A 72,089-nucleotide genomic window follows, 5' to 3' on the forward strand; every position below is an offset into this window, starting at 1 on the left:
ATTTGTTGATTCATTTGAAACTTGAAACTTAGATCTTTGACATTTGACTTTTTGCATCTTAGATTTTTGATTTGGAACTTGATTTGATTTTTCATAAGCTTCAGCTTTCATGCTTGTGAAGCTATTTACAACTTGTGAACTCTCTAACGCTTTATCCTTGAGGTTGTCGAGCTCATTTGTTGATTTATTTGAAACTTGGATCTTTGATTTTGCATCTTAGATTTAATTTGGATTTCAAGCTGTGGATTCCCTATGTTGATGAATCACAAACTTGGTTTGACCTTTCATAAACTTCGGCTGTCATGCTTGTGAAGCTTTTTTTTTTTTGCAACTTGTGAACTCTTCAACGTCTTAGCTTTGAGGTTGTTGAACTCATTTGTTGACTTGTTTGAAACTTGGAACTTGGACTTTTCAGTTTGCATCTTGAATTTGATTTGGATTTCAAGCTGTGGATTCCCTATGTTGATGAATCACAAACTTGGTTTGACTTTTCATGAGCTTCGGTTATCATGCTTGTAAAGCCTTTTGTAACTTGTGAACTCTTCAACATTTTAATTTTGAGGTTGTTGAGCTCATTTGTTGACTTATTTGAAATTTGTACCTTGAACTTTGAAACTTGCATTTTTTGGGCATTTGAACTTGAATCTTGTATTTGATTTGAATTTCAAGTTGTAGATTCTCTGTATTGATGAATCACAAACTTGGTTTGGCTTTTCATGAACTTCGGCTTTTATGCTTGTGAAGCTTTTTTGCAACTTGTAAACTCTTCAACACTTTAACTTTGAAGTTGTTGAGCTCATTGATTGACTTCTTTGAAACTTGGAACTTGGACTTTTCAGTTTGCATCTTGAATTTGATTTGGAACTTGATTTGATTTTTTATAAGCTTCGGCCTTCAGGCTTGTGAGGCTTTTTGCAACTTTTGAACTCCTCAACACTTTAACAATGAGGTTGTTAAGCTCATTTGTTGATTCATCATTTTTTTTAATGCCTTGATTTTGATTTGATTTTTTTTTTCTTTTTCTTTTTCTTTTTGTTTTAGAATGCTTTGCTTTTGAAGGTCTTTAAATTTCTTTGTCACTTTAAAGAGAGTCAATAGCCTCAAAAAGGGTCCATGAGCTCAAAAAAGAATTTTATGGGTTTTGGAATTTTTCATCCCTTCTAAGTGAGTCAATGGCCTCAAATAGAGTCCATGAGCTCAAAGAGAGTTTTAAGGGTTTTGGAATTTTTCATCACTCAGAGAGAGTCAATGGCCTCAAACAGGGTCCATGAGCTCAAAAAGAGTTTTAAGGGTTTTGGAATTTTTTTCATACCACTCCTAAGAGAGTCGATGGCCTCAAATTGGGTCCTTGAGCTCAAAGAGAGTTTTAAAGGGATTTTTGGATTTTTTTATCACTCCAAAGAGAGTCAATGGCCTCAAACAGGGTCCATGCACTCAAAGAGTTTTAAGGGTTTTGGAATTTTTCATCACACCTAAGAGAGTCATTGGCCTCAAACAGGGTCCACCAGCTCAAAAAGAGTTTTAAGGGTTTTGGAATTTTTCATCACTCCTAAGAGAGTCAATGGCCTCAAACAGGGTCCATCAGCTCAAAGAGAGTTTTAAGGGTTTTGGAATTTTTCATCGCTCGAAAGAGAGTCAATGGCCTCAAATAAGGTCCATGAGCTCAAAGAGAGTTTTAAAGGGGTTTTCGAATTTTTCATCACTCGAAGAGAGTCAATGGCCCTCAAATAAGGTCCATGAGCTCAAAGAGAGTTTTAAAGGGGTTTTGGAATTTTTCATCACTCGAAAGAGAGTCAATGGACTCAAATAAGGTCCATGAGCTCAAAGAGAGTTTTAAAGGGGTTTTGGAATTTTTCATCACTCGAAAGAGAGTCAATGGCCTCAAATAGAATCCATGAGCTCAAAGAGAGTTTTAAGGGATTTTGAAATTTTTTATCACTCCTAAGAGAGTCGATGGCCTCAAACAGTATCCATCAGCTCAAAGAGAGTTTTAAGGGTTTTGGAATTTTCCATCGCTCCTAAGAGAGTTAATGGCCTCAAACCGGGTCCGTGAGCTCAAAGAGAGTTTTAAAAGAATCTTCAATAGCCCATCCGCTTCCGTGACTGTTAAGAGACAACGAAGAGACCCTCTCAAGGAGAGCAGTCGCCATACATTGGACATCACGGTAAGCTTAAGAGAGAAAAGGGGGGGGGGTCTTGTGAAATTACCAAAATACCCCTTATCTTCGCTAAAAACCCTTTTTTTCTTCTTTTCTTTTTTTTTTGCATTTAGAACCTCTAATTTTTCATTTTTTTCTTCTTTTCATATTTTTATATTTTTCATGGATTTTGCAATTAAACCCTCAAGATTTCATATTTTCACACATTTTCACATTTTTGCATATATGTCCTCAATTATTTCATCATTTTTATTCCATGGATTTTGCTTAAAAGTCCAACTTTTCTACAAATGTATTTTTTTTACCACAACCGAACCCTCTTTTTTTCTTCTTTCTTTGATTGAGAAAACATGCTGGCATGTGATACATAAAAGCATGCTACCACATCTACAATTAATCACTCACTTAATCAAGGAGAGCATGGTTCGTAAAAGCAATCCAAGGTGCGGGTCCTACCATGGCATGGATTAACATGGGAATGAATAAAGATTTTTTTTTTTGTAAAATAAAATGCAGACATTTTTTATGGCATAGATGCAACTAGAACATGTATAAGTATATATATATATATTTTGGATGGAATTTTGTAAGAACATCTACCTTTTTCAAGCTATAAGCACTTGACGAGCTTCTCAAGCATGCCTCGAGATTTGTGCTAGGGTTATGAACGGTGGAGCAATTGATCTTTTCCTTCTTTTTTTTTTGTTTAGGGAAAATATTTTGATGAAGTCGATGATTTTTTTTATGATCGAATGTTGTCTCTCGCCGTTGATCTTCTCACTGCCTCGGGATGGTGATCGAGATCTGGGATCGGAGAAGAGAACCAGCAACAAAGCTTCTTGGATTCTGCCAGGGTGGTGACGGCGGCAAAAGCCATATACGTCATCACCACCACCACTAAGTTGTCCTCCATCTTGTCCTTGGCTTCCTCTAGCTCATTACGTGGTAGTGTTTGGAGAGAGAAAAAAAAGTGTGGGATTGGAACTAATAGAACCGAAGGTGACCTCCTCAACCCCTTGGAATGAAGATCGGAACCTAGAATCAGAGAAAAGAGATAAAGACGAGGAAGAGTAAGATCTCCGCTGACACCACGGCCATCACCACACCAATTCTCTTCGTCTTCTTCTCTTTCTTTTTCTTCTTCTTTCCTCTTCTCTTCCTTCTCAGTCTCTCCTTCTTCTCCTATTTTTTTTTTCTCTCTTTCTTCTTTTTTCTCTCAGTCTTTTTTTCTGTTTTACCAAATCGCCAACTCCCCGTCATACGGGAGATTTTTTTTTTCAAACTTTTTCTTCAAATTTCAAATTTTTGTTTCAAAATATCTTCCTTATCCACTTTTTTTATTATTTTTTTTAAACTCAAAAATTCAATATATATATTCTCACTTTTAAAATTTTAATTATTATTATTATTTTTTATGCTATAATTCAAAGCGTGACCCCTCCTTTTTTTATTATTTTTTTTTATTGTGGTCCTCCTATATTTTTTTATTTGGTCTTTTTCCTTTTTTTTCCTTTTTTTTAATTATTTTTTTTTTCAAAGTCTATATAAACAAATGCCCCCCTCGTAACTTCCTAACACACAATAGTTGTGGTAGGAAGGTACGAGCGAGCGACCCAAAGATTTGCATTGTGTTTAAAAATTTGAAGTGATTTTTTTTCCTTTCAACCATCTGCTCATCATCTTAAAAATCAACAATTGAGACCATAATACTTAATAATATTTAATTTTAGCTTATGAATTTTTGTGAGAAGTAAATAAAACTCAAACTCAATTTTCATCATCCATATTGAAGATAAAGACGTTTTGTACATGTAAAAATATTTCCAAGAAGATCCCAGGATGTTTAACAATTCGATCATCAACTTGATGACAAGTAAATTTCATGATGACTATCAATGGATTTCACATGTTGAGTCACGAATTTGTTTTGAAATATTCCGAACTAAAAATATGATCATGACCATTCACAAGAAACATCATGATGTCTCAAACCTTCAATAAAATTTTCAGATTAATCAGAGAGGTTATCATAGTCCGATTAAGCTTTGATCAACTCTGGGTCTTTGGAGAACAAATTTCTTGAATCTTTGCTTGAAGTTTAGAATTCTTTAAAAATCATCAGAACTTAAAATTTAATTTCAACCGTTCATATTAACTATTGTCATGTGTTTATGATGTGGTAAAAATTTCATAATGATTAGAGCTGATCTGGATACCCGATGAGCTACTTGATCAAAACAGCTCTTTTATGAAAAACTGCAGATTTTGCCTTCCAACTTCCTTGTTTCCTTGATTGTTCTTGCCTTTTTCCTTTCTTTCTTTTCTGTTTTTCTTTTTTTCGTTTGGTTTTTGTTTTTTGTTTTTTTGTTTTTGTTTTTTTGTTTTTTTGTTTTTGTTATTTTTACTTGATCTTATAGCTTCTTATAAGACTTGCATGTAATTTCTTAGAGCGAAATTTACAAGAATCATTTTAAAATTCATGGAATCATATCTTTATTCAATTTGATAAAGAAAAACAACATGATAGAATTTATGTTTTGCCTCGAGAAGCATATATTATGCTTGACCAATTTGCTCAAATAAGAGCACTGGACGTTCCGTCATAGACAAACACAAGTTCTTCCCTTTTTTTTTCTTAATTTTTTTCTTGTTTTGTTTTATTTTATTTTTATTTTTATTTTTTGGATTTTTTTTGTTTGTTTTGTTTTTATTTTGTTTGTTTTGTTTTTCTTTTTCTTTTTTTAGCATTTCCATATCATGCATTACATGTACATCATGGATAATATTTTTTCAAAAAACGCGCATTGATGGGTGGCATAGGTCTCCTTCCATCGGCATCGACTAGCTGATAAGCTCCACCTCAGTAGACAACCTCTATGATGTACGGGCCTTCCCAATTTGACTTGAACTTGCCCCCAGCATGTTTGTTGGTGATGATCGGTCTTCTTAACACCCATACCATCTCCCCTTTCTCGAAAGTTCGAATGCGAGCCATCTTATTGTAAGCTCGAGCCATCCTTGCTTTATAGGCTTTAAGATTCTGTTGGGCTTCTAGCCTTCTTTCATCCAAAGCATCAAGCTCATCCAAACGCAAACGAACTCTATCTTCATTTGTGAGTTCATTTTGTAAGGCAATTCTCAAAGATGGAATTTGAGCTTCAAGTGGTAGAACAACTTCCGTACCAAAAACCAATGAATATGGTGTAGATTGAGTTGGTGTTCGATAAGTTGTACGATATGCCCAAAGGACTTCAGGGAGCCTTTCGTGCCAATCCCTTTGACTTTTTGAAACTGCTTTCTTCAATAACTTGGATAATGTTTTATTAAATGCTTCCGCGAGACCATTTGCTCTAGCATTATAGATAGAGGAATACCTCCAATCTATTTTGTGATGCTGAGCAAACCTTCCAACCTTTAAAATGCTCGCCCGTTGTCAGAGATGATCCTTCGAGGCGTCCCAAATTTATATAGCACATGATTTTTGAAGAATTTGATGATGTTTTCTGCCTTTACTTCCTTTAAAGGAATGGCTTCCGCCCACCGTGAGAAATAGTCAGTGGCAGCTAATATAAAGCGATGCCCTCTTGATGATGGTGGCTCAATAGGGCCTATCACATCAGTCCCCCACATCTCGAAAGGCCATGAAGAGATTGTAGGGTGTAAAAGGATTGGGGTGTTGATGAATGAAATCCCCATGGGCTTGGCATAGTTTGCACTGTCTTGCATTTTGTAGGCATCGTTAATCATGCTTGGCCAATAGTACCCAATATGTTTAATCTTCAACCGCATCTTCGGTCCTGACTGGTGAGCTCCACAAACACCAGAATGGACTTCATGCATGACTTCTTCAGACTCCTCCTTCGAGAGACATCTTAGCAGGAGTTGATCATATGATCTTCAATAGAGAACATCATTAATAAGGGTAAACCTCATTGCCCTTTTATTTAACTGCGTAGATCGAGACTTTTCATCTGGGAGTTCGCCATACTTCAAGTATTTAATAAAAGGCTCTCTCCAATCATCTTCGACCACTGTCAAAATTTCTTCTTTTCTGAGCTTCTTGTTTTCTAATTCTTCATCAAAGCATGAACTCAGCACTCGCCTGTTTGGAATGGTGACTTGGATCTCCTCTTGATCTGGATCAGCCAACTCTTTTGCCAATTTGGCTAAACTATCTGCTTTTCCATTAATCGACTTGGAAACTCTCTCCAGCTTAACATCAGGAATTTGCTTCAACAATTCAATAACTCTCTGATTATACTGAAGGAGTTCTTGCTTATGAGTCTTGAAACTTCCTTCAACTTGATTTATAATGAGTTGTGAATCGCCATATATATGCAAGCTTTGAACCCCCATACTGACTGCTAGCTCTAATCCAGCAATAAGAGCTTCATATTCTGCTTCATTCTTAGTACATGGCCTCGACAAAGAAAGAGAGTATCTCAGGATTCCACCATCAGGAGAAATGAAAATAAGTCCAATACCAGCTCGGACTTGAGGGATTTTGGGTCTAATAGCTAGTTGTATCAAAGAAGCTCCATCAAAGTACATTTGCCAACATTGTTTTCTCTCTTCAATTGCCAAAGTCTCTTCATCAGGGAGATCACATCTCAAGGGAGATTCATCGGGCAAAGGATGCGCCGCGAGAAAATCTGCTAATGCTTGACCTTTTATTGCTTTTTGTGGAGTATAAGTTATGTCAAACTCCATGAGTATCAATGCCCATTTCGCTAATCTCCCAGTAAGTAGTGGTCTGGTCATCAAATACTTGAGTGGGTCTATTCTTGAGATAAGAATAACTTTATGTGAGAGCAAATAATGCCGAAGCTTCTTTACTGTAAACACCAAGGAGAGACAGTGCTTCTCTATTGGTGTATATTTGTTTTCAGCACCCACCAACACTCTACTAAGGTAGTATAGGGCATTCTCCTTCCCTTATTCATTCTCTTGGGCTAGTAGAGCTCCAAGGGATCCATCCAAGGCCGTTGTGTATAAAATTAATGGCTTTCCTGCAATTGGTGCCGCTAGCACTGGGGGATTCAGTAAGTAGCGCTTGATTTCTTCAAAAGCAGTTTGGCATTCATTGTCCCACTTAAAAGGAGCATCCTTTTTCACCAACTTTGAGAACGGCTTGCACCTGCTCGAAAGATTGGCGATGAATCTTCGGATATAGGCTAGACGTCCTGGGAAGGACCTCAGCTGCTTCAATGTCTTTGGAGGTGGCATTTCTATGATTGCCTTAATTTTGGAGGGATCAATCTCTATTACTCGGTGCCTCACGACGAATCCAAGGAATTTTCTAGACAATACCCCAAATGCACATTTTATAGGGTTCATCTTCAAGTTATATTTTCTAATACGATCGAACACCGTCCTTAAGTCATTAAGGTGTTAATCTTTTGATTGTGTCTTCACCACCAAATCGTCTACATAGCACTCCATGACCTGGTGAATCAAATCATCAAAAATCTTCGTCATGGCTCTTTGATATGTTGCCCCTACATTCTTTAGTCCAAACGGCATAACTTTGTAGCAGTAGATGCCTATTGGTGTCCGGAATGCAGTATGCTTTTCATCCACTGTATCCATCTTGATTTGGTTGTACCCAGAGAAACCATCCATGAAAGAAAACATCTCATAAGAGGAAGTGTTATCAATCATGATCTCCATAACAGGTAGTGGAAAATCATCTTTGGAACATGCTTTGTTTAAGTCCCTGAAGTCCACACATATTCTGATTTGCCCATTCTTTTTCTTCACACGCACTATGCTGGCAATCCAATTAGGGTACTTCTCCTCCCTTATGAAACCAGCTTCGATTAGTTTCTTGGTTTCTTCAATGACGCTTTCCTCCAGATCAAACTTCATCTTTCTTGGTGCTTGCTTTACTGGTGGAAAACTTGGGTCAATGGCGAGCTTGTACACTGCTAATTTTGTGTCAAGCCCTGGCATCTCCTTATAGCTCCATGCAAAACAGTCAATATACTCCATAAGAATGCTTTGAATGGCTTCTTTCTCTTCTTGAGCTAGTTGTGCACTTAAGAAAGTGGGTTTAGGATCGTCCTCACTTCCCAAGTTGATTTCTACCAACTCATCAATTGTAGCTTGCCCTCCATCTTCAAGCTTAGGGGGTGCATCCTTCAATTTTATATCTTTCATGAGGTGGTCATCTGATACTTCTTCAGCTGGATCTTCATCTCTTGTATCTAACCATTCAACAATTGACACCATGCGGCATTCATATACTTGTTAATCTTGAAACCCAAGTCCTTTATTGCTCAAACCTTGACCTTGCACAGTAATTTTGAAAGGATGCCAAAGTCTCTCAAAGAGAGCATGTCATTCCCATATTTTCAACTAGTCACAGAGTCTATTTATTGTTTCTCAAGCAACATCAAGAAGATTTTTTGAAGACCTCAATGCCACTGGCGCTACACCTTGTAGTGAAACTACTTCTCTGGCAATTGGATTGCATTGGATGATCCTGAAACCAAGGGTTAACGGATGAATGGTTGGATCTAGAAATATCATCATTACGACATCCACGATAATATTTAAATTTGAGACTTCTTCCACTTATACTCAGTGATGGAGTCGATAAGTTCTGAATTGAAAAGTTTTTCCTGATTTTTTTTTTTTTTTTTTTTTTTTGTATTATCATCATTTTTTATTATTTTTTTTATTTTTTTATTTTTATTTTGATTTTTTTTTATTGATTGATTTTTTTTGAATTTTTTTTTTTGAATTTTTTTTACTGATTATTTTTTTATTTTTTTTTGGAACCAAGTGAGATGACATTTTTGCTCAAGTGGTTATTTGACCATTTCAGTGATCACTTGTGCAATATGTACCTTAGGGCTACACATCTCTTGATCTATTTTCTTCTTCTTCTTCTTCTTCTTCTTCTTCTTCTTCTTTTATTGAAACTTTGAAAAGAGCTACGAATGTGGAACCTTGTGCCCCCTGCAACTTTTATGGACTTGCCCCCTTTCTGCAACAAGTCAACCAAAGACAAAGGTCGTGACTTCGAAAACAACAAACCCTGTCATATCTCGCTCTTCAATTTCAATGAGATTTAGTGACTTGCCCCCTTTGATGGATTTTTTTGTTTTTTTGACAAGTCTATATATGAGCTTAGGCGGTGATGTCGACGGACTCGATGATAACGTTGATAAAGTCACACATCAATAAAATTTGACTTTAATTTTGATTTGATTATTTTTTAATGACCCATTATAGATAAAGTCATAAAGCAACTTTAGTTCATGCCCCCATTCCATAAGGTAATGATGAGACATGAAGCATAGATATTTTTATATCAACATCTTTTTCACACTTGATTTCAAAGATGGGAGGAGAAGCTATGTCCCCACCGGGCGTGCCAGACTTTGTGGGCTCCTTTCTTTCCACCCGGCCTTTAATTTGGATTGACCGGATAAAAGGCATGGATCACAAATCAAATTTTAATATTTTGTAGACTTCAAGGGATTGTGGGTTCATGACTTCCATTAGGGGCAAGCCCCTAATGTTAATTACCCTGGACATTGTCACAGGAACCTCCGATTAAGAAAATAAGTGTGAAGAAAGAAACATATTCCAACAAATAAATTTTATTCATGAAATCATAGACTTCGTTGAAAATACAAGAAGTTTGGAATTTAATCATAGTGACGCAACAATAATTGTAACCTTTTATCTCCTTCCGACTATTTTGCCGAAAATCGTGCTTTGACTTTTGTTGACTTTTGGTCTTCGTCAACGGTCGAAATATGCATCTTGAACATGACTTAAAAACTGGTGAAGTTGTGTTTTGGATATTTGAATTTGCATCTTGGACTTGATTTGGAACTTGATTTGATTCTTCATAAGCTTCGGCCTTCAGGCTTGTGAAACTTTTTGCAATTTGTGAACTCTCCAACGCTTTATCCTTAATGTTGTTGAGCTCATTTGTTGATTTATTTGAAACTTGAAACTTGGACATTTGATCTTTTGCATCTTAGATCTTGATTTGGATTTCAAGCTGTGGATTCTCTATGTTGATGAATCACAAACTTGGTTTGACTTTTTCATGAGCTTCGCTACCATGCTTGTGAAGCTTTTGCAACTTGTGAACTCTTCAACGCCTTTAGTTTTGAGGTTGTTGAACTCATTTTGTTGACTTGTTTGAAACTTGGAACTTGGACTTTTCGGTTTGCATCTTGAATTTGATTTAGAACCCCTGATTTGATTTTTATAAGCTTCACCTTCGGACTTAGGAGGCTTTTTTGCAACTTGTGAACTCTTCAACACTTTAACTTTGAGGTTGTTGAGCTCATATGTTGATTCATTTGAAACTTGAAACTTTGACATTTGACTTTTTGCATCTTAGATTTTTAATTTGGAACTTGATTTGATTTTTCATAAGCTTCAGCTTTCATGCTTGTGAAGCTATTTACAACTTGTGAACTCTCCAACGCTTTATCCTTGAGGTTGTCGAGCTCATTTGTTGATTTATTTGAAACTTGGATCTTTGATTTTGCATCTTAGATTTAATTTGGATTTCAAGCTGTGGATTCCCTATGTTGATGAATCACAAACTTGGTTTGACCTTTCATAAACTTCGGCTATCATGCTTGTGAAGCTTTTTTTTTTTTGCAACTTGTTAACTCTTCAACGTCTTAGCTTTGAGGTTGTTGAACTCATTTGTTGACTTGTTTGAAACTTGGAACTTGGATTTTTCAGTTTGCATCTTGAATTTGATTTGGATTTCAAGCTGTGGATTCCCTATGTTGATGAATCACAAACTTGGTTTGACTTTTCATGAGCTTCGGCTATCATGCTTGTAAAGCCTTTTGCAACTTGTGAACTCTTCAACATTTTAATTTTGAGGTTGTTGAGCTCATTTGTTGACTTATTTGAAATTTGTATCTTGAACTTTGAAACTTGCATTTTTTGGGCATTTGAACTTGAATCTTGTATTTGATTTGAATTTCAAGTTATAGATTCTCTGCATTGATGAATCACAAACTTGGTTTGGTTTTTCATGAACTTCGGCTTTTATGCTTGTGAAGCTTTTTTGCAACTTGTGAACTCTTCAACACTTTAACTTTGAAGTTGTTGAGCTCATTGATTGACTTATTTGAAACTTGGAACTTGGACTTTTCAGTTTGCATCTTGAATTTGATTTGGAACTTGATTTGATTTTTTTTATAAGCTTCGGCCTTCAGGCTTGTGAGGCTTTTTGCAACTTTTGAACTCTTCAACGCTTTAACAATGAGGTTGTTGAGCTCATTTGTTGATTCATTCGAGACTTGGTATCTTGGACATTTGAATTTGCAACTTTGATTTGGTTTGGAACTTGACTTGACTTTCCATAAGCTTCGGCTCTTGGTCTTGTGAAACTTTTGTGCAACTTGTGAACCCTTCAACACTTTCGCTTTGAGGTTGTTGAGCACATTTGTTGATTTGTTTGAAACTTGGACTTTGAATTTGGATTCTTTGATTTGATTTGAAACTTGATTTGATTTTTTTTATAAGCTTCGGCCTTCATTCTTGTGAGGCTTTTTTTGCAACTTGTGAACTCTTCAACGCCTTAGCTTTAAGGTTGTTGAGTTCATTTGTTGATTCATTTGAAATTTACATCTCGGACTTGATTTAAAACATGATTTGATTTTTTATAAGCTTCGGCCTCCAGGTTTGTGAAACTTTTTTGCAACTTGTGAACTCTTCAACAATTTAGCCTTGAGGTTGTTGAGTTCATTTGTTGATTTGTTTGAAACTTGGGTCTTAGACTTTGAACTTGCATCTTGGATTTGATTTGGAACTTGATTTGATTTCGTTTTTTATAAGCTTCGGCTTTCATGCTTGTGAAGCTCTTTGCAACTTATGAACTCTTCAACGCTTCAACTCTAAGGTTGTTGAGCTCGTTTATCTTGGATGTTTTGAGTTTGTCTTGAATTTGATCTGGACTTTAAGTTATAGATTCTCTGCATTGAGGAATCGCAAATATGGTTTGCCTTTTCATGAACTTCGGCTTTTATGCTTGTGAAGCTTTTTACAATTTATGAAATCTTCAACTCTTCATCCTTGAGGTTGTTGGGTTCATTTGTTGAATTTGCATTCTTTGATTTGATTTGGAACTTCATTTGACTTTTCATAAGCTTTGGCCTTTAGGCTTGTGAAACTTTTTACAACTTGTGAACTCTTCAACACTTTAACTTTGATGTTGTTGAGCTCATTTGTTGATTTGTTTGAAACTTGGAACTTGGACTTTTCAGTTTGCATCTTGAATTTGATTTGGAACTTGATTTGATTTTTTATAAGCTTCGGCCTTCAGGCTTGTGAGGCTTTTGCAACTTTTGAACTCCTCAACGCTTTAACAATGAGGTTGTTGAGCTCATTTTGTTGATTCATCATTTTTTTAATGCCTTGATTTTTGATTTGATTTTTCTTTTTTTCTTTTTTTCTTTTTTTGTTTTTAGAATGCTTTGCTTTTGAAGGTTTTGAAATTTCTTTGTCACTTTAAAGAGAGTCAATAGCCTCAAAAAGGGTCCATGAGCTCAAAAAGAATTTTTATGGGTTTTTGGAATTTTTTTCATCCCTTCTAAGTGAGTCAATGGCCTCAAACAGAGTCCATGAGCTCAAAGAGATTTTTAAGGGTTTTTGAATTTTTTTCATCACTCGGAGAGAGTCAATGGCCTCAAACAGGGGTCCATGAGCTCAAAAAGAGTTTTTAAGGGTTTTTGGAATTTTTTTCATACCACTCCTAAGAGAGTCGATGGCCTCAAATTGGGTCCCTTGAGCTCAAAGAGAGTTTTAAGGGATTTTTGGATTCTTTTTATCACTCCAAAGAGAGTCAATGGCCTCAAACGAGGTCCATGCGCTCAAAGAGTTTTTAAGGGTTTTGGAATTTTTTTCATCACTCCCTAAGAGAGTCAATGGCCTCAAACAGGGTCCACCAGCTCAAAAAAAGAGTTTTTAAGGGTTTTGGAATTTTTTTCATCACTCCTAAGAGAGTCAATGGCCTCAAACAGGGTCCATCAGCTCAAAGAGAGTTTTAAGGGTTTTGGAATTTTTCATCGCTCGAAAGAGAGTCAATGGCCTCAAATAAGGTCCATGAGCTCAAAGAGACTTTTAAAGGGGTTTTGGAATTTTTCATCACTCGAAAGAGAGTCAATGGCCTCAAATAGGGTCCATGAGCTCAAAGAGAGTTTTAAGGGGTTTTGGAATTTTTTATCAATCCTAAGAGAGTCGATGGCCCTCAAGCAGTATCCATCGACTCAAAGAGAGTTTTTAAGGGTTTTGGAATTTTTCCATCGCTCCTAAGAGAGTTAATGGCCTCAAACCGGGTCCATGAGCTCAAAGAGTGTTTTTAAAAAGGATCTTCATAGCCCATCCGCTTCCGTGACTGTTAAGAGGCAACGAAGAGACCCTCTCAAGGAGAGCAGTCGACATGCATTAGACGTCACGGTAAGCTTAATGGGGTCTTTAAGAGTCTTCATCGATCCCATTCGCCTCGTGACTATCAAGAGGTAATGGGGAGGCCCACTCAAGGAGAGCGATCGCCATACATTGGACATCACGGTAAGCTTTAAGAGGGCGGGGGAGGGGGTCTTGTGAAATTACCAAAAATACCCCTTATCTTCGCTTAAAAACCCTTTTTCTTCTTTTTCTTTTCTTTTTCTGCATTTAGAACCTCTAATTTTTCATTTTTTCACATTTTATCAAATTTTGCCAATAAATCCCAAACTTTCATATTTTTATAACTTTCATGAATTTTGCAATTAAACCCTCGAGCTTTCATATTTTCACACATTTTCACATTTTTGCATATATGTCCTCAATTATTTCATCATTTTTATTCCATGGATTTTGCGTAAAAGTCCAACTTTTCTACAAATGTATTTTTTTTACCACAACCGAACCCTCTTTTTTTCTTCTTTCTTTGATTGAGAAAACATGCTGGCATGTGATACATAAAAGCATGCTACCACATCTACAATTAATCACTCACTTAATCAACGAGTGCATGGTTCGTAAAAGCAATCCAAGGTGCGGGTCCTACCATGGCATGGATTAACATGGGAATGAACGAAGATTTTTTTTTTTTGTAAAATAAAATCCAGACATTTTTTATGGCATAGATGCAACTAGAACATGTATAAGTATATATATATTTTGGATGGAATTTTGTAAGAACATCTACCTTTTTCAAGCTATAAGCACTTGACGAGCTTCTCAAGCATGCCTCGAGATTTGTGCTAGGGTTATGAACGGTGGAGCAATTGATCTTTTCCTTCTTTTTTTGTTTAGGGAAACATTTTTTGATGAAGTCGATGATTTTTTTTATGATCGAATGTTGTCTCTCGCCGTTGATCTTCTCACTGCCTCGGGATGGTGATCGAGATCTGGGATCGGAGAAGAGAACCAGCAACAAAGCTTCTTGGATTCTGCCAGGGTGGTGACGGCGGCAAAAGCCATATACGTCATCACCACCACCACTAAGTTGTCCTCCATCTTGTCCTTGGCTTCCTCTAGCTCATTACGTGGTAGTGTTTGGAGAGAGAAAAAAAAGTGTGGGAGAGGAACTAATAGAGCCGAAGGTGACCTCCTCAACCCCTTGGAATGAAGATCGGAACCTAGAATCAGAGAAAAGAGATAAAGACGAGGAAGAGTAAGATCTCCGATGACACCACGGCCATCACCACACCAATTCTCTTCGTCTTCTTCTCTTTCTTTTTCTTCTTCTTTCCTCTTCTCTTCCTTCTCAGTCTCTCCTTCTTCTCCTATTTTTTTTTCTCTCTTTCTTCTTTTTTTCTCTCAGTCTTTTTTTCTGTTTTACCCAAATCGTCCACTCCCCGTCATACGGGAGATTTTTTTTTCAAACTTTTTCTTCAAATTTCAAATTTTTGTTTCAAAATCTCTTCCTTATCCACTTTTTTTATTATTTTTTTTAAACTCAAAAATTCAATATATATATTCTCACTTTTAAAATTTTAATTATTATTATTATTTTTTATGCTATAATTCAAAGCGTGACACCTCCTTTTTTTTATTTTTTTTTTATTTTGGTCCTCCTATATTTTTTTATTTGATCCTTTTCCTTTTTTTTCCTTTTTTTTAATTATTTTTTCTTTCAAAGTCTATATAAACAAATATTAAATTAAAATATTTTTTTATTATGATAATTATATAATGCTCTTTCAAAATTTGATTTTTTAAAATTGTTATTAAAATAAATCTAAAGATGAGGATTTTGAAAAAATAAAGGGCTAATTGCTTCATTAACCTTATCTTTGAGTTGATGTTATTCTGATTTATAATTGTAAAAATATAGATAATATTTTAATTAATTTTTTGTAAGTTTTTAATTTTAATTAATTGATATAACATGTAATTAATTAAATAAATGATAGTCACTGAACTCCATATCATTAATATGGTCAGTTCAAGGTAAGGCCAATGAAACAATTGCTTTAGGCCTCAATATTATTTAAGGCCTCATTTTTAAAATTTTTTAATAATAACTTTTATTTTAAAACCTCATCTTTAGCTTTTTTTTAAATAATAATCTTAATTTTAAGGCCTCATCTTTGGATTTTTTAATAATATTTTTAAAAACTTGAAATTTTGAAAGGCTCCCAATAATTATAGTACTACAAAAATATTTTAATCGTTATATAATCTTAGCTAACTTTTAAAATTTAAAATAACATATTAAATATTTTTATTTTGATACTTAATCAATCTCATATATTCTCTAACAAACTTTCATAATTCTATTTTGATCCAATTTACTTTTCTGGTGCATTTATTTCGCCAAAATTAGTATAATATTCATTTTTAAAATTATTGATAAGAGTTTTTGCAGTTTTTGTATTGTTACATTTTATTTTTATGAGTTTTGACCACAAATTTTAAATATATCTCTTCATCACAAGTTTAGTACCGAAAAAGGACAAACAAACAGGTATTTATTAAAATAAATTCTAAATAAAAAAATTAATTTTTATCAAATAAATTAGAGGATTTATTCAAAAATTCCGCTTTAGGCCCCAAATTAACTAAGATGCCCCTCATCATTAACATATAATGACATACATCAAAACACAGTCTTTAACCATAACTGTCTTTGAACTAATAACACAAGAGTAAATTTATAAATAAGAAATTTATTATTAAATAAAGCAATCAATGAACTTTTAAAATAAATAATAAAAATATAAATTTCAAATAATATATTACTATGACATTCATATTAAATATATACTTTCACAAAATGGAATATATATGTTCAAGGATTTTGGTTTTTACTCTTTTAAACTCAGGTCAAATGTATATATTTTAAAATAATGTAAAAACAATTTTAATAAAAATATATGAGTGAAAATTATTTATAAATAAGATATTTACAATTCTTGCAAATATTTATAATTTTTTTTATATATTTAATTTATAATTTTAAATACAATTAAATATAATTAAAAACAAAATTTGGTGATAATCCAAAAATTCCGTTGGTGATAATACAATATTCCCTTAGTGATAGTACCAAATTCCGTTGGTGATAATGTAAAAATTGCGTGGGTGATAATACTAAATTCCATGGGTGATAATAAGAAATTCCGTTGGTGAAAATACAAGAACTCCGTTAGTGATAATAAACAATTCCGTTAGTAATAGAGCTCAATTCTGTTGGTAATAATATGAAATTCCGTTGGTGATAACACCAAATTCCATAGGTAATAACCCAAAAATTTTGTTGGTGATAGTCAAACATTCCATTGGTGATGATACAACATTCCGTTGGTGATAGTATCAAATTCCGTTGCTAATAATCCAAAAATTCCGTTGGTGATAATATTAAATTTCGTGGGTGATAATAAGAAATTTCGTTGGTGATAATAAAAAAATTCCGTCGGTGATAGTAAACTATTCCGTTGGTAAAGGTGCTCTATTTTGTTTGTAAAAATACGAAATTCCGTTGGTGATAATACCAAATTCCATTGGTAATAATCCAAAACTTCAGTATGTGATATTACTATATTCCGTTGGTGATAGTCAAAAATTCCGTTGGTAATAATTCAAGATTCTATTACAAATATATTAAAAACAATATTTTAAAAGCTTAAGAAAAAAATTAATAATGTTCATTACAACTTTTATATAATATATATTTGATGAGGATTTTTCTCTTTCATTGCAATTTTTAGATTTTTAATTTATTTTTGATTATTTTTTTCATGTAGTCTATTAATTATATAAAGCATTTTAGATTTATTATTTCTATATTTTTCTATATAAAAGGAGTTGAATTATTTTTTTGCTAAATTAGATGGTATAATATAAGAATTAATTTATATTAACAATTTAAATTGTACCATGCATTCATGCTTTTACCACAGTGTCACTTTTTATTGTGGCTCTTTAATATGTATATATTTAGCTATAGGATATATATTATCAACTATAGCTACAAAAGCTATACTCATAACAAATTAAATTTTAAAATTAAAATTTGCTATATGTATTTAATGTTTGTAGTTGTATATTGATAATAGCCACTATTATCTTAATGTGGCTAGTATCTAAATTTTAAAATCATTATTGCCATAAGAAATTACTATTTGTAACTAAATAAATTATTTTGCTATTGTATATTACTGTGGCTAGAAAATTAGTTATTGCCACAAAATCAAGATATCAAAACAAAAATAATCTATTTGCTATGAATTAATGATCATTGTAACTAAAAAAATCTAATCAAATTATAGATAGCTACAAATGACTTTGTCTATAACTATTGTAATGTTTTAGCTACAAAAATATATTTTGTGGCTATGAATTTGTAGCTATAGATATAGATTGTTGTAGTGGTTTCACTTCATTAGAGACCTTGTCAGTAATGGTGAGATTGATGTAATTTATTGCAGGATAGATGATCAGGTTGCAGACGTTTTTACAAAAGCACTGTCTTGCCAGAAGTTTGAAGGTTTTCGTGATGCTTTGGGAGTGAAGGACTTCTGAGTGAGGGAGGGTGTTTAATAAGTCCACTCAAAAGCATGGTTGCTATGGTTTGTTGACTTTTCTCTAGAGTCAGCTACTGTGTCCTTTTGCATGCTGATTGGACAAGTGAAAATCTAGTTTAGCTATGTGATTGGATTCCTGATCACTATTCTGTATTTAGTCACACTTTTGTGGGTGTTGTCAGCATTCTTGCTGGACAGCATTATGTTTGTGTCTTTATATTCTCATGTTGTGTTTCATTGTAAGCAAGCTGTTCTGAATACAAGCTTCATTAACATTCCTGAAGATATTTGTTGTCCACTTTACAATTCTGTGTTGGTTACTTGTGAGTGTGCTTGATATATATCTAATTGCGTAGCAGTTAACATTGTGGACACTGAAGAAAATGTCTCCTATAGACATGATGACTTGACCATTAAGGCAAAAAATTTTACACAAGAAAATAAAATGAATAAAATAATGAACTAATGATACAATTAACTCCTCATATTTTTCAGTAAGTTCAGTGACTCCTGAATGTGATAATGAAGTAGAAGAAGGTAAATGAATACCACTCCCCTATTGGAAGAGTGGTATTTTTCAGAACTTAATAATATTATTAGGATAGTATTATGAACCTTTTGACAATGCATGAATGATTGTATATTGGTAATATAACGAGTAAAAAAGCTTACTAATTACCTATGAATACTCGCTTGTCCACCAGTAAAGTCTGAAGTTGCCTACCACAAGGTATGCTTCCTAGGCTGAGGATTTGTCTCTCTGAAAAACAGAGGTTACCTCAATAACTGTAAACAAGAAGAATAGAGTAGTTTATGAATAACAGTAATTCATTGCAAATTCAAGAAGATCATCGCAATAAAATGACTCCTTGCCACTATATCCAATGTACTATACCCATTTTAAGGGAAAGTAGCTTTTATGGTTGCTATATCTGATCACTAGATTTCGATCTTGCTCTTTAAACCATCATCAAGAACTTCCCAAACAATTTTATGCTTTGCGTAGTAACACTTTGCCACTAAATCCCCCTCGTACCTTGAAACATACTGTTCATGAATAAGCTCCGGTTAGTCGTACTGCCAATAGCTTCCTTTAATCACATAATATTTTTGTGCTCACCAAAGTGCCCAAAAAATCAAAACTCCAATTGATTGTAGTGACAACATTTTGGAAGAAATAACTTTACATAAGCTGGGAATTATTCTGGGAAACCTTTTGGAATTACTAGTATATGTTTGTATAATTTATACTTGAATAAAAGAGTATTCAGGTGCACTGCACCACATCAATATATATACTTGAATAAAAGATTATTCAAATACCATGTTCCTGTACAAATTTCTTTCATCAATTAAAAGATGCACACTCAACAATAGACCAATTACAATCGTTCAATGAACGTTAAGAAAACAAACATTAGTAATAATGGATTCCAAAATCATTAGAAGTTGATTTGCACTCGAAGTCAACTCCCCAGAAATGTAATCATGATATAGCTTTAGTTAGAAAAGCACAAGAAAGAGAACTCTTGTCTATTGCACCTAAAATTAAAAATAAAAATTAAAAAAATGAAGGGCTTAACACCTTTACAATGACATGCAGTTTAATTTTTTTTAACAAAAGTGATCAGCCTGGTCAAATAAATTCAATTAAATATAATGTAATAAATAGCAATGGCATGTTCTTCACCCTAACACTACAAGCCAGGTACAAACTGTTTAACATTCATCTTATTATCTAATTAATGTCACTATAAATATGCATATAATCTGATAAAGAATGTCACTATTTGAAGCTTCTGGAAGAAGCTTGAAACCACCAGAGAACATCACCGACTTCACTTTCTAGAGCAGTCCTGTCTTGAAGCTTCCACCGACTAAGTCTTGCCGCCTTACATCACCGAATTAACATTCTATAAGTAAGGTCTTCCATTGCTAATGTAAGCAAGCAGCTAAGTTAGCTATCAAGCAATTGTGTGAGAGTGATAGGTATCTAGGGAGAAAGAAAAGTGAGATGGGAGTGAGTGCTTAGAGTGAGAGAGTGCATAGTGAGAGTGAGTGTTAGTGTGAGAAAGTGAGAGTAATAGTGTAGAGTGAAAAGAATTTTGAAATATTAATAAAATAAATTACACATATTCTCTCTTCACTTAACAATTTATGGTATTAGAGTCAGGTTGTCGGGTTGGTTCTATTTAATCACTAACGAGTGTCCGAGCATTGTATTAGGAGTTCATCTGTGCTACAAGAAGTTCGCCAATCAGAGTAAGTGAAGTATCGGTATTCTGCCAATTAGGAGGCTTTTTGGAAATCAGGCAATCTAGATACAAACATAGAGTTTGTAGGTACGAATGGTGGTTTAAAGAAGTTAAACAATCATAATTACATAAATTGGAAGGCTTGCATAGAATCCTATCTATAAGGACAGGACCTATGGGAGGTTGTAGGTGGGTCTGAGACGATTCCACCAAATGTCGCTGTTGATGAAGCAATGCCATCAGATGCTGCTGGTGACACTAAATCCAAGGAGAAGAAGGCTCTTGCGGTGGAAAGATCAAAAGATGAGGCCCTACGGAAGTGGCGGATCAAGGTAGGCAAGACAATGTTTATTCTTAGAACACCTGTTGAAGATGAGCTGTTAGAGTATATTAGAGATGATGCTACACAAAAAATTGCATGGGACACTCTCGCTACACTATTCTTTAAGAAGAATGATGCTCGACTCCATTTACTTGAAAGTGAGCTTATGACAATCTCACAAGGAAGTATGACAATCAGTCAGTACTTCACCAAGGTAAAATCACTATGCAGTGAGATTGCTCAAGTAGCCCTTGAAGAGAAGATCAACGAGCAACGAATAAGGAGGATAATTATTAATGGCCTTAAACCTGAATACAGTGGGGTTTATGGTTGATGTTTGAGGCTGGCCAACTCAACTAACATTGTTAGAGTTGGAGAATATGCTCGCCAATCAAGAAGCATTAGCCAAGCAGATGGCTGGTGTTTCATTAAAGCAAGAGGAGGCACTATTCAGTGGTAGAAGGAATGGTCGACTTAACCTAAAGCAGAAACCCACAACTGAAGACAGAACAAGCCAGTAAAGGAGGCAAAAGGAAAAGACTGACTTTTTAAGGAGAACTCGCAGTTAAAGGAGCAGCAACAACTATCCATCCAAAGGAAGTGACAATTGAGAAAATAACTGCTACAATTGTGGTAAGAAAGGGAATTATGCACGAGATTGTTGGCATAAGAAGAAAGGTCGAGGGAATGCGGCAACATCAAGAATCTTCCAAGATGCCAAGCATCAAGAAAGGTATGATAGTGAAGGAGAGTGGGATATTGAAGCAGCATTTGCAGTAGTGACCACCAAAGTGAAGGAGCAAGAAGAGAAAGAGGAGGTAGCTTTGACAGTAATAACAGAGCAAAAGAAGATCAATTACGAAAATGATTAGATCATCGACCTGGCTGCTCCAACCACATGATGGGTGACATCAAGAAATTGGAGGGCCTTGAGAAGTACAAGGGGAAGCAAGTAATTGTGACAGCTAACAATTCCAAGCTGCCTATCACTCACATCGGTAAGACATTAATCTCTCTACAATTCAGTCCAGATCAAATTAAATTAAGGGAGTCTGTCATGTTCCTGGCATGAAGAACCTGTTGTCAATTTCATAGCTGACAACACAAGGGAATTACGTGGTATTTGTACCATATGAAGTTAAGGTGTACCACAATCTAAAGGCGTCAAGCACACCAATAATGGAAGGTCACAAATTGGAGTCTATCTATGTAATGTTGGCAGAATCAACCTATGTGGACAAGATCCAGAAGAATGAGACATTTGATCTTTGGCATGCACGATTGTGGCCTGTAAGCTATCATAAGCTAAGGATGATGGTCGAGAAGTCAATGGTCAAAGATATATCAAAGGTAGGTACGAATTGATACAGTATGCATCGGGTGCCAATTCGGCAAGGCTCACCAGCTTCCTTATTAAAAATCTAAATATAGAGCCAAGGAGCCTTTGGAGCTAGTGCACTCTGATTTATTTGGTCCAATCAAACAAGAATCTATCAGTGGTGCCAAATACATGGTGACCTTTATCAATGACTTCTCGAGGTACGTATGGGTATTCTTTATAAAAGAAAAATCTAAAGCATTTTCAAGGTTTAAAGAGTTCAAGGAGAAAGTGGAGTGTGAGCTTCATAAGAAGGTACTGTGCCTTCGCACCGACAATGGAAAAGAGTATATATCTCAAGAGTTTGGTGTCTATCTAAAGGAGCAAAAGATCCGAAGACAACTAATCTGCCCCAACACTCCACAGCAAAATAGTGTAGCTGAGAGGAAGAACCGACATATTGTAGAAGTATGTCGAAGCATGCTGCACGACAAGAATGTTCCAGGAAGATTCTGGGCAGAATATATGAAAACGGCAGCTCACATCAACAAGTTCATTTTAGTCTTTTATGAGCATAAATGATCAACATATATATATATATATATATATATATATATAAATAGGTCTTTTTCACTTCAAAGTAGCGTACCTGTTCATCCTCATTAATGAATACAAGACCAGTGAATGATTGTTGGCTTATTAACATAAAAAAGAACCAATTCATTCTTAGGATCAAAATGACCAGCTATATCAATCCTCACCAAAAAGATAGATTACAAACTCATGAAAGATTATATATAAAAGCCTTTCTTTCTATCTATCTCAACAAAAAAAAATAGTAACAAACTGTAACAACAACATCAACAACAACATTAATGTGAACATGATCACTTTAATAATGGGAGAAGATTATTTGTAGATCAATCAGCTCATGAAACACTTGATGGCAGAGAAATTGATAGCTACTTAGAAAAATCAGCAAAGTTGGATCAAAGTTTTGAAACCTCAGTAGAATGCACTCTAAAAAACAACATCAATGAGGAATTGCCAATAATACACTTCAGATGTTTGATAATGTTGTTTCCGCTGAAAACCCAGCAATACTTAGTTTCCATTGATTTCTTAGTTTCACAATTATCAATCCTACTTGGTGCTAATTGTCTAACAATTTTTCTTTATTTTGATTTCTTAGTTTATATTTATGTCGAAAAGCAAGATGCTTCACCTACTGATAGCGCAAAGAGAGCAAAACAAGAAAATGGAGGATTAGAGGACGAGGAGGAGATTTGGGAGGAGGAGCTTCACCTAAGTACCTTGCCGGACTTCTATGGCAACGTTGAGACTTCGAAGTGGCCACCAAGTTTCGCTATGGTGTCAAGGTGGAGCTCAACGCTTGGACTGTTGATTGCTTCCCCGCAAGTGTACGGGATCGCCAAGTAATACCTCGCGTGAAGACACGAGGATCGTATTCCACGGGGCTAAGGATCTCCTATTTCTCTTTCTCGAGCTATTATCTAGCCTAAGATCTCAAATGATGGATTTTACTCTACTAAATGTAATTAAAGCTAAAACAAGGTTATGAACAAATTAGAGAGCACAAGCAATGAGCATGAAGAAGTTCAATATAATGCAAAGGCCTATGGATGTGGATCCCCTTGAGGGGTTATCATGCAACATGAATGATGATCTAAAGATGCAAGGGTAAAAATGGACCATGAGATTCCAAGATTAGAACAACCCCAATTTCTCGGTGATTGAACCCTAATCCCATACAAACATAGATAGGAATTTCTTCCAAATCTACATTCCTACGATTGCATTAAGTACGAGAAAATCTCACTTAGGAATAAACCTACTCTTCTTCGGATTAAACCTACATGAAGGGCTACCAAATACCCAATTTCTCGGCGTGATGATACAAGTATCCCCTTCTAATCCATTCATGATCTAATACATGCGAGCAAGTCACATCTACATGCATCACTCATAAAAGAGCTACGGATTTCTCCTTAGTGTAGCACTTAGCATGAAAACAATGGACTAGATCTCAAAATTACCCAAGCATGGAATTAACAAGTTATCATCCAACATACATGATAAAACCCCCCAAGGTTCACCAACACCCGGTGGCCTTAGGGGTCTAGTGTGTCATCATCCCACAACAAGCAATACAAATAAACAAAACATGAAACAAAAGCATAAATGACACTCCCTAGATGAAATGGTGAAGGAGGAGGTGAAGAATGTGCCGAATGACGCTTTCCCCGCCAAAGGAGTGCCAAATGACGCTTCCTCTAGCCGCGGGTCTCCTTCCTTCAAATCGTGGTAGATCTTCCCTTGAATGATGTTGCCTTCTTGCCTTGAGAATCTTGGACCTTGGGCTTGGATGATCTTCTAGCTTCCTTGCCCTTCTTCTCCTCCCCAAGGTCGCCCAAAAACTCCCAAGTGCTCTCCCAAAGTCGGCCAAGAAAAGGGCCAGCCAAAAAGTCCCCTTTTCTGCCATAAAAGTTGGTATTTATACCCCCCGAGGCATACGGGTTGTATGGGGGTCGTATGGGGGTCGTATAGCACCCAAAAACCCTAGATTCACGATCCATACGGGGGTGCATACGGCTCCCATACTGGGTAGTATGGAAATCTGGGTAGACATTTCAAATCAATCTGCTGCTACAGTGCATACGGCCCCCATACTGGGTAGTATGGGGGTAGTATGAAATTCCTGTTTTCTTCTCTTTTCGCCCAAATGATATCTTCTTGTTCTCTATGGCTTCCTTATGCCCTATAAAGCAAATAATAGATGATTAAGCGCAAAACGGGTATCAAACCTCATAAAATACATGCAAAGTGAATATGATATATACATGAAAACATCTACATTTAGACACTTATCAACTGTCACGCCGCTGCACTGCACAACCGGCGGAGTACCTCGAGATGACAGCCAAGAGGAGATGCAGGATCCGCAGAGGGCGTCGAGGGATTATGGGGTTGTAGGAGGGATCACAGAGGTGACCATGGTGGTGAGATCAGCGGTGATAAGCGATGGTGGTGATGGTGGTGGTAAAGGAGGTGAAGAAGAAAACGGGAGTGGAGGTGAATGTGATGGAGGTTTCAATGGAGTTGGATTAGGGTTTGAAGGGGATGAAGATGTAATGGGTTTGAAGTTGTGAACATTGTTTAAGATGAGGTTAAAAAGGGTTAGTCCTAATTATGGACAGTGAAATGGGCGTAATCATGATGGATTACCCTCATATTTAATGAATTAATTAAACTCAACTAATTACAGTATTAATAAATTAATATATTTGTATTTTTGGCATGATATTAATTAATTATTATATTTATGTTTTTGGCACGTTATTAATAAATTATTTTATTTATATTTTTGGCATGGTATTAATAAATTAATATATTTATATTTTTGGCACTGTATTAATATATTAATATATTTATATTTTTGGCATGGCATTTGACAAGGTATAAATTTATTATTATATTTGGGGTTTTGGCATAGTATTTGGCATGTTATTAATATATTATTATATTTGTAATTTGGCATGGTATTTGGCATGGTATTAATAAAGTAATATATTTGTATTTTTTGCATGGTATTTGGTATGGTATTAATATATTAATATATTTATAGTTTTGGCACAGTATAAATATATTATTATATTTGTGTTTTTGACACGGTATTTGTCACAGTATTAATATACAATTATATTTGTAATTTGGCACATTAGTAATATATTATTATATTTAAATTTTTGGCACGGTATCAATAAATTATTTTTTAAAAAAAGCATGCTATGTTTGATAGGCACTGTTGTGCTAAATTCATCAAATTTGTATATTTGGCACAAAATTTTAAAAATATTTTTAAAAAATTATATATTTGACACAGTTTGTTAATTCCGTGTTAAATATTGTGGCAAATTTGTAATGATTTTTTTGTGTCAATTTTTTCACGCCGATTTGATATTTTTCTTGTAATGCTAGATCATATTTTTAAGTTTCATGGTCTTTAAAATGTCATTGCTATTGATAGGGATGTGGTCTTCATGAGCAATTTTTCCCAGGAACCTTTTGAGCTTCAAAGGGTTTCTTTACAACTTTCAACTGCTTACCATCCTCAGGTTTGAGGTGATTAACATAACTTTAGAGACATAACTAAAATGTATGACCTGTGATATACCTTATTCTTGGTTTTAGTGTGTCGTTCCTTGCAAAGCTCTATATGGATTTCTTCCTTCACTGCATATTCCTTAGTTTCCAAAGGTTTCCAAGGTAGATAGTGTAGACATTTACATGAGCCATAGAGAACCTATAATTGCAGTTTTCAAGCACAAGTTGTCAAGAGTAACAACCAGAATGAAACAAATAGCAGAATGCCAATTTCAGATTGGAGATATGGTTTATCTCAAACTGAAACCTTATATACAGAACTCAATGCTCATGAGTTTTCACTCTAGACTTGATAAAAGGTGCTATGGGCCTTACAAGGTAATTGAGAAGATTGGTGTTGCAGCTTATAAATTACATCTTGCCATGATGTGTTTCATGTTTCCTTTCTTAAATTAAACCTGCGACTTCATCTTAGTCAGCAACCGCTACTCTTCTAGCATTTCTCAGCACCCAAGGTGAGCACCCTGAAGTGATTCTAGATAAGGCTGTTTGCCAAGCATAAAAATCAAACAGCTACACATTGGTTACTTCATTGAAGGATACTAGCTCACGAGAAGATGCTTTTTGTGAGTTTGTTGATGAAATTCAAAAACAGTTCCTAGATTTTTTTTTTTTTCCTTGAGGACCACAAGCTCTTTAAGGAGGCAGTAATTGTTATGATACCTTTTTCTCAAGGAATTTAAAGAGGCCACTCAACTAAATGAGAGCTCACCTACAACTGAATAGTTAGATACTATGTGACAAATATGTTAGTTTTCTGTTATTAGCTACATGTTAGAGAGGTGAAAGAAGACATATAAAAGAGCACTGTACTTAAAAAGACAAAAACCATGAAGATATTGAATGAAGAATTGATTCTTGTCTTGTTATTATTCTTATTCTTTGGTTCTATGTTATTGTTATTGTTTTCATCGATTTTCATTACATCAATTAGATACTATTTTGAAATTTGACTTTAAGTGAAACACTATTATTATGTTAAATTCATTATAAAAAGGTAATTATAGTATTTAAAAAAAATTTAAATAAACTTTTTAATTAGGAATTTCCACTTTCTATTAATCTTCTATTAAATAAAAAGTAGTTGCATATCAAACCTCTTTGCCATTGTCATTTTAGCATCTAAAAAATTAATATCTCATATCCAAATTTACTAAAGGAATTTAAATAATGATAGTTTTTTATTACATGATTAAAGATATTATTTTAAAATTTGATTTTAAATGAACGACTTATGTTCTTATGAAACAAACGCCCACGACAAATAGGTGCGCTGTTTCAGAACACGGGTCGGTGAGTGAATACAATGGGCTGAAACGGTGAGTGAATACAAAAAGTGGCATGCAACGCCCCACATTAGACGGCGATGTTCTCGAAACCCTAATCCCTTTCTTTTAATACATATTCCCATCATCATCTTCTCTTCCCATCCTACCTGTTCTCTTTGCAGTTTCCTCAATCCTCATCTCGTTTCCTTCTCGCTGCTAGCAATCTTCTCTAAGATGTCGGCCTACTGCGGCAAATACCATGGTAATCTTTATGTTTCTATTGTTTTAGATGACTGCTGTTTTTTTAGATCTTTTTTTTTGTTTTTTTTTTTGGTGAAATTGTATCTGTTATTTTTTCTAATTTTATCATCTGTTTCTTTGATGTTTAATTTGTGAATTGTGATTTTTTTTTTTCCTTTGATCTCTTATGGATATGCTAAAATTTATCAATTTATAGATATATATATATATTAAGATTGGGTAAATTTCTTTTGGTTTGATCTCTTTCTTGATTGTGCATTGTAACTGTTGTACCCAATTCTCATGCAAGGATCTATGGAAACATTTGGTTCGTTTATGTTTTTGCAGGTAAACAGATTTTTGTAACATAATTTAACCAGGCTGATTATTTTAATATATATATATATATATATATATATATATAATCTATTTCATTGTAAATGGACTTGTTTTTTATTTTTTATTTTTATTTGAAGAATGTAATATTGTTTGCAGAGTACGATATTGTTGGCTTAAATCATGGTTATCTACTACTTAGTGTCAATTATCTGAAAATATATAGTTTTTGATCAATTGTTATTTTCTGTTGGTTCAAGGCATATTTTGGTTATATAAGCATGGAGGCCAAGATGTCTTTCTTTTGTGGATTGTGATTATGTGTGAAAATTGGTCATGACTGATTTTATGTTATCTCCTTAGATTGAAAGAACATCTTGTGCATGTTTTCCTTTTGCCGTTGATTGATACAATTTGTTGATTGAGCGTAATTGGCTCATAGTTCATGCTACTAATATTTGTTTAATAATTTGTTTTGCTGATGTGATTTCTGATCTGGTAAATCGACAATGACTTGACGGAAATTTGGCTTGAGTTCTAGAAGTATGTCTGTGTTGGTAAAGTATGGTCACTCTTTGATGTTGCATGTTTCCTCTGGTTTTTCATGGATGTAATGGTGTTTAAGCGTCTACTCTTAAATTTGTTTGAACATCTTAAGTAGATTTAGATTGCTGTTTGGTTTGTGTACAGTGCTCTTGCATTTATGTGATCTTATACAGCCTTTGATTACACCATTGCTTAATTTATTCAGCTATTCTTGGAGCTTGTTTTTAACATGAATGCCCATTTTCTTAGATAAAGTCTTCAATCATATTCTGCTCGTCTGATGAAATATGATTTTCTGGGTTGAATCATTTTCTCAGATAAATTCTTGAATTGTGATGAGAATGAAACACATAAGAAAAAACAAAATGGCTAAAATGAGCCAACTGAGATTCTGTTTGGCAATATATGCTTGCTTGAACTCCACTGAATTTTTAAAAACTTGATGTGAATAAATTCATAACTGGCAATTCGATTTTGTTTGTCAGATTTCTCATTTTTCCTGCACTCTTCTATACTTGGACCCTAAATCTTCAAGGTGGATCTGATAATTCACTTCTCTTGCAGATGAGCTTATTGCCAATGCTGCCTACATTGGTACACCAGGCAAGGGTATTCTTGCTGCTGATGAGTCTACTGGTACAATTGGCAAGCGCCTAGCCAGCATCAATGTGGAGAATGTTGAGTCCAATCGTCGTGCTCTACGTGAACTCCTCTTCTGCACTCTTGGGGCCCTCCAATACATCAGTGGTGTTATCCTCTTTGAGGAGACCCTTTATCAGAAAACAGCCAGCGGCAAACCATTTGTTGATGTCCTCAAGGAAGGTGGTGTTCTGCCAGGCATTAAGGTAGACAAGGGAACCATTGAGCTTGCTGGCACCAACGGGGAGACTACAACCCAAGGCCATGATGACCTTGGCAAACGCTGTGCTAAGTATTATGAGGCTGGTGCTCGCTTTGCCAAGTGGCGTTCTGTCCTCAAGATTGGCCCCACTGAGCCATCCCAGCTAGCGATCAACTTGAACGCTGATGGTCTAGCACGGTATGCCATCATCTGTCAGGAGAACGGTCTGGTTCCTATCGTAGAGCCTGAGATCCTTGTTGATGGTCCCCATGACATTAAGCGCTGCGCAGATGTCACTGAGCGGGTGGTTGCAGCTTGCTACAAGGCACTCAATGATCACCATGTCCTCCTGGAAGGAACTCTGCTGAAACCGAACATGGTGACTCCAGGCTCTGATGCTGCAAAGGTTGCACCTGAGGTGGTTGCTGAATACACTGTGCGGGCTCTCCTGAGGACTGTCCCAGCAGCAGTTCCAGCCATTGTTTTCCTTTCTGGGGGTCAGAGTGAGGAGGAAGCCACTTTGAACCTGAATGCAATGAACAAGCTCAAGGGGAAGAAGCCCTGGTCACTTTCGTTTTCATTCGGACGTGCATTGCAGCAAAGCACTCTCAAGACATGGCAAGGCAAAGAGGAGAATGTGCAGAAGGCCCAGGCTGCTTTCCTAGCTCGGTGCAAGGCGAACTCAGAGGCAACCCTTGGGGCATACAAAGGTGATGCTGCTCAAGGAGGCCTTGCATCAGAAAGCCTCCATGAGAAGGATTACAAATATTAGGCCAGCTTTTCTTTAATGAGGATTTTAATTTTAGTTTTGCCATGTGTTTATTTTCTCTGCTGATCTGAGTGAGGACAGTTGTCAATAAGCTGGAACCGCAAATGCATCATGCAACTGCACTTTTGGAAATGCCTTGTCTTTTTAATTTAATTTGTCTGGATTTTTGCTTCTTTGTTGTTTGGTATTTATTCTGTCTTTGCTACAGGAAATGATGAACCACCTTACATTGTTAAAATGAACAACATGTGGAATGTCTATTACCATAATTATATAAATATTGAATAAAAACCTAGTTGTCATGTCATGCATGCAAATAAAACCTCAACAAAGACATCTTTTATAATACTTAATTACAAGCAAAAACAACCTACAAATACCTTGATCATCATTGTAATTTCAAAGTCTTCAAAACTTGTAACTTCATACTAGAAAATATTTAATAAATATATCATCGCAATTCAAAATTCTAAAACAAAATTAAGTTCAAAGTTTCATACGGAAAAATATTCAACAAGTACAAGATTTTAGATTGAGTACACGAGCACAAAAATGACACTAGACTGAGTGCACATACAGAAAAAGCACATTCAAAATCAAGGTGGCAATCATATTACATAGTCAATTTTATGCAACTCTAAAGATTTGAGTTTACAATCTCATGTAACATTTGCCGCCTTTCAATACTCAAAATGACTTATACATATGGAGAAAAATCAATTTTAAGAATGATGAACTAATTAATGACAACATTATATATACAATCACAAAAATAAAATTAGTTACCATAGCATTCTTCTTGATTTCATGGCTAAACTCATGTCTAAAGGTGTCAAATGGGCCGGCACGACCCGGGCCCATGGCAGCCCGGGAACTGTACGTGTCCGGGCCGGCCCGGCCCATGGCTTTGTCGTGCTGGGCCGGCACGGCCCGCAAATGGTGGAGGGTCGGCCAAGCACGAGACACGGCCCACTTTGGCCGGGCTCATGCCGTGCCGGCCCGTTAATATTTTTTAATATAAAATATTAAAAATAAAAATATATAAAAAAAATCAGAAAAATTAAAAAAAAAATTAAAAATATAAGAAACATTATCTAATAATTAAATAATATAAATATAAATTAAATTTTACTATAATTGAAAAACTATATTATCATTATCTATTTATCTTTGAAATCAAATCCTTCAGGCTTTTTTGAGTTTTAATCCATTGCCTAATCTAAATCCTTAGTTCAATGACTTCAAATCATCAATCAACGATTCAACATAAATATTCAAATAACCCAAAAAAGCAAGAACCATTCTCAATTTTCAGTAAAGAGGAAGTGAGGAATTATACAAGCAAAAGAAAATTAAAAAAAAGAAGATCACATTACTTGGTCTCATAAAGATGAAGAGTTTACAGAATCAACTCAAACAAGAGAGCATGAGATTTATTAATACAAATTTAAGAACACAAAATTGAGTAAAATCAATATCAACGGCCAACGCGATGAATTAAACAAAATTCATACATAAACATTCTTCAGTCATTCAGAGGCAACAATAAGAAGAAGAAAAAGCCATGGAGATGAACTCTACATAAATCAAAGAAAAGCCATGCCAACAACAAGAAGAAGAAAAAACAGCAACAACAATGAGAATTCCCAAAGTGATAATCTATAGACTATAGCTATCAACCCCAATCCTCCGCTCGCCAAAACCATGAGAATACCCAAAGACATAATCCAAAGCCCGCCTCAACGGTCCAACGCGAATTCTGCTCAGCATAATCCCAACCACGCCCAACCCCAAAAGAACAGAAAACGAAACCCTAAATCCACCTGCTGCGGCTGATCCGGCACGACCACGGCATCATCCCTGTCTGAAGACCTCACCGGAGGATAAGAAGAAGAAGAAGAAGAAGCAGGGAAAACGCCATCTATGGAGGGATTCAGATAAGTAGAAGACGGAGGGCTGGGCGTGCGGGGAGGGCTGGGCGGCTGCCGGCTTCCAAGGACCAAGTCACCAAGCTAACCCTAATGAGAAACAGAGAAAGATTAGTTAAATATATATTTTATATTTAAATAAAAATCTTAAAAAAAATTGCAAAAATAACAATTAATTATTAATATCATTTGAATTTTTGAAATAAACTCAAAAATACTTATCTTTTTATTTGAACATTTGAAACAATAAAAAAAGGAATAAAGGATTAATCTTGGCATGTTGCAAGCTTGAGAGTTGAGGCTCATCAATTTATTTCTTCTACGTCAGTATCAGTATATATGCCTTCTCCGCCGACATCAGCGGTGAATTGTTCTATTAGCCCTTGCAATCTATCTTCAGATCTAGCCAATCCTTCGGACATATGCACATTTGCACTCGTTTGATTATTCATTCCCGCTCCTCCTATCATCCAAGACTCTTTTTTTCCCCGCACTAAAACAAGACTCGATGCTCACTGTAGACATCGGTGGAGTTAATAGATCACGAGCCATGGCGGCAAGTGCAGGGATAAATATGCGTCCCTGTTGTTTCCACCATGTCAAAAATATCAAACTTATCCATTTCTTCCGATGTAAGGAAATTATTAATATTATTATTTAAATAATGATTTATTTCATGAGAAGTAGAAGAAGTACTAGTATTAGAAGAAGAAAAAAAGAAGAAGAAGCACCCATGGAAAATTTTTTTAATTATATTTACAACATAAGTGGCGGATCTATTTTTGGTGCTCGAAGAGGAACTTTCAGTAGATTGAGGCATATTGAAAGTCCTTCTATCACCATATTTTTCTATGATATTCATTATACATGTCATAAAAATAAAAGAACGATAATTTTTCTTTCAAAAAGAGAATGATCAAGATCCATATTATTATCATAAGAATCAATTATGCAAAGCAAAAAGAAAAAAATAAATTCAAAGTTTTAATACTCACAAAATAAAAAATAAAAAAAAAATAAGAAGTGGACCGTTATGGTCGGCCCGCGTGCTCGGCTGGCACGGCCCGAGACAGAGCCAGCGTCGGGGCCGGCCCACGGGCCACTGGAACCTCGGCTCGGCCCACTGGACACGATTCTGTAGCATCATGCCTGGGCTGGGCACGGCCCAAATCGTGCCGGGCCATGCCGGGCCTGGGCCGGCACGACCCGTTTGACACCTCTACTCATGTCCCACATACGGCAACACCTTGCTCAATACATATATTTATATAGTAGATACATAACAACATTATAATACACACACCCCAAACAACCTAAATGAGACTCCAAAAAAATTCTCCTTGATTGTGAGGTAATTCAAAGAAGTCCTCCACCCAATAATTCCTTAGCTCTTTATCATTTGCTAAGAAAGCCATAGAACTATTAACAAAGTGAACAAGCAACCAACCCTACTTCTCATTGGCACCTAAATCATTCAGGTTGGCAATAATTGTCACTATTTCTTAAAGGAATAAACATGGTAACTCTACTATGTTGTGCTACGGATAATTTGAAATATCACCAAGCAATTATGAAAACAAATAAGATTAACATTTGCAAAGTTACACAAAGTATATTACTCGTACAATTTGTCGATCAAGAAATTTAGTCCAAACACAATTTGATAATCACAAGAGCAATTGAATTCTCTTCAACTCAATCTGCAAATCAAAACACAATAGGTTTGTGATTTCGCCATTGTGCATATTAAGTTGCAATTAAAAAAATTAATAATAAAATCTTATTTTAACTGTTATTAGTCTCACAACTCTTTTAATCATAAAAGTAATCAGATCAAACCAATATGCATACAACATATTATTTTTACAAAGAATTTAGCTTCCAAATAACAAAATTTTAAGAATATAAACATGTCCGTTTCACATTAAGAACAAGAATAGGCCAATTAAACCATTTTATCACTAATTTGAAAAATGTTCATATTAACATTCCATAGAGAGGAATTTTAAATTTACAGCATAAATTTGGAAAATTAACATTTCATCTAACGAAACCTAAATGAACAATAAATGTTGAAACTGTGTCATATATACGCAACTATTTCATATGACTACTGGTTCATTATCAGTCTTTATACAATTTGGCCATCTTGCATCAGGCCAAGAATCCAAACATACTGATGACTGTCATCGAATGGTGTCATGTTGTTACATAAGAAACAAGAATTGGCTAAGCTCAAAGACATTTTTAGTGCTATGCAAAATTAATTTTATGATGAAGATCCAAAACAAGTAACGTATAAGAAATTCTTATCACATCCAAAAAGCTAATAATGTTTGGATATCCATTCATTTAACTAACCATCTACTAATGGTACAAGTGAAAGAAAAAGGCTTGCCCATTGTGCAAAACGCCAATGAAACCAAGTAGCTTGTGTTTCAATGTAGGAAATCTACAACAGAGTAAATAATGACAGCATAATATAAATTGTTTTCCATAACACTTAGATCTACTAAGCTCAATTGAGACATGATAATAGAGAAAAAAAAAAAGGCAAATTCATTTGACTATATGCATAATAAGAGATAGAACATCAACTTTGTAACCAGTAAATAGACTAAACAAAGTGAGCCAATAACATCCATTCAATCCTATTAGAATTTATTTAAATTTAGTACATGATCAACCCAATTTAAGAGATAGGAAATGATGTATCCTATATGCTTAAAAGATACCCACATGACTGAAAAAAGTTTGTTTCAATTTACTTATTTAATCGGAGAATATAGAGAAGTAAACTATGATCTTTATCCTAATTAAGTGTGTAGCATCAAGAAAATAGATGTTCATTGATCTTTATCCTCTCCTTATTTTTTTTTATTTGCCTAGAATCACAGTCATAGTTGTGTGTGAACAATTAATAAAGATTGAAGTCTAAGTTGGAAGCTATTCATACTTTAATCAAAAGTGAAACATTATCACTATTTCCCCTCCACACCCAGAATCTTAAATGTGTGGAAATGTCATGCATACTCATTAAGAATAAAACGATTAAAAACTAACATTAAGACAAACAACCTGCTATGCATTAGTTGATGATTTTTGTTAATACAAAATGCAATCTTATTATGACAAACAACTTATGAAAAAATCAAGGAAGCATAAAGTAAGCCTTTAGCATATCTTCAGGTTCACTAAACAAGACAAGAGGAGGAGGAGGAGGAGCTTGATAATCACTATATAGCATCTAGACTTCATGAGGGACAACTTTTCTATTCATCTCAAACGCAAACAAAGTTTTTACAATCTAGGAAAATTCACAGAAGATGAAGAAGCTCAGCTGAAAATCAGAAAAACTCTTAGGGGCCGTTTGGTTGGCCCGCCTGTTACGTGGTAATCTTTTCACATTACCATGTTTGGATTATTGGTGGTGGTAATATTGATGGTAATCTGTGATTACTAACCTTGTAAGATTACCAAGAAACTTGGTAATCCCATTACCACCAAAATAGGTGGCTATGTTGGATTACCAAGTGGGTGGCAATCTGAAATATTTTTTGGACAAATATGCCCTTTGTTTAAATATAATAATTTTCATACTTTATTTGTTGGATAAAAAAAATTAAATTTAAATAACATTATTTTTGGAATATGTTTAGCTTCAAAAATTTAATTTTTACCCAAAATTTTATTTTATTTTAAATTTAAACTTGCATAAAATAGTAGACACAAGGGTATTTTTGGAAATTTAGAATATTACCAAGTTTATTACTATGTAACATGAGTTTCCAACCAAACATGGTTATCATGAATTACCACAACATTCCTAGGCATATAACATTCCCAATCTTATTACCACGGTAATCTCGTTACTTGGTAATATATCATTACCGCTAACCAAACGACCCCTTACTTTAACTATCTATATGAAGAGTATTTAAATAACTGAAAGTTTAGTACTCAAAATGAAATAAACTAAGTGACTCAGCTAGCCACGTGTAGCATCCTGGTGCATCTAACCGCTTCACAAACTTGCCTCGAACTAATGCACACCGTCTTGATGATCAAATCTGAACTATACAACCAAAGAAGCTAACCCTCGATGCTGGACTAAGCTAACCCCGATGTTGGACTTAACCTCTGCCTCGAACTTATGCCAAACTCTTGATCAAACAATCCTGGCCATTGATCAAACTGATCCATCTCTTCTCTAGACTGCCTCGAACTTACTCTCCATCCATGATCAAATCAATCTTAGCCGTTGATTTCTTTCCAACCATCTGCTAACGGATTTAACTGAAATTCAAACACATGAAAAGACATTCTCACCCCTTAATTATTTTATATTTCCACCAGGACAACCTCTTCTCCTCAGCTCTGATCCTTTCTGCAGAATGCTTCAATTACTAACAACAGAGCTCTCTAGTAGAAGAGAAGGATGGTGGTCTAAGGCTTCTCTCAGTGGGAGAGAAGACTCCAAAGATGCAATCTTTGCAGGGGGTGGGGGCTTAGCAGATCTTAGCCACAACGGCGGATGGTTGAAAGATTCTTTCGGTTGAGGTTAAAGGAGAAGAGCATCGGCGAGGAAGGAACTAAGGCAAAGGAGAAGAGTAGTCGGAGAGGAAGGAACACAGCTTGGATCTGAAAGATAAAGTTACCTATCCTAATGAGCTCATGAATACTTCATGATGGTTTTCCAAAATCTAGGATTTGGTTTAACGACGAATTTTGTCGTAAAACCAAATCCTCCATTTTCAGCTAGTTAAAGGGGTTGTTTGGTCAAACTAAAAATTGAATCCTTTAAAACAAACAAAGAATTTTAACATACAACGTAGTTGGAGTTACATATAACTCCAAATACATCAAAACAAACATCACCTAAAAGAGTATTCAGTACATACTTAAATTTAGAAAAAAGAAATTATTTAATACAACATGACATGATCGGTCATGTGACGTGATTGATAGGGATGGCAATTTATACCCTACCCGACGGGTATACTCGTACCCGTACCCTCTTTGACCGGGTACGGGTAAGGTATTACCCTTTATTTTTTGAGCGGGTACGGGTCGGGTAAGGGTATGCCCCTACCCTATCCTTACCCTTACCTGCTGAAGAGGGTATGGGTTTTACTAGTACCCTTACCCTTACCCTCTCATATATATATATATATATATATATTAAACTAAACATTTACCCACAATTACCCAAGATCTATTTTCATGGTGATTAATTTGAAAATAATACTTCAAATTTTCTCTTAATATATTATTTTAAATTTTATTTAATTTTTATATTTATATTTAATAAAGTATAATATTATCAAAATTAAATTTTGGATATATATATATTAAGAATTATAATTAAATTAAAAAATAAACATTATAAAATAAATATAAAAAATAATGTTATAATAATTTATTCTATAAATTATAAGAACACCCTGAAAAATAAGATACTAAAAAAAATCAATTGAACATAACTTATGAGAATTACTTATAATGTTTTTTATATTCAAAATCTTACTAGACATTTATAAAATTTGAAGCTATATAAAATATAAATATAAGATATATGACGAAATTTAAAACAAAAACCAAGATAGTTAAATATAAACAAAAAGAAGGGTAGAGTTACCATTGAGTCCGAAATAGACGCTATTTTTATGTGATTATATAATTTAAGATAAACAAATATATATCAACTTGTAATTTGAATTTATGAAAATGTGTTTAAAGATTGTAATATATAATTAATTTATTATTATTTAATTCGATAATTTGAATAACGGGTAAGCGGGTACCCTGCGGGTAAGGGTAAGGCTATGATTTTTTTTACCCTGAAAGGTACGGGTAAAAGTACGGGTATAGGATAGGGGTTACGGGTACGGGTTAGAGTTTTGGCATTCTCTACCCATACCCTACCCGTTGCCATCCCTAGTGATTGATAAGTCATTCATTGGCAAGTGACTTACAATGTCTGGCTCACAAAATAAAACTAAAGAATTGAATTGAATATTACCTGCTCAATCCGAGGATTGGACAAAAATAAACAATCACATCACTCGGCCAAATAATAACCTATGTATATTCCTTTAATTCTAATTGTGAATTTAATTTTAGGGCCATAAATATTTAATTAAATCTAAAAACTCACATTCAAACTTTCCAAGAAATTATAAATTTTCTAAAATAAAATAAATGTTTCAACAATAATTGTTCGAGGCTGTTAACCGGGCCTAACAGGTCCAACCTATAGAGTCTGGCTCACAAAATGGTGACCTAGACCTAGCCCGCCCTCTAGACTGGTCTAGTGAACCAAATAGACTTGGCTGACCCACCAAATCCTATTCACACAAAGAGATGAATTGGACCAGTCTATCTCATTTCAGATTCCATAGGTTACAAATCTTGCTCGCCAAAACCTGCTAATGTCCTAGGTATCAATTAAACACTTTAACCAACTAATCATCACTTAATTTTTGTAAGATTAAAAGTAAATAAATAAAAATGAAACTAGAAATAGATTTTTTTAAAAAATTAAAAAATTAAAAAATTAATTAATAATAAATTAGAAGAATATGAAAAAATCCGAAATAGTTCAAACAAACTTTAAAAAAAAAAACTTACGTTTAATTCATTTTTCAATTGAATTAAGTTTCCTCAGTATCATCTTGTCACTCGCCTACCTATTTGTCGGTATCAAGTTCGGTGTCACACTCCAACACAAAACCTGCCACATGGCAACCTTTGAGCCAACAATTTTCTACTGATATCCTGAAATAGGTGATGAACAAGTTCACTACTCTTGGACGACGCTAGGCTATTGATATCCTATTAAAAATTTTCTATAAAAAAATAGAAAATACAAAGCATAAAGATTTTCTCAACCTTTGAGTCGATAAAGGTTTATACATGAAATAAGTTCTAGTACAAAAGAATACATAAAGTCCACATGACAAAGCTAAAAACACAAATCTCCAAAACACTCTTTGTAGGCCCCCTTCTACAATGTTAACAAAAGTCAATCTATAATGCAAGCAAACCAAGATGTTGAAGAATTGAGCACAATAACAGAATAAGTTAAGTGGGCAAGCCTGAAAATTAAGTATAAAAGAGATATTATGAGTAACAAAGTTACCCAGTGAGTGGATAAGGAAAAAAAAACAAAATAAATAATTACAAATAAAAAGAGAAACTAGAAAACATAATTTTAAATCCCAAACATTGAAGGAAAACAGGAACAACAACAAAAATCATAAACCAATTCTGAAGGTTTACTAAAGATTTAGCTTGAACACTCTTTGTAGGCCCCCTTCTACAATGTTAACAAAAGTCAATCTATAATGCAAGCAAACCAAGATGTTGAAGAATTGAGCACAATAACAGAATAAGTTAAGTGGGCAATCCTGAAAATTAAGTATAAAAGAGATATTATGAGTAACAAAGTTACCCAGTGAGTGGATAAAAAAAAACAAAATAAATAATTACAAATAAAAAGAGAAACTAGAAAACATAATTTTTAAATCCCAAACATTGAAGGAAAAGCAGGAACAACAACAAAAAAATCATAAACCAATTCGAAGGTTTACTAAAGATTTAGCTTGAACACTCTTTGTAGGCCCCCTTCTACAATGTTAACAAAAAGTCAATCTATAATGCAAGCAAACCAAGATGTTGAAGAATTGAGCACAATAACGAGAATAAGTTAAGTGGGCAAGCCCCGAAAAATTAAGTATAAAAAGAGATATTATGAGTAACAAAGTTACCCAGTGAGTGGATAAAAAAAAACAAAATAAATAATTACAAATAAAAAGAGAAACTAGAAAACATAATTTTAAATCCCAAACATTGAAGGAAAATAGGAACAACAACAAAAATCATAAACCAATTCTGAAGGTTTACTAAAGATTTAGCTTGAACCTAGCAGCTGCCATGGCTAAGTTTGCGCCCACCATGGCTGCTACCCTTGGTGTTGGCCACTGAGACCACACACGTGGTGAATCATGGCATCTAGGTTTTATTAAAGGTATCCACCAGTATTCCCCATTAGATTTTCTCTAGGTATCCTAAATGAATTTAAATGTGTAATATTAAGGACTTTCGGTCGTTGTTGTTTTCTATTTTGGGTGTGTGTATAGTAATGTATTTTGAGTAGTATGTGGAGTTCTTGATTGTAGAATGGTCGTTTGAACCATTCTTAGGCAACTTGGAGGCGTGTACTGGCACTCATATGGGCGTATGACATTCCTAGGAGCCCCAAGGGCATTCACATGCTCGTGTGGGTACTCTTGTGTCTTGCTGGTGTTTGATAACTGTAGTAAAGTACCGTAGTAGTATTACTTTAGCAGTATCAACATGGACATTAACACATCTATGTAGCAGCATTACAGTAGCGAAGTATTGTAGTAATCCGTAAAAAGCACACGGGGTGATATATGGCCGTGTGGTTGTGACACACCCATGTGATGTCTTTTCCAAGACATTGAGGTGAGGGTATTATGGTATTTTACCCATTTTTCTTCCCCTTTTAACTATTCTTCCAATTATCCTTCATTTTTTCTTGGATAAGATTTTTCCCCATCATCTTTCCCACCTTTGTGTGTGGGTTGAAAATTTATCCTCCACTTCTTCTTTTCCTTCTTCTTCTTGAAGCCATCAAGGTATGGTTTCCTTCTTCCCTTGCTCATTCATGTATTCTCCTAGATGATGGATCTAGGGCTTGTGGTAGATGATGTTTAGCATCGTTTTCTTGTATGATAATAGGAATGTTGATGAAGTATTACCCTTTGTCTTCTCCCCAAATCTTGTTGAAATCTTGAGTAGCCTTCATGCTTAATAATAGTATTTCACATAATCGATTATATGTTTAAATATATACATATACGTATACCTATATATATATGGATATTGTGGGATGCATATGGTTTACAAATCCGTCATAGATGAACACTTCTGAATCAATCTTTTTCATGATCAAAAAATGGCTTTTTTTCATGAAACTTGAGTTTCTAGAATTTTATATATGTTGTGAAATGTGGAGAAATGGAACTCCTTACTATTATTGTGACACTTGATGATGTTAACATTTTATTGTTATGAGATTGGCTCCAGCCTTGTTATACGACTATGTTTTTTTGGTGACGGGGTTGTAATCGGCCTATTGCAATAGGGGTCCTCACAATCCCGCCTTTAGAGGTGGCATGGTGGACCCTGATCATGTTTCCCTTTTGAAGGACAGAGAATTTCTCGAATGGGTGTTATTGCACTGAAATACAAGGTCACCACATGAGTCTGACTAAGCCAACGTCAAGGTGATGAGGCCCTTGGCAGCTCTGGACTAGTTGCGGCCACGACTAGGGTTGGAGGATTTTTAGGCTATTACGAATCAATAATGAACATTTCATCCTTTCTTTAAGAATTTTTTTAAAGCAGACATATTTTCAAGTTATGGTTTGATTTTTGAAGTGTTTGAAAAGTTTATGCTTTTCCTTTGAGATGTTTAGAAGTATACTTTATTATATGATTTTGGAAATTATTATTATGTTCTTATTGTGAAATCATGTGAGGACTCCTTTGGTGCTACCCCATTCCACTCACTGGGTAACTTTGTTACTCACTCCTCTCACCATATTACAGGCTTTATTGCATAGTGGCGGTGTGACAAGATGCGGTCCTTGGCAGACCTTTGTATTCGCACCTTTTGTTTCTCTTGTGTATGTTTATTTGGTGTGTTCATGGTTGCATATGTAAGGACTTGGATCCACTAGTGAATTTGATGTACCTATTGTTGATCTTCTTGTTATCTTGAATTACTTTGAAAACCCTTTATATCTTTGTTAAACTTTGTTATCATGTTGTATGAAAACTTGTTCATGATGAAATGTATTATCATATTCCTATTATTTGTAAATCTCATATTATATTGTTGAAATGTATTTTCATATTCCTATTATATATGTTCAGGAATTAGTAAGTCTTGATGCGATTCGAGGGTTGGATGGTGTGTATCCTCCCTCTGGATTGTCACGGCGGTTGCGTGTTGATCTTGAGGGACGGGGCGTGACAAAATATACCGGTCACTCATGCCGTCTCTCCATAGGGCTGATCATGAGGACCCCTATGGCAATAGGCGGAGCTCTAGGTTCCCAATCACCAATGAAACCATCATGCAATCACAAAGTATATATAAACAAAATAATTTCAAACATGATCTTGGTGCCACACACACCCACACACATTCCTATTTTCATATTGAAAATACACCATCCAATAAGCATAAGAATTTCATATAAAATCCCAAGCAAGAATGTAATTAGCAAATAATTGTTAGGATTGATAATGATCAACAAGACAAATTCTAATTCCTACAAAGCACTTACTTGAACCAAAATAGCATTTTAAGCATACTCGGTCAAAGAATTCGGTGATATAAATATATATACCAAAAGCAGTAATAAATCATAATTTGCAAGTATGATAAAATAAAACAAAATCCACTCACAAGCTTTAGGTCAGAAAAATAGAAGAAATCTTCTATTCTTCCATGGGCTTTGCTGCACCATCTATAAAATTTAACTCAATATGAATTTAAATAGATGAGCATGAGTACATGTATAAAATGAAAGTATCCATCTATACACAATGCATAAAAAAAAAAGGCTGGGTTAGAGTTAACTTGGAACCATTCCATTAACTCCAACTGATGCTAAATCCACTACAACCATCTAATTGGGCTTAACCTAACTTCAAATAATTGGAATCATATTGGATCAATCAAACTCAACCAGAATTAATTGATAAATTCAAGTCAAGCCATAGCTAAGTCTAATTTGCCAATCATCTCATTCTCTTAAAATTTGCTAACACACATCTCCCTATGAGATTGCAGTAAAGCACATATTACCACACTTGGGCATCAACATTTCTCAATTGATTCCTGCTCTAAGTAATGCAACAATATGCTCATTTGTCCAAGGAAAAGAAGCATGCTATCTTGATTTCATACTTGCAGAACCAAATAAATCCATCACCAACATTGCATGCAAGCTCAAATTGTTAAATCGGTGCTCCTTACCAAGATCTTAAATTCACCAATATTTAAATAACCTAAGCATCAAATCCCATGCCTTTGTTTTCTTTTCTCCCAACATGTAATCTAATGATAGTTCATCCACTTTACAAGGTGAACACTAATAATCTTATCAATAAATTGCAAACCCCATCTCATCAATCATTACCATCTCATACAATCTACCAAATTATAGATTTATTCTCTTCTATCTCCATGGATTCCATCTAAACACCATGAATCTAACAAGAGAAATTACAAGCCACCATTTTTACATTTCCATACAACAATTTTCCATTCAAGAATATTCAATCAAAATGCTAGAAACAATTCACCATAATACTAGAAAATTCTCCTAAAAAAATAAACATGGATCACAAAGAAAACAAATAGATCCAACTCTACTCATACTAAGCTTTTTCATTAGATCAAAATTTAGGATGAAAGGTTATCTTTACTCCTTAATCATTCTCTTCTACTTCCTCTTCCTTCCTTTCTTTTTTCCCCCTCAGAAACCTCAGTTTTCACTAAAAAGCTCAATTATTGAGTGAGAAACCAGTCTCATGATTGCTCTTTTTTTTTTTGTAAAATTATCTTCCAGTGCCTAATATAAGAAATCCTTACAACACAGTCCTTAAAAACTTCACTACTGATTTCTATCTAGAAAAATTTTCAATTTATTTTTATCTAGAAAAATTTTCAATCTAAAGTAATAAATGTCTTTCTCTCCTAATCAACCAAGGTTTTCTTGGTTGCTATAATATTGGGTCGGTTGGCTCTACAATACATGTAATCTAGCATGAATACTGAAAATTAAATAAAACAATAAAAATAAAGAACTAGGTATGACATTAGGGCTCACACTCAAACTCAAGAGCCGTTATTATTGTGATCATCATGTTATCAGTGAAGAAGAAATTAGTACCTTCTAATTATTTTTCATCTCTGTTTCTTGTTGCCGAACTTGAGCACGCCTCCAATCATCTATACAAACTTAAATTTCAATACTTTATGGAGACAAGTAGGAGTGTATCCTATCCAGAATAGTTTTACTTACATTGAAAGTCTACTTGGACGCTATTGTAAACATAGACCACACAAAAAATTCGTAATAGATAATGCTAAATTAAAAAAATATTAAACAATCCTTATTATTTATTGCCAACATTAAATAACAAATAAGATAATTAAATATTACTCTCTAAATGTAAAATTAAAAATAAACAATGCTACAAATTCGATGAGTCGTAGGCAAAAGTAAAATGGCAAAATAAAAATAAAAATAAATAAATCTACAATAAATTAATAAAATCAAACAAAGGTAGTAGAGACTAGTTAGTATTAAAAGCAAAATTAGAAATTAGAATTAAAAAATAAAATAATGTTAAACAAAAAATTTAAAAAAATTAAACAATGCTAGGGAGTAGAATTATTGGCAAAATTAAAATAATAAACAAATTAATTAAAAGATATTAAATGCAAAATTTAAAAGAATTAGATAAAAGTAGAAAATTGAAGTGTACATGCAAAAAAAAAAAAAGTAAGACCAAAATAAAAAAGATTAACCTTAACTAGTTAGTAAAGCAACTAATAGAGTATATTTTAAAAAAATTAAATAAATTTACTAGACACAACAAATAATAACATAAAATTTTAAAATTAATTAACTAATGTAAATTTAGACCCATCCTTATTAATTACAGATTGAAAAGAGCTTTAAGATCAAAGAAATCTACTTGTTCCTTGTAAGAAAAAGTGCTTAATATCAACTTAAAGCCTTGAGAGAGTGAATTGACAAAATTTAGTGTAGATGCATAATTGGATGATGAGAGGTAAATATAGATTGAGAAAGAGTGAAAAAAAAACTTTTTTGAATTGTTGCCCAATAATGCATCAATTTTTTTTTTTTAACAACAAAAATTTTGACTAGTTTTTAGATAGTTGTTTCAGCGAACCGGGGTTGCGGGTTTGAATCCCGCCAATGCCCTGGTTTTTATAATTTTTTAAAATTTAAAAATAATAAAACCACAATCCATAACTTGGACCTCTATAGTGCAGGCTTGGGCCGGGTTTTTCGTTGGCCTGTGCCCCAGTCCACTTGATCCTATAATTAAAAAAATTGGTATAAATAGATTTGTAGTCACTAATTGACAAGGTCCCCTTGCTTATATCCCGCAAGTGCACAGGTTTGTCGAAGTAATAATCCCGGGTGAGCGGGTCGAATCCACAGGGAGTAGGGAGTAAAGACACTTAATTCGATTTTTAGCTATGTGGAGTATCAACAATGATAAGTGTGGTAATGATTCAATTCTCAGAAATTAAAAGCAACAAGTAAGAGAGCAAAAGTAAGGAGGAGGCAAGGCAATCGATAAAGATGTGGTACTCGGATGATGCTTCACCTAGGATAATCGCTTTAAGTGCAAGAACTCTCTATTATGCTTCCTAATCAATGCAATGGTGAGTCGTGGAAATCCTTACATACATAGTCCCAAATCTAAGGTTAACTATGCCTAACTCTATACATGTCCCGGAGGAGAAATCGAACAATCTCAACACCTCGCACTCGCATAGAGTTGCAATGAGCTCTAGGGATTCCAAGTGATAAATCTCTTCCTAAATTTAGACCTAACCCTTTGGTCCAGGCGGAAGGTCCCTAGCCACAATTAAGCCCTAGATACTAAGATCACCTCGACACTTCACTCCATTGCACGCGCAACTAGGCCCCAGCGGAGGTTCATCCCTTAGACCATTCACTCTATTATGGCCGCAAAGAACTCAAGGAACGGAGATAGAATCTATCACATCGGAGGGGAAAGGGGGCGCTCCTGTACCTCTCGACTCACCCTCTCAACCCTCTCCAACCTAGCTTTGTCTAACGCTCATGGTGTGTCACTCACTCACAAGGTTACCAACAAGAACTCTCAACCCTAGTGTCACTCTAGGGGAAATGTTCATACAATCAAGCATTCAAGGTTGGAACTCACAATAAACATCAATTTATTGAAAGCATAATAAAGAAGTTCAATGAAACGAATACATCCTAGGGTTCACAATCACCCAAATACCCACTAGGGGTTTAGCTCTCCATGGAGCTAAGTACAATCAAAGAAATCGAATGTAAAAGCAATGAATCCATAAAGAAACCCCCTCGATGGTCGTGTCGATGGTCTTGTGGAAAGTCCTCTACTCGTCGTCCAAGGATTCCTTTGTCCGGTATAGGATACGCCACGATCGAAGCTCCCCTACCAACCTTCTTTCTAATGGAATCACGATGTCGGAGTCATAGAACGTCTCCAAAACCATGGCCAATACCCCTCGAAACCCTAGCCGAAGCCCTCTCGCAAGTTGGGGAAAAGATGGAGAAAAGAATACCAAAATCGGGGCTGAATCAGCTTTAAATAGGGCTGGAATCGGGCAACTCCACGGGCGTGGATGATACACGCGCCCGTCCGGAATTTCCACACGGGCGTGGATAATTTCCACACCCCCGTGTGGATTCTCTGTTTCTCTGATTTCTCGGGCGGCTGTGAACATTGCTGCTACAGTAATTGCTAAAGTGTTGCTACAATGCTCTGCTACAGTCTTCGACCTGAATAACTTTCATCGGGGTAACGCAAACGGGCACACGTTCACGTCATGAATCACTTGCTTCTTCAATGATATATATGTTGGTGGAGCTCCTGTTCTTGTATGCATAAGACGGAATGCTCGAGTGTGACTGCCTTTGTGCCCCTCCAAATGGATGTACTCACTTGAATGTGAGGAGGTTGGCACACACTCTAGCATCTCACACCTGTCCTATGTCTTCGCGTTTGAACCTTAGCAAGATCTCCTCCAAAATAGGTGCATTATGATCCACATTGCCCTATTTCCTTCATATTCAGACTCACAGTCCTACCTGCGTAAAAGTAACATAAAAACACACATATTAATGTAAAAACATGAGAAAAGTAATGCTGAACATAAGGAATGAACGCTTCGCATTCATATCGCACAAGCACTTATCAAACTCCCCCACACTTAAGCTTTTGCTTGTCCTTAAGCAAACATTAAAACATTCTGTGCATCAATGAAGAAAATATTGAAAGTGCTTGGCCTTAGGTTCACCGAGGTATACAAAGAAAGTATTCTACAAGTAAGGAAAATTTCAACACTAAATACGAAAAATCAATGTTCTAGCTAAAAACTTGAATCAAAAAGGATAACAAACCTGAATTTCGTGTAAGTGTGTGAACTCACTCAAAACACCCCAAGTTATACTCCTCAAAGTTCTAAGTACAAGGGACTTATTTATCTACAAAATTGATAAAAATTTTAAAAGATGGTAGTAGCTTCACACATCCTCTAAGGTAGCCCTTTCCAAAGCGGCCGCTAAGGTGGCTTTCACACTTTCGAGGAGGTAGCTCTTTCTACCCGAGTGGTAGCTTTCACTTATCCTATGAGATAGCTCTTTCTTTCATTAGGGCATAACTAGTATCTGACTTGTGAGAGTAGCTTCATACTTATAGGTGGTAGTTCTTTCCACCCAACAAATACAAATAAACAATAAAACTATTTTGTTCCTTCTTTTCATTTTTTCCAATTTTTTTTTTTCCAATTTAGCAAAAGAAGTAAACCTAACTAGTCCCTTTAACATCAAACATGAGTTTCCAATAGAGTTCAAAGAGTGAGTAGTGCACTAAGTGTAAATCGGGCAAAAATTCCTAAAAATTCAAGCAAGAACTAGAGCATGAAAACATTCAATGTTAACAATTCTCCTAGACTTAAGAATACAAACATTTCAACTAAGGTGAACCGCCATTGGCTATGTGAGCATATATCAATCAAGAACAATAGAAAAGATGTGCGCATTATGAAACTCACCCCCACACTTAAGTTGTACATTGTCCTCAATGTACACATGCAAGCTCACTCAAAATATATCATTCAAAAATAGATGTGGGAGAAGCAATCAAAACAATACTCCCCTGACTCCTAGTGTTGCATTTGATGAAGCTAATTCATTGGGAGTAGTGTTCCAACGGGTTGTGAAGCTCGCACGGCCAAGTGCCGAAGCACCTTCACCGTGCCCATGACTAAGTCTCAATTTCTAGGAAGACAAGACCATATGCACGCATACATGAGGGGGTTCAGTGAAGCTCAAGAAAAACAAAAATAACTCGAGTGTATAAAAGATGAAGCAATGAATACAACTTGATAAATGCAACATAACATAAACTCAGAAGGAAAATCCTTTCCGAGTGAACAAGTCTAAAAACAAGAAAATAAGATAAAGTAAAATGCATGAAAGTAAAAGAAAGGTCAAGTGTCGGAGTCGGTCTCGGGCTCCGCTGCTGCTGCTGAAGTGGAAGAATATAGTGGGTCTTCCGGTGCTGGGGTCGAGGATGGAGGTGCTGGAGGCACTGGCGGGGCCTGAAGAGTCCTCGGCTGCAGGACAAATGATGAGGCAACGTCTCGCTCTAGGATCTGCTGTAATATGTCGAAACGTGCCATAAACTCTGTGTACTGAGTGGCCTGCGTAGCCCTAATGTCGGCAACCTCGGCTCGGACCACTCCTATAGCATTCTCGAGCCTCTCAAAGCGATCATTGGCTCGAGAAGGTGAAAACATAAGCACTGGGGTGGTTCCTCGGCCGCTGGAGGTGCCTCGGTCTCCATCGATGCGGGCTGAGGCTCGGGGGCGGGCTGAGATGCTCCGGCGTCATCACCTTCATCCTCAGCTATCTCTGGGGCTGGTAGGACTAACGCAAAAACCCCTGTCCGAACCCTGCGGACCATGCCCATCAACCGCATCGTCTCTAGACCCAGGAAAGCGGGTACACTCGTCTTCTCGGCCCCGCGAATCGAATCCAAGAGACCCATGCCCAGCACTAATCTCGTAATGTAAGGGCCCGGGAAGATCGCTCCCAGTCTAGCATACTGTCCCTGATGTCTGATGTAATCAGCCAAGATGTGCCCTAAGTGGATCGGTACGCGCTCCACCATCGAGTGCAAGTACAGCAACTCCTGACGGCTAAAAACACCAGTACTGTCGCCACGACCATTCACCGACCTACTCATGATGGCGTGCAAATATCTGTAGGCAGGCCGGGAAAGGCACGTGGCCTTGGACACCCCCGGCTCTTACTGACCTTGACCACATAGCACTCTGTAAGCTCTCTGCGGGGTCAAGGTTCCAGGATAATCAGTAGGCAACTGTGCATACTCCTCTGAATCTGTGAATGCCTCCTCGTATAAGCCAAGTAGTATGGAAAACTGCGTAATGCTCAAGCTATGGTGGCGTCCAAACACTCTGAACTGAATGGTGCCCAAACTGTTGAAGCTCGCATACGCTCTATCAAACTCGAACGAGGAGAGCACCTCCAGTGCAAACTCTCGGATGGCTGGTTTTCTAATCGTCAACAACTGCCGCCAACCACCATCTGAAACAAGGTCCTCAATCTCATCAGCGAACTCATCTCCCTGCTGAATATCTCGTAGTATAGTCGTATCCAGGAATCGAGTCTGTCCGAAGCGGAGTCTCGATAAGTGCTCATAACGGACTTGATGTTCGGGAATCGCAAATCTCATACCCTCGGTATCAGAGGATGACTCACGTGGCCTCTTATCAGCTTGCTTCTTTGTCCTAGGTGCCATGATCTGCCAAATTTAAACAACATTAGTCAAACAAGTTGATAAAACAATACTGCAGAAATCCACACGGTCGTGTGGAATTTCCGCACGCCCGTGTAGATTCACGGGGCGTGAGAACCGCACGGCCAGGCATCAACAATCCAAAAATACAACTCAATAATATCTCTAACTTCGTTCTAAACATAAATCATTGTTTTAATTGAAGAAACGAAGCATTATTAAACAGATTAATCAATAGAAATCATGAATTGACGAAGAAGATGATGAAAAAGGATTTACCGACGAGGAGGAGTAAGAAAATGAAGACCCGGCCGGAAAACTTTGCTATAATCCCACTAAACTAACGCTATGGACTTAGAGAGTAGTGTGAGAGTGTTTTCAAGTGAAAAAGAGTTGTGAGGAGGGAGAGAAATCATCCTCTTTTAAACAGAACTCGCGACTTTTGACGTTCTGTGCATCCACACGGGCGTGTGGAAATTCCCCACGCCCGTGCGCCTCACTTTAAAAGCTCCACAAGGGTGTATGCACGCCCCTGTGCGCTCTCGGGAAAAACTCTCACTGACTTAGAATGATCTCCCACGGGCGTGCGGAAAATATCCACGCCCGTGCGCCCAACCCACAGGGGCAGACGCACGCCCCTGTTGCTTCCCTGGACAACCGAGAAAAATATCAAGTATTACACACGCCCGTGCGGAAATTCCCCACGGGCGTGGACATTCACATGCTCAACTCACAGGGGCAGCCGCACGCCCCTGTATTTTCTCGGGATGAATGGAGTAACCTGCAGAGTTTCGCACGGGCGTGCGGAAATTATCCACGCCCGTGTGTGGTTCACAAGGTCACCCACAGGGGCGAGTCCACGCCCCTGTGTGTTCTCGGAAAAATCTGCCCAACTCTGCAGGAATTCACACACCCGTGAGGAAATTACCCACGGGCGTGCACCAGACGCATGGTCGTCCACAGGGGCAGCTGCACGCCCCTGTGCCCTCTCTGGATGAGTTCACAGTACACATCCACGGGCGTGCGGAAATTTCACACGCCCGTGTGTTTTCTCTGGATGACTTAGAAAAAACTGCAGGCTCTGCAAAACTAGTCTGAATATGTCTACACACTCAGAGCCTGCCCTATTATGCAAAATTTACCAGAAAAAAAAACACGAAATAGAACTCAAACGACCAAACTTCACCAATTCGCAACAAAACACACAATGAATTCTTTTAAAACCCCACAATAAAATCGCAGCACAAGCACTCAACAATTGAAACACTTGGGGGTTCATGAATGAAAGTTGCCCTTGGGTTGCCTCCCAAGAAGCGCTTGTTTAACGTCACTAAGCTTGACGTATCTTTCTTACCTCACGGGGGTTCATGAATGAAGGTTGCCCTCTTACCCATAACTTGAAAGCATGATGAGCAAAGTCTCTTGAGGGTAGAGGGTGTACTATCGGGCTTCGGACCACCTAGCAATCGTTCGTCCAACTTCCTTGGCTCATGTACGTCTCCAAAAGTCTTGGGGCATTTTCGGTGGCGTCTCCTAGCTCTCTTCATTTTCTGGAGCACCTTCTTCAAGATCCCCGGGGTAGATGTTTCCTCTCCATTCGAACCAAGCATCATTAGTTCTTCATTGCTCTCCTCTTGGTCGAACAAACCTTCATACGGATTCGGGTTGAACATTTCCTGTATATATTCATCAACAATCTCATCAGTAGTGTCTAGAAAATACAAAGTGTCATCAAAATCGAGAGAATGCCGCATGGCTTCAGCAAGGCGGTAAGTGAGCTTATCGTCTCCGACTCTCAATGTGAGCTCTCCGCCGTCCATGTTAATCAATGCTTTGGAAGTCCGCAAGAACGGTCTCCCAAGTATCAAGGGTACATCTGCATCCTCATCGACATCTAGCACTACAAAGTCAACCGAAAAAATGTACTTGTCCACCTTATCAAGCACGTCTTCAATGATGCCTCTCGGATGTCGTACCGTTCGGTCCGCCAATTGTAAAGTCATCCGAGTAGGCCTAGGCTCACCCAAGCCTAGCTTTTGGAAGAAAGTATATGGCATGACGTTGATACTTGCCCCTGAATCCGCCAATGCCATTTCCTTACCTAAGTTGCCGATGTTACACGGAATAATGAAGCTTACCGGGTCCATCTTCTTGTTTGGCATGTTCTTTTGCAACACTGCCGAGCATGAAGCATCAAGCACCACTGAAGCACTCTCCTCCAATTTCCTATTGTTGGTCAATAGGTCTTTCAGGAACTTCACATACTTAGACATTTGAGCCAAAGCCTCAACAAAAGGAATGTTGATGTGGAGTTGCTTGAACAAACTCAGGAACTTCTTTTACTGTTCATCCCCTTGGTCATTCTTCAATCTAGAGGGATAAGGGATTCTTGGCTTGAAAGGTGGGGGTGCCACCTCTTTCTCTTTGTTTGCTCCCTTGTCAACCTCTATAACCTCGGATGCGTGTTCTTTCGGCTTCTCACTCGGAAGCCTCCCTTCAACCTCATGATCGCTTCTCAAAGCGATCGCCTTCACATGTTCTCTCGGGTTGGTTTCCGTGTTACTTGGTAAACTTCCATGTGGCCTTTCGGAAAGAGATTTCGCAATTTGCCCCACTTGATTTTCAAGGTTGTGCAAGGAGGCGGTGTGATTGCGAAGTGTAGCCTCGACTGATTCAAACCTTATATTTGCCGATTGAACAAATCTAGCCAAGTGCTTCTCCAAATCCGTCATTCGGGTTTTCAAGCCTGAAATTCTGTTTTCCACTTGAGGGGCTTGTTGTTGTTGTTGGAACCCCGATTGCCCCATGGTCTTTTGTGGTCCTTGATTACTCCATGAAAAGTTGGGATGATTCTTCCAACCTGAATTATAGGTGTTGCTGTATGGATTCCCTTGAGATCTCATTCCATTACCTACAAAGTCAACATTCTCAACTGAAGAAACATCACCAATGACGATTGGGCAATCGGAGGGAGCATGTCCTCCACCACAACCGGTGCAATTGGTCACGGCCGTAACTCTATTTGAAGCTATAAGATCTAGCTTCTTACTCAAACTCTCCACTTGGGCCGCCAATGAAGTTACCGCATTAATTTCATGGAGACCGGCCACCTTTTTCTTCTCCCTAGCGTTCCACTGGTAGCTATTTAACCCCATTTCTTCAATCAATTGACGAGCCTCGTCGGGGGTTTTGCTACCTAAGGTACCTCCTACCGCTGTATCCAAGAGTTGCCTTTTACTCGGGTTCAAACCATTGTAGAAGGTTTGGACAATCATCCACTCCGGGAATCCATGTTGCGGACACTTTCGCAGGAGTTCCTTGAACCTTTCCCATGTCTCAAATAGAGACTCCAATTCCAACTGCATAAAGGATGAGATCTCATTCATAAGCTTTGCTGATTTTCTGGGAGGGAAATAACGGGCTAGAAAAGCTTCTACCATCTCCTCTTATGTAGTGATTGATGCTCTAGGTAATGAGTGTAGCCACTACTTCGCTTTCTCCTTTAAGGAAAATGGGAAGGCTCTCAACTTGATGGCATCATCCGTCACACCATTTATCTTCAGCCTGTCGTACACCTCGAGGAAGCTCTCTATGTGACTGTTTGGATCCTCATCGGCCAAACCGTTGAATTGTGCGGACTGCTACAGCATATGGATGAATGCCGACTTTAGCTCGAAATTCTGAGTTGTAATTGGGGGACGCACAATACTCGATTATGTCCCCAACACTGAAGGTCTGGCATAATCGGATAGTGTTCGTTGTTGCTCATTTTGTTCTGCCATGTTGTCAGATCCTTCTACTTCCAAATCAGCTGGATTAGGCTGTTCTTGTACAGGTTCTTTCCCTTTTCTTCTAAGTGTACATTCAAGCTCAGGATCTCCTTCAATCAATATTGATGGATTCCCTCAGGTCATAACCTGGAGCTGCACCAAAAATAAAGAAAAAGAAAATCAGAACGATGATAGAATAAGAAGATATGAAATAGAATGTGTAGTGAAATAGCTAAAAAAACAAAGTGCAAAGTATCTCTAAACGCCTAGCTCCCCAGCAACGGCGCCAAAAACTTGACAAATACCCCTCGAAACCCTAGCCGAAGCCCTCTCGCAAGTTGGGGAAAAGATGGAGAAAAGAATACCAAAATCGGGGCTGAATCGGCTTTAAATAGGGCTGGAATCAGGCAACTCCACGGGCTTGGACGATACACGCTCCCGTGCGGAATTTCCACACGGGCGTGGATAATTTCCACACGGCCGTGTTGCTAAAGTGCTCTACTACAGTCTTCGACCTGAATAACTTCCCAATTCCATACTTTCATCGGGGTAACGCAAACGGGCACACGTTCACGTCGTGAATCACTTGCTTCTTCAAAGATATATATATGTTGGTGGAGCTCCTATTCTTGTATGCATAAGGCGGAATGCTCGAGTGTGACTGCCTTTGTGCCCCTCCAAATGGATGTACTCACTTGAATGTGAGGAGGTTGGCACACACTCTAGCATCTCACACCTGTCCTATGTCTTCGCGTTTGAACCTTAGCAAGATCTCCTCCAAAATAGGTGCATTATGATCCACATTGGCCTATTTCCTTCATATTCAGACTCACAGCCCTACCTGCGTAAAAGTAACATAAAAACACATATTAATGTAAAAACATGAGAAAAGTAATGCTGAACATAAGGAATGAACGCTTCGCATTCATATCGCACAAGCACTTATCACTAATCACTCATTTAAGTGGCATGGGATGATAATTTATCATTTTCCTTCCTTGAAATATGGTATTAATTATTGCATTAAAAACAGAAATTATATTAGATATTAATGCATTTGTTTAGCAATAATTATTTTATAAGATTCATGCACCCCCACACTTGCTAAGAATATATTATACATACAGGTGCGTTGAATTATGTGAACATTGGAATGTTTTGAGTCTTGACAAGATGAAGAACATCATCGTCATCCATTTCATTTCTTTTCTTCTCCTCTCCATCCCCGGTTCTTGGCCATGCCATTAACCCTCCGTTTGGTTCACGGAATAGGCATGAGAATGGAAATGGGAATGGGAATGGGAGTGGTGGATATGGATTGGGGATGGGAATAAAAGTATAAAGATATGAATGAAGATAGTATTTGGTTGGAAGAATAAAAAGTGGGAATAAAAAAAAGTAAGAAAGATAAATCATGTAAAATTACTTTTATATCCTTTAATGTAAATGAATAATATTACATAGTATAGTACCAAAGTTAATTATATTTAAGAATAATTAATTTTTTAATTTATAAAATAATTTAAACAAAATTATTCATTTTTTTTATTATAATTAAATATTTTAAATAAAGTCTAATTTAATTATTATATGTTTTATTATAATTATTAAAATAATTAATCCATTTAACTATTATCCAATTTAATTTTTATGATTAAATATTTAATTAAATATATATATTTTAACTACGGTTTCATAAAAATTAAAATGGACAAAATTTCTACTTTCCTAAAAAAAATCTTGAAGTCTATTTTAATTATGATTTAATTATGATTAATAAATGTTTAAAAATATTTTTATTTAATTATACTAATTAAATATTTTAATGACATAAATTAATTTAATTATAGGATGTATTTAATTAAAAAATGATTTAATTATAACATGTATGGGGTGTATTATAGAAATAATTTATTTATTTATTAAGGGTATATTGGTAATTAAAAAGGCAAAAAAGGGAAGGAATGCTCATGCCCCCAATTTTGGGGGGCATGAGCAATATGGGTTTTGAGGGGATGAACCCCCCCTCATTCCCATCCCCAATCCTATTGGTGCATACCCAAACATGGGTATGCACCAAAAGTGGGAGTGATCCCCATGCCTTGGGGATCACTCCCTCAATCCAAACACTACCTAAATCCCTCAATGTTTCTCAGAGAAGCACTCATATAGTTCATGTCACTACAACAAAAACGTTATTTGCGACACAAATTTGCGATGCTTAAAAATGTTACAAATTTGCGACACATATTATAACAATTTATGACAAAAAACCAAAATTGTAAAAATCAAATTGTGTCGCAAAATAATGATAATCCAAAAACATCACAAAAATGTGTCACAATATTTTAGAGCCTAAAGATATGCTAGACAAATGATATAAAGTGTTACAAACTTACAATGTATTTTGCATGCAATTGCAAAGCATCACTTATTTGCAACAATTTGCGACGCATTTTGCAACATGTTCGAATGAATAAAATAAATAGAGTATATAATTTGGCTTGTGATACAAATTGTAACACATTATTTATAACAATCTTTTGCATCACAAAAAATGTTGCAAACTTTAACAATAAAAAAATGTAATTAGTTAGGTATTAACTTATTTTAATTGTTTAAATAAATAAATTTTAGAAACTAGAAAAAAAACATGAACATACCCGCAAATGGAGGAACAAAATTAAAAATTTCTCCACAAATATCCTCGCTAAACCATTTTATTGTTTTCCCCAAATTTACTCATATATATATATATATATATACATATATTTGAATCAATTGGTAAAATTATATTTGACATCGCACTGTCAAATATTTTACTAGGTTTGAATGCTGGTTTTAGGCCTAATTTTAATTATAAATATGAGAATTATTACAATAAGCATGGAAAACGGAACATTTGAATGCTATTATTTAGAGTACAAATAAAGAGAAAAAGTTTTGTAAAGGGCGGCATGTGCAAATTAGGGAAAATTTTTGACACCTGTACACTAGGGAGTTTCCATATAGAGGGTAATGGCTATGGTGTTTATATGTTATACGTTTGGTCGTTCACTAGTTGTAGCCATATCATTCTTACTATACCTGGGAATGTTGTTATTATTGTTGTGAATTTATAACTAACTTGATGATAATTTCAGTTTCTTAGGAATTGAGGCCAAAGGCTTCATATTTAGGTCACCTATTACACTAGCTATTGGTGCAAAGTTTGTCTTAGAGAGAAAACTGAAAAAGTTGCCAAGTATGATAATTATTATCCTTGAAAAATGTTGAGTTTTTCTTGGTGATTTCTCTTTTTATACAAAATGATTGTCAAGGTTGAATTGGGTGTTTAAATAATTTTTGAAAGACGATAAATATTCAGGCATACATTGTTTAATTAGGCCATTTGAGAAGCTTTTGCAATTATTGAAGGAGAGGTTGAGGTTAAGGTTGAGGATGATGGGCACCACCATCTACAGATACCCAAATTATTGCAATTGGTGGTTCTTCTTCGGAGGGTACTTGGAATCATACAATTTCAGTCCCAGATGGTTACCATTTCTCTAATGTTTGCTCTCTGTTTTCTCCATTGAAGTTATTCTACCTGAACCTCAACACAGTGTTTGTTACAACATTAAACCAGAAAAATAGTTATCCTGTCTATAAGCATTGGTAGAAAGAGAAGCTTATATTTATATACTCCTTAATTGCTCAACAAGCTACTAGTGTAACGTCTTATATTTTGTTTCGTTGTCAAGCCACACCTTTTCCATCTCACAAATCTTGTCCCATAATTTTTGTGTTTTAAAAGTCAGAACTTTAAAAGTTTAGTCTTTTGATTTCTAAGTATTAATTGTTCCTAATGTTTACAATAGAAACTCCTAGTTGACTTTCCAGAAACTTTTGTCTGTTGTGCTTTCAAGTGAGCTTGCTTTCTAATGTGACAGACATAGTTCAATCAAACTAATAATTCTTGCTTTCTTATACTTCCTGATTAATTATAATTTTTAAGGCCTTTCCCTCGCCTCCATTGTTTCTTGTAACACTTAAGTAGCGTTTTGTTAGATGTAGTTCAAAATACAGTAGATTTCCAATTAGAGTGTAGTTGTAAATTCTGGAGTTAAAAATGAAGGAGAGTCAAATCTGGTGTTTGGTTGACTGTAATTGAAAATGTTGGATTTCAAAATTTTGTATTTGTTTGAAAGAATTTGTAAATCTGGATTTTGAAAACATGTGTTTGGTTAGATGCATTTGTAGGATATAAACACACTTGGTGAGGTTACCCCCACCTTGAGTCATCATTAAATGTAATTAATTATAAATACATAATTAATTGTTATTAATAGTAACTAAAATAATTATGCATATAATTACTTAATTTAATATAAAATTATGTTTTCATTATATTTTTTTAATAATTATAAAAATATATTACACTATTTATAATTTTTTTTATCGTTAATACATTTATTATTAAGATATAATAATATCAGGCCTTTATTTTTATTTTTATTTATATATATATACTCTTACCACATGCTTCTCTAAATATTAATAATATATATTCATTAAATTTTTTTATATTAAATTTGATTACATAAAAATAGAAACAAAGTTTAACACTTGACAAAAGTACAATCAAAACAACTGGTTTTTACACACATTCCTCAGTTGATCAAATCCTTAAAAAAATTTCAGCAGCATAGTCGATCCTAGGTCCAAACAAGAGTGCATATATACATATTAAAAATTATTATCCATGCATTCCTCTGCATTAACAAATTGAAGAGATATTAAAATCCATCACTATCAGATCAAAACATCCCTCTAAATTCATATTAAATTCATAACAAACATCACATTAGTTCAAAGAGTCCATATTCATATTAAATCCATAAACATCACACTCATGCCATTTACTAATAAACTACATACATCCATTAGTCTCAAAGTTAGAGATAAACATAAATGAAAATAAGATAGGTACATTGAAGAAGAAATATGATAAAGTTGGTAGAACATAAAGGGCATGAGATGTCCACCACATGTGAGGAAATACACCAAGCTTGATGAATTCATGCTTAAAAAAAAACATAGAGGATAAAAAATAAATCATACATAAATATGAGTGAAAAATGAACATAAGAAGGATAACATTTTGTAATGAAGACTTGCTTACCATTTCTACAGTTCAAAGGTCCCAACCAATGGATGCAAAGAAATCTTCCACCCAAATCTTGTGGAAATCATCATCCATTCCAAAGAACATTCAACCCTTTGCATCATCTTCCATCATGTACTGGTATACCATTCCAACTTGTCGTGTGGAGTAGTCATACTTTTGCAGTTTTTTGCATTATGTCGAAAGCTCTTTTGCAAAGCTCAATGACCGGCTAGATTTAACTGACTCAAATGCATCTTTGACTGTAGTGCCCAGTTCATGGATTGCATAATCTTTAGTGTTTGCCTTACGCTTTGCTTTTCCTTTCTTTTTTTGTTGTGGGCTTGCTGCTGACGTTCTGAAGGAATGCCTCGATTTTGGGTCCTTGGTGAAGCATTGCCCTGTGCATTTGTCTCTCCAAAAGCCACATCATCATAATGTTCATTATGGTGAGACTCTTCTTGCTCTGTGTTGAAATCCATTTATACACCAATAGTATTCTCAAATTGAATAGCATGACGACCACTAGCTTGGTCATTGCCATGTACAGCTTCTATTAAGTTATAATCCTCAATCGGTTTATTCAAATATAGCTCATCTTGTGCATGGACCTGTATGTGAATGAATAAATTTTAAAATCAGCAATTAACATTTGAATAAGATACAAATAAATATGCAAGATAACAAGTACCTTAACATAATCTCTATACTCTGTCTCACCCATAACAATCATGTTTAGGTTGTTATCCCAACCCATGCCATTCATTTCTTTCAATTTTTTAATTCTTGCCCACCTTTTCCGTATTGTCCTGAGATGATTACCCACGTTAGCCTCTTAATGGTCACCCCAAATACATCTCTCATGGCTCAAATAGCGGCATGAATTGCTTGTGACTTAAATCTTTTATCAACTTTCAGTCCTTATTCAACTTGACTAGCCATAAATCTTATAAAATAATGGCTTTCAGTTGGTGTCCACCTCTTATGTCCCGATGTCACTGTTGAGGACTTCTTAGCTGATGAATTTTTGATATCCATTTCTACATTATACCCTTGCATTTTGTACTAAATTTGATATGCAACAAACTATGACAATTGTTAATTTCACATAGTATGTAAAATCATAAATTCATAAAAGGAAAGAACAATATTACTCGAATTAAGCAAGTACTAAAATAATCAAGTTGTGTAATGATAGAAACCAATATCAAGTTACTGATCACTATTTTTATATAAATACTAGATAATGTTTAGTGCAAGTAGAGAAATAAGTATGCACTACAAAGTCACCATACAATAAGCAAACAATAGAAGAACAAATGATTCCTTAATTTTTCATAATTATATAGATATATAACTATTTGGTGGCCCACATTTCAGTTGCAATTTATTCACAATGAGCAGCCCATTCTTGTGCCTCTTCTCTTTGTTCCTAATGGTGGTTTGCGATGTCCGTTGTGGTATCCAACTCTTCCTCAGTGGGAATAAAGGCATCTTGGGCACCATTGAGGATGTAATTATGTAAGATACAGCATGCCAATATGAGTTCTATTTGTGTCTTAAAAGGAAAAAAAAAGGGCTAGATGAGAGAACTTTAAAACGACCTTTTAAAGAACCAAATGCATGCTCAACGGAGGTACGTGTAGATGAATACCTCAAGTTAAAAAGCTTCATAGGGTTTGCAGGTGTTCGAGAGCCAAACTCCTTTAGGTGATACCTTATATCCCTATAAGGTGGTATAAAACCAGATCTTGTGGAGTATACAGCATCAACCAATTAATACTTCCCTAATTACAAGACATAAAATAAATTGATAAGTTTAATTATTACATGCAGTTGAATTATTCTCTAGCATTTTTATCCATAAAAAAGAAGTTAAATACCTTTTGGGACTTTGAACCCATTAGGTCTTTCAAGTGCATCGCAAAGAACTAAAGAATCATGTACTGATCCTTCCCAACCATAAAAAATGTAAGTGAAACACAAGTCAAAATCGACAACTGCGAGAACATTTTGTGTTGGGTAAGGTTTTTTCCCCGAAATGCTACTACTTCAGATGTTGGGATAGAAGAATGAATATGTATCCCGTCTAAGGCCCCAATACAATCCTAATATTAAATAGTTTATGTTAGATTTAATCTTAGGAAATTATATGTAACTTACATCTAATATAAAAATACCTTAAAGTAGGGATATAGCTTGCTCCTCGCTGTTATAAATGGTTGGATTTGTGTACTTGGTGGCCACACGTATTCATGGCGCAACTCATCAATAGCATATAACACGTGATTGAAGTACCTACTAACGGCCTCCCCAGACATTAAGAAATTATGCGCAATAACATGGTTTCGCAGATGGTGTCCTATGGTGTGCAAGAACATTAATAATTGCTCATCCACACTCATGTGTAATGTATCATGCAAAAGATATTTTTGACGCAATATTGAGCATAGGTTGAAAAAATAGAATTATTGATGTGAACCATGTTGATGCTAGTAGTGTAACTTCCATCTATCAACTGAGACAAATACTTTTCCCTTATTTCTATCCTTTCGCATGATGGTTCTCTACCAATTTTTTGCCTTTTCTTGCGAAGCAATAAAAATATAGCATATGCCACAACTAAAACCATTACTTCCAAGAGGCACAGTTCATCATCATCCTCGAAATGATCCATCTAATGTTTGATTGGTAAAGAATAAATAATTTCAGAATATAAACAAATATAAAAATCATAATGAATAATGTCATTATATCACTATTTCATAATTAAATTAATTCCAAGCCATACTTTGGGCACTCACACCATGTACAATAAGAAGCCTTGAAATCGATTGTATTTATCATAAAAACTAGTTTAGAAACCATTTTATTAACATGACCAATCAAATTTGCATAGTTAATCAAATATAAAGAAAAATTAGAAAAGCAAATCCTAAATGAGAAATAAGAAAACAATAATAACAATAATAGTGTCAACACAAAGACAATCCCATAGATATTTCATATATAACCTTATTTCCAAACTAATTACTTCAACTTGTTGTTTAAAAAAAAAATCTAATGTAAATAAATTAGTAGTAGTAAGCGTGCATGCATGCAACAATGTCCCATCCATGACAACTAATGCAAAGTCACAATATAAGTTTAATTTTTTTGCCAACATATTTCAGGCATTTATTCATCATTGCACCAAATTTTTATTATTAACATGTATGAACAAATTCAAATCGACAGATAAAACTTAAACAAAGATAAGTAGATCAAAACTAAATTAATCTACATTGTAGGGAAATTAATCTTTATTATGATATAACCTTCAATAGTAGGAAAGGAAAAGTCATTAAATTTTTACATAGATCAAGGACCATATTAAAATAACTTTAAATGTTTAATTACAACTTACAAGTACCTATTTTCAAAATAAATAAATCACATGTCCATACATCTTTAAATATATTTCATATTTCAAACCTAATTTTAGCTTTTTTGGTGTTCTCTCAAGCCTTAAATTGTCTCATTTAGGATATTTGGTTGCTTTATCTTTTCAATGTTTTCACAAATATTATTATTGACTCTTTACTATTATATGATGTAAATCTTATCCCTTTATCCTTTGTTCATATCTCAACCTATATGATTTTAAAACATATTTTTAAACATGGATGGTACCTGAGTGATAATACACTAGAAATTACAACAATTTTACACATTTTTAAATATTAAACTAAACCTTATAATTAACGTGTATTAACTAGTTCATTACAAAAATTAGTTCATCCATAAAAACACTTACTATGCAACCAACATGAGATTTCTAATATAATTTCACTTTTAATATAAACACTTCAACATCTTGATCATGCAAAATAAATAAATAAATAAATAAATAAAAATATCAAAAGTGTAAGTAAATCTTAACTACTAATTATCCATGCATCAATATCACATTCCTATCAACCAAAGAAGTAATAATCAAATCTAAGACATAATAATAATAATAATAATAATAATAATAATAATAATAATAATAATAATAATAATAATAATAATAATAATAATAATAATCATGAAATAGATCTACACAAATCTATGTAGTAGTAAAAGATAAAAAAGAGATAAAAATTCCCAAAACAATAAAGACATTAAAAAATGGAAGTATTCAAGGTTTTAAAAAAATAGATAAGACTAACTAGATAATCTAAGAATGAGATCGATGGCTTTCTTGTTGTTTTGCGAAGATCTTGATCTGGAAAACAATAAAAGATCATATTTTGCAAAAATAATAAAAATAAATAAATAAACTTGAAATTTAAAAAAAAATCCCGAAAAAGATAAAGAGGAACCTAGGAGTTTGTGGTAGATTTTTTGTCGCAGAGAGGGAAAGATCAACCTTACTAGATGAAGCACCCTCCACAGAGTGGTCGCAGTGGAGATAGAGATGAAGCTCTGGAGATGTGCTATGGTGGGCAAAGTGGTGGCTTGAATCCCTTGACCTCTTCATTTTGTCTCACGTGACACCACGTGCGAGACTTTCTATTCAAATCCAAAGTGCAGGAGATTGAACTACACCCGATTTGGAAGTAGTTCCAAAACCAACTAAATCCATGTACACTGCATTTCTAACTACTTTCAAGTTCTCAAATCAAACTAAATAAACACTAGATTTTGAAGTTTTTTGTACTTACAATCACATGTAGTTTTATATCCTGCCAAACAAACATACCCTTAATCACTATCACTAAATGGTATTCTTGACTTATGCACATGGTAAATAGTTCTCTATTTCAATTTTAGCCACTAACAAAATTAAAGATGAGCAATGTTATTATTTTAAAAATGCATTGTATATAACTTCCAAATGAGGTTATGCTATTTAAGTTACTAATCTTTTGATATAAAGTGCTGAGCATTAATTCTTTTGTCAGTTTTGTTACATTATTTTTACATAAAATGTTTATTTATACATTAATTTAGTAAAAACCAACATGGTGAAATGGTGTTTGCCAGGAAAGATGAAATTATATATCTATGATTCCAAGCTTCTATAATTGTTATAAGCAGGAAAAATTGATTACACTACAGGCATGATTAACATATGGGATTAGGGGTGTGCATAGCAGCATGGAGCATTTGTTCACATTGTATGAGCATAATCCTTTGCTTGGAACTGATCAATGAGCTAGTTCTACTATTGTCGAACTCTCTTCATTTCTTCATATTATATTTTTAAATGATATTATCTTTATAAGGATATAAGCAGAGATGCTTTAAGATTTAACATGCTATTCATGAATATACAAAGGAGGCTCTCTGGTGAGACTGTTGTTCAGATTGATAATTCTTGGTTCAACTGCCAAAAACTCAAGCTACCTCCTGATTGTGGGTAAGCATATCACTACGTTAATTATCATTATTGTTATAGATTAAGATCAAAGTTTATATATATATATATATATTGAATCAAAGGAGTGATTTTTGCTACAGATATGAGTTTTAAATGTAGTATGGATCAATAGGATAGTCTGGGTGTGTTACACTTGGGTATGCTGAAGCTACTAAAGATAAGCGTGTCATTGCTTACATTGGTGATGGGAGCTTTTAGGTTCCATTATTTTCAATTCTAAAATTAATAATCACTCTATATATATATCGTTTGAGTTCCTTAACAATATATTATTTTCCAATATAGGGGATGGCGCAAGATGTGTCGACAATGATAAGGTGCGGATAAAACATTATTATTCTGACAAATAATAGGGGATACACAATTGAAGTGGAGATACATGATGGTCCTTACAATGTGATCAAGAAATGAAATTACACTGATTTTGTTGATGCTATTCACAATGGTGAAAGCAAATGTCAGACTACTAAAGTTCAATGTGAGGAGGAGCTGAAAGAGGCTCTTGAAATGGCAAAGTGAGCCAGAAAGACTATTTGCACTTCATAGAAGTGATTGCCCATAAGGATGATACCAACAAAGAGTTGCTAGAGTGAGGTTCTCAAGTTTCTTATAAATGATATTATATTTATATTGTTATATTAGATGTTTGGATTATTATAATTTTTAATTGTATTGTTGTATTAGATATTTTTCTAATGTAATATTTGTTTTGCAAAATATTATGAAAGTTAATACAATACATGTTACAAAGTATAAAAATTAAAAATTAAACAGGTTTGTAAAAAATATTCCAAAAATTGTTGTAAATAATGGCAAATGTTGCCACATTTTAAAAATTTTTATGAATAATCAATTTGTGACAATCAAAATGTGTCACAAAACATCTCATACACTGAAATATTTTGTAATACAATTTGCGACACATGAAATGAGTCATAAACGTAGTGTCGCATATTGTTGCAAATTTAATTGCAAATATTATCTTATTGGACCCATGAAATGCGATAAGATTTGCAATTTTTTTTGTTTCATGTCACAAATTTTATGGCACATTTTTAAAAGTGTTGCAAAATCTCACGACAAATTTTTGTGTGTCGCAAATTGTATTATGCGACACGTTTTGAAGTTTTTGTGTTGCAAAAATGTGTCGCAAATAACAGTTTTTCTTGTGCTGGCCCCTGTGGATGCAATATTATCCAACTAATTTGATCTCAGAAAATGATACCAATCCTTTATGACAGATGCCACCTCAACCTTTATTGCAGATTCTCAATTGTTACACTCTTACACCCATGCATATAGTGGCTTTGCCGCAATGCTAACAAAAGAGGAGCTCAAAGGCATGGAGAAGAAGCCCTACTTTGTGAATGCAATCCCTAGTAGAACATATCCACTTCTCACCACTCATACTCCTGAGTTTCTAGGCCTTACCCCTAGTAAAGGAATATGGAACCATTCCAACCTGGGCAAAGGCATCATCATTGGAATTCTAGACACTGGTGTCAACCCTGAACTTTGAAAGCTTTTAATCTAAGAGAATAAGTTGATTATAGAAGCAACAAAGGTCCCTCACACTTTATTCATAAATATCCATACATTAACTTACATATATTATATGTCACCCGTAAGAAATAATGACAAAGAGAGAACATAACTATCCACTACTCTCCATTCTCACACTTTTAACTCATACATATATATAACCACCCACCACTCTTACATTTCTAACTCATACATTCTTAAATTAACAAACTAACTTGACTGACTCCAAATTAAGACAATACACACACATAATATAACTTAATTACAATGTAATCTTCATTCAAAACTACACACACTTGAGCTCATTTTTATCCATTGATGAGTGCACTTTGTATATATGTTTCCATACTCTAAATTCATCATTTTACTTGTTCTCAAGTTTACTTTTATTCATGAGAAGCACTATTATGGGTATTTTTGTTAAATGTGCAGAAATGGGGGGCTCAATACATTTTGGAGTGAATTTGGGAAGAATACAAGAAGATATTCAAAAGGAGTTCAAGTACTCAAGCTTGACACGGGTTGGACACACTCATGTCATACCCTCCGAAGTTCTCAGCCCAATGTTGATCCAGCAAGAATTCTGTGTAGAAGGACACTTTCAAGCTTGACACGGTCAGGACACGACCGTGTCCATGCCTCAGAAAATCCCAAGCCAAGGGTGATTTTAGTGAAGAATTGTTGACACACGCTGGGTACCCCTGACACGATCATGTCACAGCATTGTACGGTCAGGACATGATTGTGTCCTTTGCAAGGAACTTTCCAGGTAGAGACATTCCTTTTCACTCAACTTTCTCCTGACATGGCAAGGTCTGGACATGAGCATGCGCAGATCGTGTCTAGCATGAAATCCCTCTTTTTAACTCCAGTTTTTAGGGTTTCCTCTTCATCATTGTTCGGGGATCTCCTTCTCCATCGAGAGGACTTTGATGAGGGTGAAGATCAAGCTTATCCACACCTTCTAAGGCATAAAGGAGCGAGTTGGAGGCACAACGGAAGTGGTGCTAGCACAAGAAGCTCGACATTGGAGGCAAATCTCAAAGAGAAGGGAGTCATGTCTTTTTTTTCTAGATCTAGTTTTATCTTCTCCATGTTATACCCACCCATAAGGGGCTAGCCGGCCACGGTGCCCTGGGGTGGGAACTTTGCTAGTTTGTATGCTTAAACACTTATAATCTTCATGATTTACGGAGTTCTTTTGGTTCTTGTGCTTAACCTTGTGTTTGCATTACTTGATGTGTTTGATTTGCACAACTACTGGGGTAAAACTTGGTGTGTGGATTGCCATAGCTGTGGTTGCCTTGCGTGATTGCAAAACATGATATGCATGAAACCATAGTTACCTTAGTAAAACTTGGTGTAATTGAGAACCATAGATGCTTCATTGCTGTTGAGCACACACTTGAACCCAAGAATGTACCTAGTAAACCTTGAGAGTGAGTGAGCATTGTTGAATGCAGAGGGAACATCCCGGGGCATTGTTCTCTTCTGTTGACACTTAATCCAATTGCCTTTTATCTCCGTTTATTCTCTTTTCCTTTTCTCTTTTAATTGCTCTTTCATTTATTAAATCTCATCACCCATTCATTATTCACTAGAGATCAGTGTTAAGTGAGTATTTTCAGTCCAGTCACTGAGGTTCGATAACCTTACCCCTTACAGGGTACCACTATGTTACTTGTGTGCGACCCGTGCACTTGCGGAGAACACATCATCCATTTAGTGACTGCACTTGATAAACTTCATCTCTAGTCATCAATCTCCTCTTTGGGCTCAAGTCACACATTCCTAGCCAACTTCTCAAACCTTCAAATCTATTGCTACTTAAAGGCTTTGTAAATATATCACCCAATTGCTCTCCAGTACAACAATATGTGATCTCAATTTCCTTCTTCTCCTTATAGTAACAAACAACATGATACTTGACTTTAATATGTTATGTTGGCTATGCAAAACTAGATTCTTGGCAATTGAAATGGCTGTAGAATTTTCACATAAGATAATTGTAGCTTCAGACATATCAAAACATAGGTCTGTCATTAGTTTCCTCATCCAAATTGCTTGTTTAACAACTTTTGAAACTCCAATATATTCTGCCTCAACAGTCAATTGTGCCACATGACCTTGCTTCTTAGAACTCCAAGATATTATTCCAGTTCCTATTGAGAAACAACTGCCATAAATACTTCTCATTTCTTTATCAGTTCTAGCTCAAAAAAAAAACCCAGAAGCTTGATTGTTGTTGCCTTGCCATATTGAATTCCATACCCAACTATAAGTTTAATGTATCAAAGTACTCTTTTGGCTCCATTGAAATGTTTCTCAATTGGATTTTGCATGAACCTTGATAGATAGTTCACTGAAAAAGAGATATTTGGCCTAATTACACATAAATACAAGAGACTACCAATTAAACTTCTGTACATATTGCCATTTGTTTGAGGAGTTCCATCTTATTTAATCAATTTCTCATCTACACCAAATGGAGTGCAAACAGGCTTGCAGCTTTCCATACAGAAGTTGATTAATAACTCTTTAGCAAACTTCTTTTGATGAACAAAAATACATGTATTTCTTTGTTGTACCTCCATTCCTAGGAAATAAGCCATCTTCCTAAGATCACTCATATCAAAAACTAATTTCATCTTGATCTTAAACTCCTCCACTTCAGTCTCCCTACTCCTTGTCAGCAATATATCATCAACATAGATAGATAATACCAGTGGATCGCTTCCACTCTTCTTTACATACAGTGTCGCTTTATTGAGACTTCTTGTAAACCTAATACTTAGTAGATGATAATACAACCTACTGTACCAAGCTCTGGGAGCTTGTCTTAAGCCATACAAAGCCTTTTGAGGCTTGTACACCTTCCGTTCTCAAAACCTTTAGGTTGTTGAACAAAGATATCTCGACTTAAACGCATATTTGGAAACTCAGATTTCACATCCGTTTAATACACTGCCCAACCTTTTTGAGCAGCTATAGCTAACAACAGTCAAATTGTACCCAATCTTGCCACTAGAGCAAAATTATTAAAGAAATCAATTCCTTCTTCCTGAGAGTAGCCCTTTACAACAAGTTTGGCTTTATGCTTATTCACTAACTCATCCGCATTCATCTTTAGCTTAAACACCCATTTAACTCCTATGACTTTCTTCTCAACTGGCTTCTCTACAAGTATCCATGTATTGTTCTTCTCAATCATACTTAACTCCTCCTCCATTGAATTTCTCCATGCTTATGATTGTAAAGCTTCATAACAAGTATCTATTTCTAATGTAGCCACATTACACCTTGCATAAATGTCTGTCAGGTTTCTGTACCCTCTGACTGAAATGTGGTCACATCCTTCTTCTTTACTACTGACTTCTTCTATTGGTTCTCCAGTTGCACCTTCATTTTCATGCTCTTCAGGCTTAGGCTCTTCATCCACTACATCATCAACAAGCTGTTATACAGCTTCAGGTGAAGTTATTTGTTTTTTCTCCCAATCCCAGACCCGATTTTCATTAAAGTTAACATCTTGATTGACTATAATTTTCTGTGAGCCAACTTCATAAAATCTATAGCCTTTTGTAACAACACTGTAACCCACCAGAATGCCAACATCTCCCCGTTTATCCAATTTTGTTCTTTTCTCCTATAGAACACGAGTATAACAGATATTACCAAAGACTTTCAAGTGGTTTACCTTTGGTTTGAAACATGTCCAAGCTTCATATGGAGTGATGCTATTTAGTGATTTGGTGCCCAATATATTCTGTAAATACACAACAGTATTTAATGATTCAACCCAGAATAACTTTGGCATTCTCTTCTCGAAAAGCAAACATTTGGTCATATTCAAAATTGATATGTTCTTCCTTTTACTTACTCCATTTTGCTGAGGAGAATAAGGTGTAGTAATCTGATGTAGAATTCCACTATAATGCAAGTACTCTTGAAATTGTCTTGAGAGAAATTTACCTCCATTGTCCGATCTTAATGTTTTAATTTTAAGATCAGCTTCATTCTCAACCAGTGCCTTGAACTTCTTAAACAACTGAAATGCTTTAGACTTTCTCTTCATGAAATAAACCTAAGTAAACTTGCTGAAATCATCAATAAATAAGATCAAATACTTTCTTCCGTTTAAGGATTCAGTCTACATTGGACCACAAATGTCTGTATGAACAAGTTCAAGTCTCTTTGATGCTCTCTTATGTGTTGAACTGTAAATTGTTGTCTGTGAGATTTTCCTTTTTCACACATAGCACATAAGTTCTTCTTTAAGTTTATAAGAGGCATACTCTCCACCATCTGTATTTCTGCCATATGCTTGAGAGTTTCATTGTTACAATGCCCAAACCTTTTATGCCAAATCATTGTTTCATCCATGCTAACATGGCATGCAATGTCATATTCCAACTTCAGTGGAAAACTATGGTTATGCATTTCAACCTCCATTAGATTTGTACCTTTCTTATAAAGCACCTCACACAATTTATCATGGAAAACAAGTGATAGTCCAAAATCTATTAACTGACAAACACTAATTAAATTGTGTGCAAGTGCGAGTACAAATAAAACATTGGATAGTTGCTTGTTATCTTGAGCTGTATTAATAAGAACCATCCCTTTCCTTTCTATTGCAACATGGTCTCCACATCCAATCTTGACTTTATATTTGTAACTCCAGTCGATCTCTTTAAAACTGCCAACATCTCCACACATATTATGACTGCATCCACTGTCTAATAGCCATCTTTTATTGCAGAAATTTTCAGAAACCTAATCATTAATTGCAATAAACATCATTTCTTCTTCTTATTCAACCTCTTCTGTCACTTGGGCCTTTTGTTGTTCAGCTTTGCATACTTTCTCAATGTGACCAAATTGTTTACACCTTTGGTATTGAACTCCTGGCAGGAACTAGTAGTAATTATGTGAATGATTTGTCTACTTGCAGTGCAAACAAGGTGCAAACTCTCTCCACTTCTTCACATTGGTTTCTACTTGACCATTGCCTTAAACCTTCTACTCTACAGAACCTAAGAAACTCCCAATATTCCTCTTGTATGCCCTATTCTGATATACGTTCTTCTCAGCAGCAACCAAGGCAACATCAACTTGCTTTCCTCTAGAATCCTACTCTTCTTTCCTCATGTTTTGCCTTTACTCCACTTCTTGAAGTGAACTCACCAATGCTCCAAAGCTTATAGTTGTGAGATCTTTGGAGTCTTCAAGAGATGTAATCTTGTGCTCAAACCTCTCTAGTAAACTCACCAAAATCTTCTCCACAACTCTACTATCTTTCAAGTCTTCTCCAAACAACCTAATTCTGTTGACAATGCCCATAATTTTATCAGCAAACTCCCTCAAAAATTCATCTTCTTTCATCCAGATTATCTCAAATTCACTCTTTATATTTAGAATTTGAACTCTTCTAGCCTTCAAGTCACCTTCAAACTCCTCCCTGAGTTTGTTTAATACCTCTTTTGAAATCTCACAGGTTATGAGTTTAGTGAATAGCTCCTCAGTGGCAGCCGAATTAATGATAGCAAGAGCTTTATATTTATGAGAAATAGCTCCAATGTGATTCTTCTTTTGCGCAGCCCTGCGATACTCTGGCAAGGTATCAATATCACCATCCTTCTCTATTGCATCCCATAGGACATATGCTCGAAGATAAGCCTTCATTTTCACCTCCCATGCTTCATAGTTTTGCCATTGAACATGGGAGCTTTAGAAATAAAACTAGATGAATCTCCCATCTTCACAACCCTCTAAGATCACTGATATAGCTCATATAACTTTTAGAGTAGAGTCTTCTTTCACATGTTGAGGAGAAGGAATGACCTATGGTGATTTTGAAGCCTCTTTTAAAAAGGGCTTTCCATAGGAGGATTAGTATCAAGGATGGGTGCATTTGCGAAATCTAAAGACAAAGAGTCATGCGTTGAGGGCCCTACCTTTGGGGAAGAAGCTCTATGAGAACCTATAATAGAAAGGAAAAAGGTTAAAATAAATAAAGTTGATAATTAAAAAAAATAGGAAAAGAAAGATACTTATTGGGTTAGATACAAATTTGCAGATGCTAGCTAGATCCTTCTCATGTTCACCTACTTTAAGAATATCACCTTAAAAAAACAACAACTCATGTAATAAGCTTGAGATGTGTTTAAAAATTTTGTGAGGTGCGTACCATGACCAAAAGACTGATGAGGATTATGCAATGATATGGAATGAGTTCATGATGATGTGGTAGGTTGAATCCTTTTAAGAGAATTCATTGATTCTAATGGTGAAGATACATGGGCCTAGAAGGCCTGACTTGGTCTTTTTTTGAGTTGATTTTTATG

At 35.4% G+C, this 72,089-nt stretch overlaps 2 protein-coding genes, 1 non-coding gene and 1 pseudogene across 3 annotated transcripts; 3 read left to right on the plus strand and 1 right to left on the minus strand.

Annotated features, from left to right (window-relative positions):
• Positions 1 to 5,019: 5,019 nt before the first annotated feature.
• Positions 5,020 to 6,920, minus strand: LOC120276118. Its single transcript, XM_039282850.1, has 3 exons — positions 6,148 to 6,920; positions 5,701 to 6,054; positions 5,020 to 5,509 (listed from the first exon to the last, which is right to left on the minus strand). Exons 1-3 carry the CDS (start codon positions 6,918 to 6,920, stop codon positions 5,020 to 5,022), a joined length of 1,617 nt encoding a protein of 538 aa, XP_039138784.1.
• A 20,649-nt stretch (positions 6,921 to 27,569) lies between these two features.
• LOC120275845 (fructose-bisphosphate aldolase 1, cytoplasmic-like) lies at positions 27,570 to 30,405 on the plus strand. Its single transcript, XM_039282559.1, has 2 exons — positions 27,570 to 27,776; positions 29,201 to 30,405. Exons 1-2 carry the CDS (start codon positions 27,749 to 27,751, stop codon positions 30,247 to 30,249), a joined length of 1,077 nt encoding a protein of 358 aa, XP_039138493.1. The 5' UTR covers positions 27,570 to 27,748; the 3' UTR covers positions 30,250 to 30,405.
• A 22,757-nt stretch (positions 30,406 to 53,162) lies between these two features.
• On the plus strand, positions 53,163 to 53,269 carry LOC120276603. The gene has a single exon (XR_005541317.1). It is a non-coding gene; the product is annotated as a small nucleolar RNA R71 (small nucleolar RNA).
• Positions 53,270 to 63,194: 9,925 nt separating this feature from the next.
• Positions 63,195 to 64,817, plus strand: LOC120276119 (annotated as a pseudogene).
• Positions 64,818 to 72,089: the final 7,272 nt, after the last annotated feature.

This window comes from Dioscorea cayenensis, chromosome 14 (genome assembly GCF_009730915.1).
Source record: "Dioscorea cayenensis subsp. rotundata cultivar TDr96_F1 chromosome 14, TDr96_F1_v2_PseudoChromosome.rev07_lg8_w22 25.fasta, whole genome shotgun sequence".
In the NCBI taxonomy this organism is placed as follows: domain Eukaryota; kingdom Viridiplantae; phylum Streptophyta; class Magnoliopsida; order Dioscoreales; family Dioscoreaceae; genus Dioscorea; species Dioscorea cayenensis.

Excerpts from the sequence above, each read along its gene's own strand:
- LOC120276118 (XM_039282850.1), bottom strand. The coding sequence starts at position 6,920 with ATGACCAGACCACTACTTACTGGGAGATTAGCGAAATGGGCATTGATA. Across the intron at positions 6,055-6,147 it reads CCTTTTATTAAATACTTGAA|ATCATATGATCAACTCCTGC; the intron begins GTATGGCGAACT and ends TCTCTATTGAAG. Across the intron at positions 5,510-5,700 it reads GCCACTGACTATTTCTCACG|AGCAAATGGTCTCGCGGAAG; the intron begins GTGGGCGGAAGC and ends CTATAATGCTAG.
- LOC120275845 (XM_039282559.1), top strand. The coding sequence starts at position 27,749 with ATGTCGGCCTACTGCGGCAAATACCATG. Across the intron at positions 27,777-29,200 it reads CTACTGCGGCAAATACCATG|ATGAGCTTATTGCCAATGCT; the intron begins GTAATCTTTATG and ends CTTCTCTTGCAG.